Source organism: Pecten maximus, chromosome 14, assembly GCF_902652985.1.
Source record: "Pecten maximus chromosome 14, xPecMax1.1, whole genome shotgun sequence".
NCBI classification, from domain to species: domain Eukaryota; kingdom Metazoa; phylum Mollusca; class Bivalvia; order Pectinida; family Pectinidae; genus Pecten; species Pecten maximus.
Window position 1 is genome coordinate 36,132,153 of NC_047028.1, and position 72,089 is coordinate 36,204,241.

Below are 72,089 nucleotides of genomic sequence, written 5' to 3' on the forward strand. Positions count from 1 at the left end.
CTGTAAAAATTCTCAAAAATCTTAAATGTTTACCTGTTAATTATTTTTACCTGAACTTTTTTTTTGGGGGGGGGGGGGGGGGGGGGGGGGGGGATCAATCGGACTTTATATCAACGTCGTTTCTTATGGATAGTTACCTATCAGGCTACATATCTATTTTCTTACTTTATAACATACTGGCCAATCAGTGGCTGCCAGACATTTTATCCTTGGCTGCTCCGTGACTTCCCCTGATCAATATGTTGTCACTGTCTCTGAAACATAAACCTCGTGACGAACCTCACAATTAACGTAGAGCGGATTCCGTACCAGCTTGACCCTACAACCTTCGCTGTTGCAATGCGTAAGCATATGGTACAATTTGCGCCGCCTGTCATCATATCCCGATTGAACCTGTTCCGTACTCCGAGCCTCTAAGTTTCAAAGAACTATCCAGCTTTCCAACCTTCTCCTTATAATCGACAGAGAGGATATGTTTTGCTTTAAATGTTGATCAAGCTCCCGAGAATGTTTAAAATGTCTTAGACACACTGTGATATGCCAAAACACACCAAGGTGGTAACTATCGTGTTCCCCTGGTGAAAGTATTTATGTTTTTATAGAAAAAAGGACTCATTCGTTTCATCATATTTTCGGAGGACAACATTGAAATGAGGACAGGTCAGAAATTTTTGATTAAGAAGTAAGATTTTGATTTCAGTAACTTGGTGCAAGGCTTACATTCAGTTATAATAGGTACGCGTTTCCCAACTCAACGTCGATGCACGAGGATACAATATGTGCAAAAAGGCGTGGCGCGAACCAGTTTGACAAACTATCTAGAAATAGTAAAAATAGAAAAACTGCTCAAATGTTTACCATACAGTTGTGTTATCATCAAACTTTATTTCCGCATATAGATATATCTTAATACTTCAAAATATGCTGCTAATATATATAATATACTGTTCCGAAATGTTTGTCTCGGTCATTTATCGTCAATTACAGTTCATACATTTTAGAACTAACGGTGATGTTTGCATTTTAGGTCAGATTATGGTTTTTGTTTACAATGTTTGCAATTTCAAAAAAAAATGTTTTAAAATAAAATATTTTTCTTATGAACTTCCCATTTCAATCGCCTTTCAGATATTCAGAGAAAAACTCGTATTCGCTTAAATTTCTGCTTATTTTTTTGCGTTTTAATCGAGTATATCAGTGAATACCAGAAGGATGAAACAGCTGTATGATGTCCCTAGCATCACTTACTGACGAGTCCTAGAAGGATGAAACAGCTGTATGATGTCCCTAGCATCACTTACTGACGAGTCCTAGAAGGATGAAACAGCTGTATGATGTCCCTAGCATCACTTACTGACGAGTCCTAGAAGGATGAAACAGCTGTATGATGTCCCTCGCATCACTGACAAGTCCCAGAAGGACGAAACAGCTTTATGATGTCCCTAACATCACTGACAAGTCCTAGACGGACGAAACAGCTGTACGATGTTCCTACCATCCCTGACAAGTTCTTGACGGACGAAACAGCTGTATGATGTCCCAGACAAGTCCCAGAAGGACGAAACAGCTGTATGATGTCCCGAACATCACTGACAAGTCCCAGAAGGACGAAACAGCTTTATGATGTCCCTAACATCACTGACAAGTCCTAGACGGACGAAACAGCTGTACGATTTTCCTACCATCACTGACACGTTCTTGACGGACGAAACAGCTGTATGATGTCCCAGACAAGTCCCAGAAGGACGAAACAGCTGTATGATGTCACGAACATCACTGACAAGTCCCAGAAGGACGAAACAGCTTTATGATGTCCCTAACATCACTGACAAGTCCTAGACGGACGAAACAGCTGTACGATGTTCCTACCATCACTGACAAGTTCTTGACGGACGAAACAGCTGTATGATGTCCCAGACAAGTCCCAGAAGGACGAAACAGCTGTATAATGTCCCGAACATCACTGACAAGTCCCAGAAGGAAGAAACAGCTGTATAATGTCCCTAACATCATTGAGAAGTCCTAGACGGAAGACATAATTGTATGATGTCCCTATCATTGCTAACGAGTCTTGGAAGGAAGAAGCAACTGCATGATGTCCCTGGAGTCACTGACGAGTCCTAAATGGACCAAACAGCTGTATGATGTCCATTGCAGAACTAACGAGTACCAGAAGGACGAAACAGCTGTATGATGTCCCTAGCATCACTGACAGGTCCCAGAAGGATGAAATAAAGTCCATGAAATACAGTTAGCATAAAAAGGATTTTTCCATTATTAGTCGTACTCGATTCGGTTGATGATCTTATAACCCGAAACCGACCTTCCGAGGCATATACTGCTTATATAGCGACACTTCAGCACAAATTGTGTTACTGATCTAGTTTACTGTAAAACTTATATTTTAAATGGATTTTGTTTTTGGTGTTTTTGAGGATTTGTCTGAATAACCAATAATAAAAATCTTTTACGAAAAAAAACCCATTTGTTTTGCTTTTACATTTTGATTCATAAACCATGAATTGTTTTAACTCTCGAAATTATAAGGTTTACAGTAAGTTGGTCAGAATCACGAATTTCACATCAGAGAGAAATCATTGATTCTTATAGAATTTTCAGAACGAAAAGAAAAACAACTTGGTAAAAAATGACTAAAAGAAGAATAGACATGAAATCAATTGTTTTATTTTTCAAAATATCACAATTTTTATTACAAAAATATCACATATATTTCAAAACGGGGATTTGTAGGTTATGGTGACTTTAAAAGTCAAATAGATGAATTACATTCTCAGAGGAAACGTCTGTCTTATTTATATCGATGTCTCTGAATGAATATTCATGAGATGTGTAGTAATATGCAAATCATCTATATATCAAAACAATCAAATCGTCACATATATTGCTAAAATATTTAGCAAATAATTAAAATCCCCAAAGAACACAAACATCAGTAAATTACAGAACACTTTCGTATGCAATCATGTTAATATATTTGGTCACCTAGACATCTAAGAACAAAATTGTAGGACAATGATACATGTACAATGGACTGATTAGTTTGAACAATTCAACAAAATAAGATATTGGCGGATACATATTTATATATATATTCAACCCATATTTCAAAAAATATTTTTTGTGTAGTGATATTTGATAAATTTAATTGTAAGTGTTAAGCTAATGGGATTTGGAACGAAAGACGGAAATGTTATATCACAATCAATGTATGATGTAAAACAGGTATGACGTCATCGTGGTGTTGTTTTTTTTCAGTATTATCATAAAATGTTTTCGTACAATAAAACGGCAAGCGCTTTTCCGTTTTATCCACAATAATATCATATACTGACATCATAACGATACTCCATTGGTCCTATACTGGTACCGTACTGAAGCTATACTGATATCGTACTGAAGCTATACTGATATCGTACTGATCCTATACTGATATCGTACTGACATATACTGCAGCTATACTGATATCGTACTGAAGCTATACTGATATCGTACTGAAGCTATACTGATATCGTACTGATCCTATACTGATATCGTACTGACATATACTGCAGCTATACTGATATCGTACTGAAGCTATACTGATATCGTACTGAAGCTATACTGATATCGTACTGACATCATACTGCTCTATATTGGTATCGTTATACACAAGTGGAAATCCCAATCGGGGTCAAACCTTAGCACGTGAAGCTCTGAATGTTTGGATTACTTCGTTGACAACTTGTTTCCGTTATTTTCTCTCGTTAACACGTCACTGCGCGTGCAAAATAGATTGTACAACATTTTAGCCGCCATAACAGATCATACACACACACGTTTTTGACGCGCTGTCAGTCTAAAGTACAGCGATGGTAAATACACAGGAATAACGGAGCAACAAAGCAAAAAAAAAAGAGCAAAAAATCAGATAAATAAAAAAAAGATATTCATTATAAAAATTCTTCCTCTATCTTTCCAACTGCTCCGAAATCGGGTTTTTTTCACACATAACTGTGTTACAAATAGTACTTGCTGTACAGATATATATTACAACTATTTATAGAATCTGCCGCTTGGGTTTAGTTAAAGGAAAGTAGAGCCCGTTCTCCACGATAATTGTCTTGATTGGGGCCCTCTGATGGATGAACAAAGACAGTTGTTCGCTCGCTAATTACAGTGTTACGTCCTGTAGGCGTAACTAAATACTGACACGACTAACGTGAAGTTCGCTCAGCGAACATTTTTCCGGAATTTCTCCTAAATCACTCTAACTGTTTTGTGTCAAATAGCAGAGTAGTCAAAATGAAACTGTACAACACGGACGGTTAGGTATTGTGTCTGCTAAAAAAAACGGTATATTTAGACACAAGAAACTATTTTAAGAGATAAAAACTAGTATGATAAGCAAATTCAATCGAAATTCATACAAGTGAGCGTAGCTTTTTGCTGTTCCTAAAAACACGAATAACTTCTTCGATTGGTGTAGATTTCCACATGTGTATAGCGAGTCATTTATGACTTTACCTGTGTACAACGGTCAGTTTTACCTGTGTACTACGAGCCTGTAAAATTTACTTAATTTCAAACACTGTTCTGATCGTACCAACATATGATCCTGAACCCTGCATGCCTTCACTGTGTATACCGAACCCTGTATAATCGAACCTGCGTATATAGGATCAGATATGACATTACCTGCGTATATCGACAGTGCATCGTTTTACCCGTGTATAACGAAGTCGGCACATTATTGAAAACTTATTATGGTATATGCTACATTTGTTTCTTCACGTTTTACTTGTGATTATGTTCGATTTATCTCCCTTGAATGTCGTTAATTATATATATGAAGCTTATCATGTTATACCGATAAATTTAATATCGCGGCAATGTCACTGCTTATAGAAACGTATCTGTCTAAATAGCAGATGTGAAAATAGGCCGACGACCTGTTGTTACCCGGGTGGTCAAAAATAGTCTGAATTTTTGTACACCGAAAAAGAGCGAAAGTGACTCCATACAATCTGTGTACCATATTCTGCATAAAAACGCCCTAAAATTGCTTATTTTGGAAAATGATCGAATAAATTATCGAATAAAAATAAAACGGTTTTCTAAATGAGCTCGGTAAATTATGACGAATCGTTAAGATGATGAGGTTTTGACTCCCAAAAGGGTTGAGGGCGGGACTTATAAGGCGTTAGGCGTTGATCATGATTGATTAGGGTCGAGGCGATTTTAGATCTACATACATTTATATATAAACGTTTTATCGATACATGATGATTAGACGTGGTTACTTTGCTTGTTAATCGCGTTAAATTTTAATGTATATTCTTTAACTCTTTTAAATTAAAACTAAATTTGATTTAAATATGGATTATTTATTCAGCCAGAAGGTCTTGGCCTGTTGTGTGTGCATATTGTGATCGATACGGCCATAAATGAAATAGCTGTTACGATGGAAAACTGAAATATTATTTTATAAAATGAAACCCCATAATTTCCTGTTAGCTTATGTTTAAGATGACATTGTCACTTCTCAAAAACGTGTCTTCAGCAAAACACATATTAAAAAGATATTCTTTTCAGGTTTGGCACCCAGTGATATTTGCTGAATATTTTTTGTTTTTAAAATTTAAATCAAAATGGTTCGAATTGATCTAAATTTCGACTATGTGTTTATACAACATAGCAAATACAATTCACTTTGAGGTTTGTGTACAACCAATGCTGAATTTTCTAACAGGATTTAGAAGATGGCTTAGATTTGACACTCCTGTTTAAAATCCATGCGCCATGAACAAATGTATGTTTGTTAATACTACACAACTACATTATTTGGACAGTTGAATAAATAATGTTTCAACTAAACCATGGGTCGACTTGATAAGGTATTATAGACTGGAATAAACATTCAAAGAATAAAATGAAATGAGACATTATGAAGTTCCAACCTCCATATCGGATTTCATAAAATACAATCACACAACATTTCAATATGCACACCTCTATAATCCATTCGTTCAAAACAACCGAAGAACGGTCATGCTTTGGCTTTAAAACCCGATACACTCAATCGCAATAGATCGGCAAATTCCGTCAAGATGTTCGTGTCATCACGGAAATAGCCGGGATGTTACGATTGTTCGGAAGTAAGCGTCACTAATTAGCATCACAATGGAATGTTTGTAAGGGATGAATGAAATCCTGATGATTATACACTCGGAACAATCCTTGATTAAACAAACAAAAAATATAAAGTTACCTGAACTATTCTACTAAGTTTTAATCAACAGCATATTTAATATAAGAACATATTATATATATATTTGTGTGTGTGTTAAGACTGGATATGATTCTGCAATGATATACTATCATCTACATATACTTCACTTTCTTAATCTTTCAAAAAAATCGCTTTCTTAATCTTTCAAATGAAATAAAAACAAAAAAATTACAGCACAAAAAAAATCAACTCTCTGTTGTCAATCTTAATCATTACAGCAATCAAATTATTTTGGGCGTTTTCAAGCACCTGTGCATTGTTGCGAAACAACAACGAAATATGCTCCCCGTAAAAATGGTGTTCTCGGGATGTACTCCCTAGTGAGTTTCCAAGGATTTGTACACAAACACACCACGTTCTGAATTAGGAAATCTCGATATTGTTTTCCTCGAACACATAATCAAGCTAATAATAATTGTATTTCAAGCTTGTTACCAAAAACACCGCATGAAGAATGAAAACAAAATTTCCGAGTTGGACACGTGATCGAAATTCTAATGACGTCACAAAATCACGCGACCTGATGCAGTATATGGTCAATGAATATATGAATAAATGTTCAAAAGGCAAGAAATATCAAATGAAGAACAGGCCTGCAGATGCAGTGTGGTAGACAAAGGGATGTTATAAGCATATTATATGGAAGTGAATGGAAAAAATGAAGAGTTTGAAGAAATTTATAAAAAAAAAATGAATATACATTTGTATGTGTATAAAGCAAATAAATGGCAATTATCCTTACATAATGAACAATAGTACAATTATGGAATATTATAATGTTGTTTTTTTCGTGATATTTATATAATTTGTCACATAGTATATTAGCACTACAATTCTTCAGTCATATTTCCATTCAAACACATTTACAAATCCAACGAATTATTTTGGGTATGAGTAAACCAGCACAACATAAGCTCTATTGTATTTTTATGTATGTGCAAATGGACTCCTATAAGATGATCGTCACAAAATGACGTCATTTAATGACGTCATTCGCACCATCTACATGTTAAATAATCATATAAACCTTTTTTTTTCACTTCTCAAATGATGAGTAGAGTCTTAAGAAAAGATAATTCGTGAATATATAAGAATGAGTATTCAGGGATAGGGGTTTTAGCAAATCGGTTTTTACTTCTAAATTATAATTTTGATTTCGTTTTAAAACGTGACCAAACATCTGTTCAATATTAATGGAATAAAAATATCGTAAAATGAAAGAAATAATCCTTATTCTGATATGACATCCTTTTGTAATGAAATACATTGGGATCTTGTCGGGATCCTTTTTAAGGTGGTATGTGACCTATGACGTCATAATACACGTCACGTCTAGGATTTGCATGAGATTTGTGACTTAAAATAAGGGACTTAAATTGATCAATATTGTATGTGTACACGAATTGGTGAACGAATTTAGTCTCTCTTAATCCTTCACTAAGGAAACAGATAATGGAAACTAGTAAATTCACGGGAAGATGATATAGTTTTGGCTTGGTTTGATTATCTTGGTGTCAAAAGGTTCTGGATTAACTATTCCATAAATTCTCAAAATAACTAGAAGTCATCGAGTAAAAGTCGACTTCATCCCATTTGATCGAATCAATTAAGAATATTGATTTTTTTTTCCACATATGTCTTCTCTGAACATTCACTAGTGTATAATTCCGTGTGTTCCGAATGATTGTAATATTCAAATCCTTTGGTAGAATTGTAACTAAAGATGATCGATATTCCGAAAGGATGTCTTCTCCCTTAAATACCAAAACGAAACTAATAACTTAAACCGGAAACAGGCTGATCAGGACACTTTGAAAACACCGAAATAATTCAATTTGGGTTCACGTACTATCAGAGTTAAGTTGGAGACTTTCACGTAAATTTCATCACTCGTTCTCAAATGGAACAACGCCCCGAGATAGCTCGTATACTCGCCGAACTGTTTGTTCTGACCAATGCACTTGGTAATTGAGTTCTGAATCAGTTTCTCCTCTCCTCCGTGTGGGTAGATGATATTGTACCGATAGATGTAATGAGAGAGGCTGTTTGGCGATCCCTGATCTCGGGAATTCCCGTCATCGAAGAGTTCCAGGAACGAGACTTGGCTGTAAACGTAATACAGGCCGGTAGATGGCACCACGAGTCTCCCACTGCGGTACACAACGTTGTTTGTGGTGAAAGCGAGGTCGGCGTCGTGAATCCAGGAGGAAATTTGAAATTGGGTAGCCGGTACTGTAAAGAGAAAGAATGATTATCGTAATTAAATAACAAAAAAAAAACTGCACGTGTGTAATAAAACTGTGAAAACATATCCCTACCTGTCATGTCAAGCTGATGTTTATAAGCCATTACTTAGACATTCTAAACAGACATTACACAAATTCTACAAGATTTACCTCCCCTACACCGCATATATTTTGCCGCTAGACCCATTCATATCAGACTATACATGTACATGTCTCTCATTGCGTATGTGTCTCCATTGCTTTGGTGTGTCTTCCGAGTCTAGTCTCTTGTCTTTGAATGACTTGTCAAGTTTGTTGTCGATTGTTTTGATGTGTCTCCGAGTCACGTCTCCTAACTCTAAATGACTTGTCATGTTTGTGGTCAGTTGTTTTGATGTGTCTCTGAGTCACGTCTCCTAACTCTAAATGACTTGTCACGTTTGTGGTCAGTTGTTTTGATGTGTCTCCGAGCCACGTCTCCTAACTCTAAATGACTTGTCATGTTTGTGGTCAGTTGTTTTGATGTGTCTCCGAGTCACGTCTCCTAACTCTAAATGACTTGTCATGTCTGTGGTCAGTTGTTTTGATGTGTCTCCGAGTCACGTCTCCTAACTCTAAATGACTTGTCATGTTTGTGGTCAGTTGTTTTGATGTGTCTCCGAGTCACGTCTCCTAACTCTAAATGAATTGTCATGTCTGTGGTCAGTTGTTTTGATGTGTCTCCGAGTCACGTCTCCTAACTCTAAATGACTTGTCATGTTTGTGGTCAGTTGTTTTGATGTGTCTCCGAGGCACGTCTCCTAACTCTAAATGACTTGTCATGTTTGTGGTCAGTTGTTTTGATGTGTCTCCGAGCCACGTCTCCTAACTCTAAATGACTTGTCATGTCTGTGGCCAGTTGTTTTGATGTGTCTCCGAGTCACGTCTCCTAACTCTAAATGACTTGTCATGTCTGTGGTCAGTTGTTTTGATGTGTCTCCGAGTCACGTCTCCTAACTCTAAATGACTTGTCACGTTTGTGGTCAGTTGTTTTGATGTGTCTCTGAGTCACGTCTCCTAACTCTAAATGACTTGTCATGTTTGTGGTCAGTTGTTTTGATGTGTCTCCGAGTCACGTCTCCTAACTCTAAATGACTTGTCACGTTTTTGTGGTCCATTGTTTTGACGTGTCTCGAACGTCTCATTGTTTATATGTGTCTATTGTCTTCCCTATTTCTTTTGCATCTATTTACCCATGTGGTGTAAAAGTGTTCTTTAATGACGAACTAAAGTATTCTCTTTATATATTTTTCATTTTTCTCTTTTTTTTCCGTCTTACTATCCATGTATTTAACAAACAAAATGTCACAAGAGTGAGTCCTTAGCCAGTAATCTCAAAAATTAGTTTAAAGGTCAAATTCTCTGCAAATCATCTTCTATCACGAATTAATTGAATCCATCAAAACTTGATAAACATTTTACCATAACACTACTTTTTCGAGGAAATACAATTATTTAATGACTGGTTAAAGAGAGGTTGTAGTTATTAGCCGATAAACACTGAGATACGAACTTGTTGACTTGTCCAGACGGCTGACGGACCCCATCAGGTGAGCGGCGGGAGTCTTTTCTGTACCGCTTTGGCCTTCGGTTCTCGGCAGGTTTATGTTACCTGTAATGACAAATTCAGACAGGTGAGAAAGTGAAATGACAAATTCAGACAGGTGAGAAAGATATTAACATCAAGGCGTTATTTGGTATATTAGCGCTGATAACAGGATCGGTATACATGTACATGTATGTTTAGAAAAGGCAAATTGTTCTGTTTAATTCGTCTTTATTGACAAAATAAATGAAAAAAAACAAAAATACAAAAAAACAAAAATCAAAATAAAAACAGTATCAACACATAAAGTAACAATTTGGCGCTTTAAAGTTCCCGCCAACGTATATTTCTAGAGTATTTTCTTTTTTACGTGAAATGTATATCGTCCTAATGGGAAAGGTGGCCAATTTGTCGTGGCGTCATTGTACGCCTGGTAATAGACGAAAATTGGCATTATTTGTCTCCAAATGGCCGTACCGTGGCTGGTGACATACGGCGCTCACGTACTGTTACGACAGCGATGTCACGCACGCGCATAAAACAATCAAGAATCAACATTTGACATTTTAGCTGTATAGAATACGTCTGGTGGTAACATTTAGACAAAAATCGTCAGATCTCGTGATCTACTAGTAACTCCGAGAACGAAATGAGAAAGGAAGCAGGTTGGCCGACAAAATTGTAATAAGTGCTGAAATTCCTTATTGGTACATTATTAGCATTTTATTTCCCATCATCATCATCGTCATCGTCGTCGTCAAATAATATCCATGCGTAAAAGGTATTAAATGTAGTATGCAATTACAGCTTTCGCCGCTTCCCATGGTAATCGATGATTTTTCGTATATGGTATGTTTAAAATAATTTGTGCCGCATTTTTTCATAAATAGTCCCTCGCAAATTCTGTTTTCGAAAACAAAAGTAAAGGAAAAAGCAAATTCCAGGTTGGTAAAACTAATAAGAACCACCATTCAGGTAAAATACTACAAACTTAGATTACGTGGGACACTGTCATACGGAACACCTCGGGATTTCCTTTCGGAAAAAAGCCCGAGGTGTATATCGGATAGGGGCCACTCTCCTTCATAAACATGTTCATACAAAAAAAAAATGTACCACTTTGCATCATACCAATGACGGGTTAACGCAAACATTGATGACGCTATGCAAATGTTATTAACAATTAAATGAAAGAAATTTAAATTAATTTTAAATAAAGAATAGAAAATTACTAAATTAGTTGTCATGTCCAGACTTTCCGATCGGAAGTAGATTAACTGAGCCTACAGAATTGCGGATGATGAATTTCCTCGTTTAACGATCTTGTAATTTTTCATAAAATTCAATGAGGCGGTTCAAAATTCAATAAAATTCCGACATCAAATTCTCCCCAATTGCCGTAGTTTATACCAACATAATACTGCCTTATCGGAACACGCAGGCACCACTTGTCGGACCAGACAATTGCCCCTGTGTCGGCAGTAATGTGCAAGAAAGACGATAAAAAGGAACAAGAAAGACCACAAATAACGGATCATTTCTTATCAAATCCTAGCAGAAACGATCCAAGAATATTGTCTGCGCGTGCGTAGGGCGTCACGTAACTATGTCTGTTTCAAACCGGCCGATTCACGTGCAATGTACACCTCCATATCTCTCTGAAACACCGTGAAGTGGGCATGTGCAAAATACTGACATACAACATTTTTGCAATGAAACCAACGTTATCGGTTACTTGTGCCTTCGTTTAATTGATTGTTGGCAAACTGTCCAATAAATAATGGTCCCCTGGCCGTAGATAGAAATGAAGTCTACTCGAGTATACATCATTAATTTGATAAAAAGAAAAGCTTTCATTATCAACATGAAAACACAACTTTATGTAATTTGGTAGCTTTTCTTGTGTGTGATTAGGCGCGAGTACTTTGTACAACGCTTGCGCCGTGACCGTTGCCATAGTGTCACGCGATGCTAACTTTATTAAGGAGCCTCTAAATGAAGACACTGTGTAAAAACACACTGATTATCTTGGTATTTGATTATGGAAACCAAATTTCCTCTGCTTTTATTTAATCAGTGAGGGAAGTGTTTCATTACCGCTGTTGGTCTCGAGCCTTATATGAAAAGGTTCATCGTGTCTGTTGTGTAGGGAGCTAATGATGCGGTCAGCCTACAGTGAAATGACACCGTCTTTACAGACACAACTACATAAAGGATATTCAGTTTTTACAATGGACAGCAAATCTCTTTTATGTTCTCCCGTCACCATTGAACATAGAACAAAACAGAGACAATAAGAAGACCAACAGGAGCGGAACCATTCTAAACCAAGTACTTCGAATTAAATTCCGGAATAATCGCTTTTTTTTTTTTTTTATTTCATTATTTTTTTGTGGGCGGGAGGTTGGTGGTGAAGGGGGGGGGGGGGGGATTTATGCTACTAACCAGGGCCGCGTGCATAAAACCGGACATGCCACCCAGACAGACACTTTACATGGTCAGCGATTACCAAACACACAGAATAGCCAAGTCAACAGTCCGAAAGCATGGCACGATAGCCACGCGCTCTAGAGTCAAAGTCTCATTAACCGCCGGATAAAAAATCTATACCATACATGTATGCGGCTTTCTTTCCGAGATATTTTATTGATTTTATCCGAACTATGCACGAAACGTTTTAATATGTATCTATTAACCATCAAGCATTCCGTATTAATCGGAAACACATCGTTTAAACTAGTTACCATCGCGCATGTGCATAATTACCCATATTCTGTCTTCAAGCAGCGAGATCAAAGGGAACGGGCGTCTTTGATATCAGACGTTCGGAAAGGTTGCATGTTCTGCATTTTTACAGGTGAAGGAATCGATTAAAGAGACGTAACGATGGTCGTAAATGGACCTGAATCGATTTTAGTCATTAACTTAAAACTATCATTAGTTTACTGTTCAAAGAGCGGAACTTTAAATCATTGCCATTACTGGACCTTTGACATTTGCATGTAGTTATGTACATTGAAACAACAAAAATGTTCGTCAACGGTGTCAATCCCACACGAAATAAAAGACGAATTCAAATTTAAATCATTTAAAGGAAAACATGAGTAAAAAGTTCGTGTTATTTTCGATACATTATAAGCGTGTTTTAACTTCGGCGTGGAACAACAGACATTACGACGCTTAACATCATTTTACACTCTACAAAATTCTTCATTAGCTGCACCTGAAATGTTACTTTGATGACATAATACTTTTAAAAAATGTACTTTTGCACCATTACAGATTTTTAAGGCATTCGGGAAAATTGATAATGACTTTCCCCCTCTTCTGTACTCCTTTCGTTTCTTTGATAACGAAACAATTGATTTGCTTCCGAAATGCTCACAATTCGTTTCCGAAATTATATCGCGGTTTCAGCGGCATGTTCAAATATTAGAAGTTTAACGACATAAACATAATGACCATCTACTTTTACGATTTACTTCATGACAAATTCATTGGCAATGCTTACCTTCCGAATCCAAGGGTTTTACTTTTTATGCTTATTTTTTTCTGTCATGATCCTTGGAATATAACGTGATTTTAAAGAAGTCACGATCAGCCATAATTACACTATACCTAAAGCTGGTTATTTTTATCTACGTGTGATTACTTTAATATTCATCAAAGATATCTCAGAGACAGGTGAGCATGGCTCCCAGGTTTCAGACTGGTCGATTCCTATTGTATTTAGGAGGTGGATTTCAAACCATTGATTTTATAATGACACGATTCTTATTCAAATGGCCGTACGTAGTACTGATATAATTGTGTTGAACCCTTGAATTTTGTAGTTATAAACGAAATGTGAGGTTACAGTGATCTTACTTCAGCGACAAGATAGGTCTGGGTTGATTGTGGAGGATTCGCGTGACTAAATTACTATCTTCTACAACATGCGACCGGTGTCACCAGTAAAATCTACCATTATAAAAAAGTACCCGGACTTCTTTCTCAATCAACTGTATTTAGGAATCTAACAAATGTCCGGACTAAGAGAACGTATGAGTGATTTTCACGTTGCACCCGCCATAGTAAACATAAAGGAACATAAATATAGTTCAGTGTCTTAATGATAATATCAAAAACAAAACAAAAGAAAAAAACAATGAAACGGTGCTTTACTTTAAAGCAAAACACAATTACGACCATTTCCTTTCAGCCAACAAGTTTGACAAGACACACGCTGGTGCCTGTTGTACTGAGCGATGCTAGGGAAGAGGCATTGTGGGATATCAATTAATCCTTAATGGCTTTCCTGGCACTGCATGAGACAACAAACCCGAGATATAATATAATTAAGCAATATTACACATGATTGTGAACCGAAATATGATCGGCGACTGGTACAAGAATTCAGTCTCGCGCCACCATTTCGACAATCCGAAAAAAAACCGAGATGTTCACTTTGCCGTGCGTGTACATTGTTATTTTCAAGTGAGTTTTATAACTGTCGATGAAGATTGATAACCTCTGGTGCACTTTCATAAAACCTCTGCTACTGCTATGATTTGAATGAAGAACGGTGTCACAAAAAAATATAACCAACATTAAAACCGGAAGTGACGTTTACCGGAACCATACTTCCAACAAACGTGACCGACTCGGTATTTCGGTCAGGCTGGAGCATGCAGTTAGCGAGTAATTCACTTTTTTCTTGATTCATCACGTGCCTGCAAAATTGAGTAAAACGAAAAGAATTAATTAAGTTGAAAGAAACGTGCATACGATCCGGGGCATGATTTATTTATCAGTAGGTGCAGGGGGAATAGGTTAAATCGGTGCATCTTCGACCCGGAACCTTGAGATGATGATTATGGTACAGACAATATACAGCCCATTCACCTGATAGAACAATGATCAACTGACATGATCATAAAGATATCCTGTTTCTCAGTCGCAGACTCAACAATTCTGACCGGTTGTCTGTTCATTGTTTGTTTGGTTTGTTTTGTTTAACGTCCTATTAACAGCCAGGGTCATTTAAAGACGTGCCAGGTTTTGGAGGTGGAGGAGAGCTGGAGTACCCGGAGAAAAACCATCGGCCTACGGTCAGTACCTGGCAACTGCCCCACGTAGGTTTCGAACTCGTAACCCAGAGGTGGAGGGCTAGTGATAAAGTGTCGGGACACCTTTAACCACTCGGCCACCGCGGTCGGTTCAGCCTTCGAATATGGTCAGTTTTATCGGAATATGGTCAGTTTTAGCGGAATTAATCATAGGATACTTGATAAAGATGATAATCTACAGTTCGACTGAATAGCCTACAACAGTTGAGAACATTAAGCAAAACACAAGTCCTAAAATGTCTGTGCTGTAATAAGTGTACACGGAAAGAAGGCAAAACCGTGATACAAAATCTCTGAAACGCTTAATACGTTAACTTGCCGTTTGTATTGAATACAAAAGCGTCTCTGAAACGTCCGATAAATTAAAATTCGAGATATCGCTCATCAGATATGGAAAACTTTTCTGTCAAAAAGCTCTTTAGAGAAAACTGCGGTATGTGCTTCTGTTTTAGATTTAATGGGACGATATTAAAATATTTGGTAAATAGCGATAAATAAAATATATCTCTCAAAGAAGAAAGAATGGAGCAAAGACATACCATTGTTATGAGCTACACATGTCTACATTAGCTTCTTATATCCCTAATATCTATATAATTGCATCAAATTGTATCGATATTTTTGTTCTTAATATATAAGTTTGTAGTAAGAAACAAACAAACAAACAAAAAAACTCCTAACACAATAAATATAGCTATATCTTAACCACATAGTCGTTCATACAGCAACCGGAAGTGACTCCTAAATGGCTTTTAGATATCAAAGCGTGCTTACTGCAGACACAATGATAGGAGATATAAAATTACATGCTACAAATTAATATCTACCATAAAGTACGGCGGTCAAGCGAGGCCCAGCAGGAATTATTCCCAAGAGATGATTTGATATGATAGATAAATGGTCCCGTCTAGCGCAGACGACTTGTTGGTGAACTAACGAATCTGAATGAAAGACATTTGCGTATTTTCGAAGAAAAGATTAAAGATGTCTGTCTACAATTCACATATTCCCGCCTACTTTAATCCTCGTAACTAGTCCCCATTTTATCAACCGGCAGATTTTTACCGTTTCCAAATGGCACCTAATATTCATCATCATTTATACCGAAAGAGATTTTGGGATTGGAACTCTCAGCCATCGACAGACTGCGCTGGGGACCATCGCTCAATTACCGCTGTAAAAATGTCGGACATTCTCAGCGCTTTGATAGTCGACATGGCGACGGCCTAATGTGTTTTCTCACTTTTGAAGCATAGTCGAGGGCACAGTGCGCACAATGTATTTTAGCCTCCAAACCTTTTCCGGACGTCAAACTGATATTTTTCGATTTAGGAAACATTAATTGAGTGGCGGAGAGGCACTTCATCCAGAGATTGTTAAGAGGAACGACTCGTGTCCACTGTGTATTGATGAATATTTATATTTTTGATAGAAAATTCGAGTTCCTGATATAATTCCTCAAATACCAGATTAAAAAGAGGACCTAGAGTCCAACAATGAAAATATCAAACAAATTAAAGGGGCATTCCTTAATTTTGGACATCACAGACATGCACAATTTCTAATCGTGAAATATATGTCCAAACGATGGTTATATGAGTGTTAGTGCCTAGATGTAATGAAATTAAAGCCGAAATGTACAGGAAAAATGCAAATCGTATACAAATACCGTATGTCTTTGCGGTAAAAATGATACTTCGGGTCGAATTAAAAATGTTCAGGACTTAACACTCAAAGAACGTTGGTTTATCTAGAGAGTAAAAATGCCGTATTAATATAAAGATTATAATTTTTACTACTTGGAAAAAAATACATATTTTCTAGGAAGTTTAATTTTGACAACCTAAACTTTATTTAAACGAAGGAATGTCCCTTTAAGTAAGAAATCACATTTATGAATTGGCGCGAACAACATGAAGAAATCAGCTCGTATCAAACTAGAGAGTACGTAGATGTTCGGTATACTGTATTGTAAGCCAGAAAATTGTCTCATTTGTTTTGGGTTTGTCATCCATAACATATACCATTGGTGTAATTATCAATCTATAACATTTAGTATCTCATGCAAGGAGACTTTATAGCTCACAGCCAAATTACTGTCTGGGGTTGTCTATTTCTGAACACATGATACCGATCTGCTGACTACAAATGACTGGCTTGACCTGTCCGGTCCAAAAAAAGCCTTGACCTTTGACCTTACGTCTGCACCGTCCGAACTGACTTATATACGTTGAGTACATTTGTATACATGTTTGAGATATACATTTAGTTAATACAGTCAGAAGTGCATACGTACGTTTTGTACGCATTCGCAGCCACTTATGTGACGGGGAGACACTTTCTAAATTTAAAACCCGGCTCAATCAGAAAAAGTTATTTCTGAACATGACATACGCGGACAGAGGAACAGCATCAATTATGAGGAAAAACAGCACCAGAAAATTAAAGTCAACATTTATGTTGAGAGTCGTAAATCAATTCTGACAAGCGTAACAGTGATTATGATTCCGTGTAAACTATTCCAAGTGTTCCGAAGCAGATGGTGGGTTAACTAAACTTCGGCTAATTATAAATAATTGTCGAGAACACATTCACTCAGACGGTGGAGGTCGGAGTCTAGTGTTTTAGTGGAGCGCGGTTGAATGACAGACTGATATCTGATCATGTTTATTGACATCAGACAACACGATGGACGGTTATTTAATTATGTGCACTTTACCTAGATCTAATGTAAACAACAGCGATGTTCCGGGTAATGCGCGAGGTCATCCGAGGTCACAACATGGCTAACGAGGATGTCAGATTTCGGATCTATTAAAATCATGTTCAATATGGAAAATATTTTTCATTGTCTTACATTCCTTTTAATATACACGGATAAGTGTATGAACGCATATCTAAACGTTACGAGGATAAATATCGATGCAAATCTGACTAAAAACCTCCCTTTTTACGAATCATTTGTCAACAGAATGACTCGGGGTAGATTTGTGTGGCTGTCGGCCGCGTTAGACAGATGACCGCTTATTTAAGGTATTTATATAGTGTTTTCCATCGGGCGAAGGTGGCCGCTTATCCAAGGTGGCCGTTAGAGCAGGTTTGACTGTATTGCTTTTTTTCTTTAATATCTTCTTTTTTTAGTTTCAGTACTGTTTCGTTTAAGGTAATGCTATCAATTTCATTTCAATATGAGAGATCGTTGTCGAAATAGGATAAAAAAATGTCGCGAATCCATACGAATGTTCAGCGAAGCATACTTAACTTCAAACACGTTTGAAGTCTCTACGCTACAGGGGAAATCGCGAATACATTATTGATGAAAACGCCCGCAACTTCGACCTTTATTCAGGAAAGAAAATAACAAGCTTCATAAATTTTATGACTAACCTGCCCACAATCTTCTTTTGAATATACGTGTATATTTAACAATGTCGTAGTATACAAAAAAAATCCACAAAATTGAAACTTTCTATAAACTAATGCCTTCAAAGAGTCCATTGTGTTAAAATACACCTTGTATGACGTCATCGTTTTTAAAGTACAATATTATGTACATGTCTATGTAGGGATGTCTCTAGCTTATCGGTTGATGAGTCTATAAAATGGAAAATAACGCTTTGGGTATTATGAGAAAAAAAAACATAGGTTTCGTGTGCAGCGCGCGTGTAAAATGTCATACATCAAAATTTGAAATTATGAAACAATGGCGAATGACCTGAATCGGAACACGACATTCTGTGTATTAGGCTTCTTGACGAGAATTCCCTACGGTAAAAAATAAAACTTATAGTTCCGTGCGTTTCGACTGGTTTGATATATAAATTGCCCAAGATCACGCGAGAACTCGTTTGGTCCTGTTGGGTATGTATGTGTGTAATTCGATTTAACTTGATTTTTCCGGAACCTCTATTTTCTAGTCATGTCAAATGACTCAGAAACTAAAAGTAAAGGAAAAGAATGGAATAAGACAGGAATGGGGTTCTATCCTGAAGAGAGAAAAAACCCATATACATGTAAGTAGTAGGTATGTATTTATTTATTTTAGGTATCTATTTATTTATTTACTTATTTATTTTACTTACTTATTTATCTTTGTTTTACAACCAAATCATATGAAACTATATAACAGATGTGTCTGCCAATGAGGTCATTATATTAAGACTGTAAAAATTATTTTAAGATTTATCTGGAATTGAAAACATTTGCTGATTTCATATTCGTCCCTGCGGTTCATACATTGTTATAATAATATTATGTATCTGATAATTTATCGGGGGACAAGATTTACGCGAAGAACAGTGTCACGTGCTCTCAAACAGACGTCTACCTTTACAATCCAAGGGTTCAGCTCTATATAACCTGTCTTTGTAAAATAGAAAAACATTCTGAATTATGTATTCCTATTATCTTTCACTTTTCTGTTTAAGATTGCAGAACTGCGTGAACACGAATAAACCATCTGACATTTGAGTAACACGAATTTACGAAATGTAAGTACATTGAATTTCAAACGAAACGCGATATTGATATCACAGAGGCTGCCGTTTTGCATTATTTTTTTAATTTAAAGCAACAGTTGTTAATTCGAGAATATGTAATCATTCATTTTAAGGAGTTTAAGTTGGAAATGAGATAACAAAGATGACTTGTAACTTAAGCTGACGTCACTCCGACACCGGGCGGTGTGACGGAGAAACCCGCTGAGCGGTTGATGGAAGATGGAAATAAAATTCTGAAGTAACTTTGTCTTCTTACAAAAACACTTCACAATGAAATGGCAGATTTTTAATTTCGTAAACGAATTACTTTGACATTTGGGTCAACACCACTTTCGGTAAATCAAAACAGCAATGATTTTTTAAATGAAATTCTAACAAGAAATGTTGGATAGGCCTTTTCTGAGATCATGCTACATCTCTATGTAAACAGATACCGCCATCCACAAAGACATAGGTCAGTGTCGTTATTAATAAGGGAAAACGATACAGCCAAAAATGTTTAACATACAGGTATTTATAACTATATTCATTACAGGAACATGAAAGCTATGATACATAGGGACTTGGGAAAATTCTTTTTTTTCCTTCTTTTTTCGTCGCGGCTTTATTTCCCGGTGAGCTGTCAGAGTAAATTTAGACGTTTCCCTGTAGTAGTTGGTAGCTACCTCACTGAACACACGAGATTGTGGTTTGTTTTTGTTTAATGTCCTATTAACAGCCAGGGTCAGTGTAAGGACGTGCCAGGTTTTGGAGGAAAGCCGGAGTACCCGGAGAAAAACCACCGGCCTACGGTCAATACCTGGCAACTGCCCCACTTGGGTTTCGAACTCGCAGCCCAGAGGTGGAGGGACTAGTGATAAAGTGTCGGGACACCTTAACCACTCGGCCACCGCGGCCCCGTGAACACACGAGAGGCCCATTGTGTGGTATCCAGGGATATTTGGGTAACATATATTTTGTAAACAATTATAATTTTATGTTGACCATAGGGGCACGTTACAATAATAATGTGTGTGGGTCAGTTTTTTCCATGTATACATTATTATTGTAACGTGCCCCTGTGTGTGGACCATGGGTTATAGATTTATGTCAAGTCCCTGTGAAATCAATTTAGTTCACTTTACATGAAATCAATGTATTTCTTTGTTTTATTTGTACTTGCCATCAAAATACTCATTTAATACTCGTTTTAATGAACAATAAAACTGTACAGGATTTAGTAATAAATCCAGCGGTAGACTGGCGTGATTAAAATCCAGGTATGTGTTTGAACATGTAACAGAGTCATGGTGAGCTACAAGTGGCCAGACGAACGATGTAAATTAACCCGTTAATATATCGTTCGGAACGTGGATGCTGTACTCATCGATCCAATTTAAATTATGATTAATTATTAAAGAATAATCCTACAGAGAATGTGCATTGTTAAAATAAGCAACATGTACACAACAAATTGCCTTTCTGAACTAAATCACCCCACACTTAAAGAACTAGCACACGTAGCCATAATTCACATGATGAGAATTGCAGTAATATGGTTTTAAATTATTCCTAACGTTATCTATGGTACACCGCGATAACAGGTATCATAGTATGTAACAGATGAGCGAAACTAATTTAAACTACAATAGGTTAAACTTTTCATAATCCCCCGTTCACCCCCCCCCCCCCCCCCCCCCCCCGCACACTCCACAGGTTTCCCCCCGACCCCGACCCCCAACCAAAGGTTCTCCACCCCACAGGTCCCTACCCCACCCCACCCCCCACTCCACAGGTGTCAACCCCCACAGCCCCCCCCCCCCCCCCAGCCCCCTAGTCCCCCAACTATGTATACAGGTTCCCCCCACCACAGGTATCAACCCCCAGTCCCTCATCCCCCTCCCCGCTCTCCAGCCCCCATCCCCACAGTTCCCCCACCACAGGTTCCCCATCCCACATCCCCCTCCCCATCACCCATCCCCCCCCCCCCCCCCCCCCCCCCCATTTCCACAGTTCCCCCACCACAGGTTCCCCACTTCACAGGTCCCCCCGGGAATGAGGTAGGAAGGGCGGTGATATTTCGTTTCGTTCTTGAAAGCATCATGGCGAAAGGCATTGATCAAATCCTGGAGCTATAAACTTTGGATATATTACATACATCCGAAAAATCAATATTGAAAAAGATAAGTTTATAAATAACTAATGAATTTCCCGAGAGTTTATTGCTGTGGAGTTCCTTCTCCGCGAATGCTGGATCGGTCTTTGCAGATTTATTTAGTTTTCGGAGATCATAGCACGACTTTGCTGTATAAATCCGTTCGCTTAACAAATTAATTAAACCCTGAAGGACATAATCTGTAGTTTAGTAAATCTTGATAGGTGAATTCAATATACACTTTAAAATATCTCGTGAATAGTTATTGAACGAAGGTTTTCGTGAGAGCTAAATATAAGAATACACTAAGTATTTAATAGCAACCAGCTTCATCTTACACACGACCCCATCCCTGAAAAAAATATGTCCTCTGCTCCTTTTCACAATATGCAGGCTTATACTGTGTTAAGAGAATTGTTTTGTGGCTAATTGGATAGTGAAGTAGGTGCCGTCTGATAGGTAATTACCTATCCCGGGAGCAGCGTCTGGACCCCCCCCCCCCCCCCCCCCCCCCCCCCCCCTTCTATTCCTAACCCTCCCCACCCCTCCCCACAACCTGATTGCCGCGGTGAAGAGTTCGGAGACGGTCCGCTTAACATCCTCAAGTACTGTTTATCGATCTGACAGGGATTGTTTTAACTCCGATGGCTTAAACGAGCAAACGTATTCAACATGTTGGTTTTGTTTACAATGTTTGTGTGTACTGGTTTGTGCTATTCTTAAAACATCCTAATTCTTGCGGTACACATTTCCCGATAAGACGATATACCGTAATTCATTTATATTTGCGAGGATATATTTTCGCGTTATTTCGCGAGAGGAGTTTTCTTGCGAGATTAAATTTTCGGGAATATTTATTCAATAGGTATCCTGTTCATCACAACTTCACGAATACTACCTTCAAGCATATTAAACCTGCAGTTTGCAATATAAAATACACCCCAATATGAAATTGAATTTAAGTCTAATGCTATTTTTGCACACGACCTTAAATATCCCAAATAACAGCAGATTATACCAATGTACCAAAGAAATGTTATCAGGTCTATAAAACCACACATTAACCGAAATGAAAGTTCTTAGTTGTTATCAGTGTACTGGACTTAGATAACTTTAATGAAAAAAAACGTACATAGCAAAATGTAGCACTGTGACGTCACAAGTTTAGGTGACGTCAGAACAGCAAGATAAAACTGTTTCTCAAGATAGTAATATCTAATAAATCGTAAGCAATCTTACTTTAACTCGGAAATGACCAAGTTTTGACCGATCAGAATCACGTGCTACACGTGTAACTATTCCGAAGTCTCGTCTTTACATGTATCTACATGTAGTTACCCACATTTTCTCCATTACAATGTTAGGAAAATTAAAACCGGGATAATATCAACTCAATAGAAAGCGAATTCAATTTTCCACGTCTGTAAAGCCGTGGACGATGAAAGCCTCAGGGCCATTGTCCCCTGCTATTTACCGGCGGCCAGTTTACGACATGCCGTTATTGGAAGAAAGTCGTCCCGTCTCGAAACGGCCTCATAAAATCGGGATGAAGAAGCCGACTTCTAATGCAATATTCATTCCCGTCCGTCTGTCCTAATGTCGACAAAACGCTGCATTTAGGTAGCTAGACCGTCAGAGCTTTTTAGGAAAGGACATTTAAAATTGCATTTGCTGGTGGCAGATAAGGTCGTTCATGGTGAACAACCTCCAGAGACGTAATTAATATGATAAGTAAAATCTTCTTCTGACCCTCCTAATACAACCACATTGATTGTATTTCATTGCTTACTTATTTAAAGACATAATTAATTCAATATTTTCCCTAAAATATGACATTCTCCATAGAGATGAATTATCACAACAGTAGATACGAAACTGTGCGACGGAACTTCCGGATTCCGAATTTCCGGACTCGATGTCGGGCTTCGGGTGCGGTAATTAGTATTCAGAGTGTCTTATTGCAGTACGAGGATTGAGTGTATATTGAGTTATGAAACGTGTTACAGTGTTAAGACTTAAGATGCACGTGTAATGTAGACTGGTGCACGTGCTGCGCTATGGAATGCATTAATAGAAGGGAATATTTGTATATATTTCCAGCTGTCCGTCAATTTTATATGCAATTTAACCCTATGAATGTCAATACAAAACGATAAAAGAAAGGGAAGAAAAAAAATGTGAGAAGGATGTGTATACGGTAGATTGTCGAATGTGACGAAAAAGAAAATTTGCAGAGAGAATCAAGAGCTTTAGAAAGGGGTCCATTGGGAGGGGGTGGGGGTGGATGAAGCGTGGTGATGTAGAAGACGAGCACGTTGATCTATAAATAGTTATTTATTTGTTAGGGCTGAGTGTAAACATTCTACATTGATTCGTAACACAAGGCGTCTGTTCTATTCTTGTGTTTCAGTTTAAGTTTGTTTTTATTCTCTGGGAGAATCTTCAGACTTTCTGAAGTGATAGCACGAGTCTTGTGTAAACACTCGTACAATGCCATTCTCGTTATCAGCCGTGAGAAATACTGCCTACAGCGAATCGAAATTAAGATACAAGATGTTTCTCTTAAACGTCTTCAGACCAACTGCAGGTATTCATAACAAACACCGTATGTTTCTAACTTGACCCTTTGTCAACCTTCGACTCAAGAATCTGACCCCCTGTACCCAACCAGACGTCGTCTCCAGATCCGGACTTCTAGATCCGGACTTCCGGATTAGCCGTCAGCGGTTGAACCGAACGCCATGATGGTCATCTGGTGTATAAAATTAACCGAACCCATGGTCAGATTCAAGGTCTAGAACTATTGAACTCCATTCGGACCCCAGAGCTCAACATTGGTATTTCACACGCCACGGCTTTCGACTTCGAAATACAGGGTCCTCTCTATGTCCTTAGAATATGAGATGATAAATCGACAAGCTCTGAAAACGTCATCTTGCTACCATAATTTGATAAAAGGCACGCGCAGTAATGTAGAATTAGAATCCAGCGGTTTTAATTTGATGTTATGTCATTGTCATATTCAAACGATAGATTGCAGCTTAGCGATTGGTCAGACATCATTTCTCGAAACCAATGAAATCTCCCAGTTTTAATTGGATGTTACATGCATATCATTGTAATATTCAAACGATATATTACAGGTTAGCGATTTGTCAGAAATCTTTGCCCGAAACCAATGAAATCTCTTACCATGAGACTTTGATTTTAGAGTGATGTATTGCAAGTATGAAGAAAAGATATATCAGGACCACGAACCCTTGGATTCCAAAGATACATTAATGTCAATAAATAGCTTTTTTATCCGATCTCTAAGCAGCAAAGGTAACTCCCATGGTTAATTTCTTAAACAAATGAAAGTGATATCCCACAAAACAGCCAAGAAACTTTTTTTTTCTCTACCCTATTTTTTTTTTTTTTTTCTTAATTTTTTTTTGTAATATTGATGACGCCACTACAAAACCCAATTTCAGTCTATGTCGTGTATACTGTAATCGAATGTGTGGAACAGAGGATTAATTTCTTGTTTTTGATTGATATCTTTAAATTCCATTAAAACGTTCGTGTGTACGTCGTAATTTTACTAAGGTAACACATTTTGTGAAATTACTTTAATATTTAATAAGTGGTTTACCAAGGACACGACATAATGTGCTATTTTGCGGATACCTAATCCATGCAATTATCAGATCTCGAGAGGGAATTTGCGCGCAAACATACACAGAACGTGAAAATTAGAAATTTTAATCAAAATTGCTAAACAAATATCATGACAGCTTGGTATTGAATTTCCAGAAATAAATACACTGCCATGTTCGAAAATGGAAATTAATGGCGCGAACATCTTGGTTAATAATGGCTACACTTGAACATGCTGTCAAACTTTAGTTAAAGTTACAAAGTGGGGCTCAAACTGCCACAATCCTTTCATATACAAGTACGGTTCTATAGATCACAATGTTACATGTAACAGTCTAATACAAGTCAACATTTCTTCTATGTCTCTTTAGGCGCGATGCCAAGTACGCCATTAATTTAAGCTTGCACTTCCGACTTTATGTAAAATAATATAAAATTACAAAAACGTTTTCCTGTGTAATCGACATTACCTAAGACAGCTTAATATCTTTTAGGGAATATTCCGAGATCTGCGATATATCAGAAACTACAGCAATTATTGTTTTCTGTGAAGTTTTTATATAATACAATAGTTGCCCCAACCGAATTTTGACGTGGATGAATTTCATAAGGCACTTAACGTTCATTTATTGTTTTAAATTGAGTTTATGTTACATAGCAGGCCCGATAATGTCTGTGAATTTTGTAATAAAAGCAGACATTTTTTTTTATTAAGATGTCCATCCCCAATATATTCTTCATTACTTGACAGAATCCTAAATCATAATGATTTGATGCGTATTTTTTATGCCATTTTTTGTTATTTCTATTCCCTATCTCAAATCTGACAACATAATCGGAACTTGCGATAAAACATTACACTGTGTACATACCCTAGACTCTTAAAAAACATCTTAATGATATAACAGCTTCCAAGATAGTGTGTAACACGTATTATGTTGTTGAAGATTATGTAATATTCGCATAAAGAAAAACGGAAATATAAAAATTCCGAAACCTAACACATGTCTAGGTAAATCAGCGGGTGTTATTTACCGACGGAGTATTTCTGCCCTTCGAACAAAACACTCGGGATTATCTCTCGCCAGGCAATGCGGGCGCCCGATATATCTACACAGATCACCTTTAATATTGTTACATGCTATGATTCTGACAAATCAGTCATGGATTGCATTTTACAGCCCGAAAAGACGAGACCCCATTGTGCAATCATCTGGGTCCTGACAACGCTTTATCTGATTTCTCACGATGACGCTTAACAATGCACGCGCCAATGCCAGACCGCCCGTTCTCTGTTTATACTCGAGCTGTTTTTTGTCAGATTAAGACAAATTCTGGCTTGTTTATGTAGCGAGATTATACAGTTGTGATATTGGGGTAGATTTCTGGTTTGTCTTCATTGTTAAGGATCCTTGTGCCGAAGTTTATCTTTTAGAACACGTTTGTTTTTACAGTATCTATTATGGATCCCAACACTAGAGTTCAACTTCATTCCAATAGTACAGAAAACAAAAGACAAGAATCTTACCTTTAGCAACTTCTTCGCGTATTCGTTTCTCCACAAACTGAAAAATACAAAAATAATGTTCATATTATCGATATGGTATATGTATGACATAATTATTGAAGTGTGCGTTTCGTATAAACTGTTGCGTTCCGCATAACATTAACCCATTCCGTCAATTTGTGAAAATGATGGTTTCATGTACTTCCGGTGTAAAACAGCATGGTCCAAACTGGATACAACGTGATTGTAATGTTTGTGTATAAATCTAAAACGAGGCACGGCCAACAACTATCACAAAAAATGTCTTTGTGTCCTTTTTTTAATAAAATGTTTATTTTGAGAAAAAAAAACAATCTGAATACACGTGCTGTCAAATAGTTGTGTATGAAGATTTTTATTTGGAGGTGTTAGAGGTGGAAGGGTGGGTTGGGGGGTTGGGGGGTGGGGGTGGGGGTGGGTGGGAGTGGGTGGTGATGTGTGTCAGTTTATAGAAATCTAACGATTAGCACAGACCTAGTTAAAACCAGAAATGGAATATCATTTCCGATAACCAAATTATAAGTAGTTGATATACCGGGCTAGGTATCTCTAGTTTGGTACATGTACTACAAATGGTGGTTCCCATCATTGGGCGTTGACTTTATAAAACAACAGGAGGGAGGCTGACCTTGCGCGAGAAGGTCCCCCTCCCCACGGCTTTAACGCTCTGTTTAAGGTTTAAAGTTCTACAGCTGTGGGTTGATTAACGCCACCTAATTCAATTAAACCCCCAATAGGTGGTTATGACACTGTTAAAGCGACCGTATTGGGGTCACGCGGACAACAAAATTGCTCCGTTCTAAGCCTCACCGTCAATAACAAACATTGACAAAAGTAGAAAACGTAACAAACAGCGAAATGTAATTTAGTCATGTCATTCTCCCCGCCTTTTGGTATTTCAATTCTAGTTTTTTTTTATTTTAAAATGTTTAAAAGGTCGTTGCATCTCCATGTATAAACGCAAGCTAGTCTTCTACAGTTGTGACGGTTCCAATATTTGCTTTATGCATTTGCTCTCTTGATTTCTATTTTTCTTTAAAGTCTCGCATAAGCCCTTCAATGAATCCAAACTAGCCCTCTTAAGCACTTTCTAATGCCGTCGAGAGCGCTTTATATACACGACTGGGCTAAGCTAATTGTTCGATCTTGGTCTCGATTCATTAGGCCTAGTTGAGACTCGTTTGAGAGCATTTCCCTAAATCCTAGAATCGATGCTCGGTCTTTACCGTAAGCTTCCACATAGAGTATGCTACAAAGCCACATCAATAAAATCGATGGGGCTTCCGAGCAAAATCTGGGGGTCCTTATTTCAGCGTAAATGGTTGACAGTTAGCCGTAACAAACAGCATTTCAACCGCCGCCCTGGTCATTCGTTGTGCGTAGTCGCGTGCCAACTTGACCAATTGATGGTCGGAATGTTGTTTTCTGTATGCAAAGAATACACCTCGGTGATGAAAGAGAATAACGGAACTGTCTTTATGGGCGAATTAACGCAAATTATATCTAAAATGTGTCCGTTTTCATCCAGACGAGGCCACTTAATTTTGTGGTTATAACATCTTCAGCGCGTAGTAGTGTTTTCGATTATACTGTGTGTACACATGTAGGCAATTTCAGTTCAAATAGGACAAAATAAAAACAATGGTCCTACCAAACTTATTCAGTCGACACGACAACCTTAAACAAAACATATTCCGAGAATACCTGCCACTATATAGATAAATACTTCCGTATTTTCACAAACTTTTATCGGTAAGTCCAAACAGACGACCCGTCAATGCCTGAAAAGTTGTTATAAATGTTGTAAGATTCTTCCTACCAGTTCTACGGTCAAACACTTTCGATTGTTTTATAATAAATAAAACACACTAGTACTAATTAAGTGTTACCTGTACATTTAGTTCTATTGGACCTGTCTTAAAAGCCTACAGATTTATAGTAAAACCTGTGTATAAAAGCCACTTTCTCTGTTCCTTTGAATGGCCGTTATAGACAGGTTTGACCTACACTAAAACCTCGCTATATCGCCACCATTCCTGTTCTCCGCAATTTTGGCGATATAACGAGTTTGGCGGTATATCGGGTTTGCCGCTCAAACCAGAGTTTGCTGTCCAAACACTATAGTGTTTCCATGACAACTGTAGACTTTGAAAATCAAAACTATTTATTCCTATTAAAATATTGCATACCGGGCAGCGAAATAACGAGTTTTTTTACTGTATTTTGACATTTGTCATACTACAGCAACGCCAACGCAAGTGTTTCCACAAAACATCCAACTTGAGTGGGGTCCACTCCCTAAATATCACGGCCACAAAACAACGGCAATATCTCAATCATCGCCTGTATCCCGACTTCTTAAAGCATAAGAAAGTATGTTAAAACTGCTTAACAAAATATACGGGAGTCTTTTTAAATGTCGGCGCGAGCTAATTGTATTTTACGACGAGACCGCCAATCAAATTATTCGGGGCATAACTTGTTGGGAATATTATATCCGCTTCACAGCGTTCCATCAAGGTTATTATATTACGTCACAGTGACGTCATCAATTACGTATCTAAAAAAGTAAAAATTAAGTTCATGAAAATAAAGATTCGATTTAATACAGTGAACACGCCTCAGTCGGCCTAAAAAAAATCATCGCGATAAGACCATGACCTTTATGAAAGATCGATCATGAATATAATGTTATATTGCGGTGAACTTTTACCTTTGAACCTATTTGCAAATCTAAGAAACGGTTTGGTGTGGATTATATACGGCCATGCAGTCGATTAGTGTATGGCTGGGGCGTATATAGAGTGGCCACCAGTTTTTTTGTTAGAATTGCTCCACTTAATTCGAATACTAGGTTATCTCCCCTTAGTTCTAGAATCAGACATATCCCGAGACCAAAATCATAAACGTCAATTTAATTTAAGGATTTGATATTCTAGAGGCAGGTGGCCAGTCTTGGGCGTATATTAATATTTGGTTTGACAATTAATAAGTTGTCGATATTTTATAGTTTTTTGTGTCTAATGCTTGACGTAAACCAGACTTGACCTAGATTTGTATCGCGGGTATTGTCGATGGTACAGAAGACTCTTACTCTTCCAGTTTGTTTATTTGTTTGTTTGTTTGTTTGCTGGTCTAATCGCCACGTAAACAGCCAGGGTCATTTTGATGAGGGATCTACTTGTAGTAGCTGATGTCTTTCTCACTAAGAACATGCGGGAAGCCCGTCGGATGCCATCCTGAGAAATAAGGGAAAATAACAGCACAGACCGGCCCATTTCTAAGCTTCATGAGAACCCCTAACCGACACAGGAATTGAGTATCGAACCACGATCCTCGGATCTTCACCAAAGATCACGTGACCGCCCCTAATAACTGACTGAGCTACCGCTGTACCCTCCGAAACGCCTGGTCATAGTCTCCTACGTTTTCAATGGTCGCCATACAAATATATAGTTTTGTTCCTACTTTAATCACATTTTGTCGTTTCTGAGTGGTTTTGTAACTATGTCGGTATTTTCACGTGCTTGTATTAATAAACGCCTTTTCTTTTAGTCTGGTAGTGGTGTAGTCGAAAAAGAAATTACATTTTAACAAAGAAAGCCCGCGTGAATCGAAGAGAACTTTTGACGAAAACCACATGGCGGAAGTTCCTGATGGGTAAATAAAACGTGCCAGTCCACGCCTTATGAACAAGTTATGAACACATTCTCCAGAATACCAACTTACATTGCTTTCGATGTAAAGCAATCATAATGTAATAAAACAGCCGTATCTGGTATTTTTGTGGATCGTGTTAGGGACGGGTCAATAAATTTATTTTAACTTTCCAAATCCTGTTTGGAAAATAAATCAAAAATATTGTCATCATTTACGTGTAGTTGTGACTATCAAGCTTGTCTTGGGTTCCTAGCATAGATCACGTCATGTGTGAGTTTAAAGCATGTTTTAAATGAGAAATTGAGGAATAAAATATTAAATGAAAATTCTGGAGTATGCAATACGCTAGGAAGTATTGCTAGTACACATTTCAGCGGTAATCTTATTTGAGCGATTTTCGCACTTGAAGAGATTCGCCAAATTTTGATATCGTTAATGATAGTTTATCTACATTTTTTATTTATCGGTATGCTAATCCGTTTTAATTAGCTGTTGCGCTGAAAATTAAGCACACGTTAAAATTAGGACAATTTCAGTGTAAAATAAACTTGAATCTTCTTATATGAATCATGCTAATTAAGAAAAGTCAAGCTATAGAACAACAAGTGAAATATTTTGGTCAAACTGAGATCCGTTAATTTGCGATCCCACTCGGTATGAGAGGAAATTTTGGCCTTGTCTGGTTGGGAGTTCCGAATGCCTAACAGAGAAATTGATTAGCTGACCTTCGGGATTCCCAACATGTCAATCATGTCCAGCAGACACAAAACAGACAATAAAAAGAGATACTGGACTTCATTTACACAATAGCGTGAGGCTAATTAAAAGCACGCGGGACTTGAGCCGAAACGTTTGCGGTATTTTTCTGAACTTCTGACCCCTGATTCTACAGGTGCGCTAATTGGAGATGAACAGGTGAAATTTTACACATGTTGTACCTTGTCGTTCGTTAGAAACACAGCTGATGTCAACGAATAGTGAATTCTGAACAAATAGGTCCAGCAATTACTATTGTATTCCTACGCGGGAGGTACTTTTTCCCGACACCCCTCGGGGCATATGACCAGACATCCCCAAATCTAACGAGGAGGTTCATTTTCTACCGTAGAATTTAAAATCGGACAATGACTCTTTTTTCTATACCAAGTCCGAGTTAAGATTTTTTCGGATTCAAATACGACACACCCAATCTTATTTGACGATTTTCATGATGAGGTGTTCATTTCGGCAACAATGATATTTACATGATGGCAACATAATTTGGTCGCACGAGCTCTCGTAGTTGTCATGTGATGGTGATTAGCAGGTCAAACTAGAGGTTAAGGGGGTATGTCGCCACCCGTGGGTGATGTCCCTCCCTCACTCGTAGCTCTGTCTACTGGGTCAGAACATTTTAGCAGCTTTCATCTTTTATCATAACTATCTTACTTTCGTTTTCAACTGTAACTGTACATGCATTTATTTAACAGCCGAGAACTTTATCTTTAATTATCTTTAACGATAGCGCTGGATTATGGATGAAAATGCGAATACTTTCTTAGCGTCAAACCATAAAATACTTCCGTCAGCCTGAAACAGTCTCAGAATACCTCGGTTATGTTCACCTTTCATTTCCAGTTATTTTCTCTCGGACAGTATCGCCAAGAGAAAGGCTAACGAACCTTTGAAACTCTCCGAGACAAATTAATTTCTTCTGAACAGTTTTCCAGCCAGACAATGTTGCAATATCTATGATTTTTTTTATTCATAACCGATACATTTGTAATTATCTATTTATTAAAAAAAAGATACATCATTTTTCTTCTTTCTTCAAACTCTTTCAGACAAATTGATTTCTCCTGAACAAACAGGTCTCTCTCTATACAACCTGCATCATTTATTTTCTTTTTATTACTCATATATTATTAATTAAATATGCAAAACATACAGTATTACAAAATATATATCATTCTTCTTCTTCCCTTCTTCCCTCCTCCCTGCATTACTTTTCCTTCTAGAGTAATGAATCCAAACCCTTATTTCTAGTCCGTACCAAACCTTTCGTGACGCGGGAGTCATCAATTTCATATTGTCGAGCATCATTTCTATCGATGATATTGATTCTAGAGTAATCAGTTTCCTCCAGCTGTTGACGTCGAACCTCACCCAGGGCAGACGTACTATCGATAAAACACGTGGTATGTATCAATCTCTACATGTCATTATTGCACCCATTGTGTGATTACGAACTGTATGACAATAGCTCCCGATCTTCGTTACAGAATGCATTGTCTTTTGTAAACTATGATACATGTATCGATTTCACATCTGACGAATGACAACGGGTATTGTTTATTTACAAGCTACCAGATCGAGCATGTAAATATTTAACTTGGATAATTTCGTATGTTTACACAAGAGTTTCAGTAACTGTATCAATATGGTAAATTGTGATTTTATCGAATTCTGGGAGCAACATTCCGGAAGATTCCGGGGGCGACATTCCGGAGTCTAGCATTCCGTGTGAAGTATAAAGGCAATATGCTTTTATTTCTCAAACTTTCGTACAGATCACATCCCATGCAGTTTTTACATAACAGTGTATCAATACGGTTTGGCACTAACATTAAAAAAATATATCAAACGTACTGTGTTTCTGAATCAAGTGAACGGAAGTGAAGAAATGATACGCAAATCGTGCCAATCTGTGGACGGAGTGAATGTCTTGTTTACAAAGGGTCTGTTGTCTGTCACGATATAAATGACTTCCTATGTTTCCAGCAGTGATATTTATGGAATGTTTACAACTGTAGACTGTTGTGAAGGGATAAAAATTGATGACGTATTGGTCAAATTTAAGCGATCACGAATATTTATGCTTTCTGAGTTTGTCGGCTGGTTCGCCGGTTGTCAGTACCTGTATAATGTAACCAGGTAGGGTGTCATGTTGGGTGTCTTCGGCAGTATGATTCAGTGAGGTAGCACTATAAATCGGAATCAGTTCCACCCTTACAAACTAACATGAAGTATTCGAGCTGTTGATAGGGCTTAATTTTTTCTCTCAAAATATTCTCGCTATCCTCAAATCTTAAATAATATTTTCCCCCTATTTGTAATAATTTTCCTCAGACCATTGTCTCATCTAAATACTTGAACTATGTCCTCAAACTTTGATCCACATTTATACATACACTGGGTATAGCACAACACTCGTACATCTTCTTGGAATTTCTGACGTACCAAGGTTACAACGGAAACCAATCCTACACATGATTTTTTCGATTCCTTTACAATTCACTTTACAGAGTGGTACAAGAATGTATTTAAATATGACCCTCAAACCATCAGCCATAGTTTTGCATCCGAAGTAATTACCTGCGTGTCATCCGAGTCTGCGGAGGCTGAAGGAGCACGCTAGTTGATATTGGCGAAACTTCGACGGAGATGATTGAAACCCCGAATGGCGTTTTTGTCTGTTGTGTTTATAGCTGTGAGATATGGCTCTCGCTGCGGGAATTCCACGAGTTCCCGGAAGGAACGTTTAGTACGGGGCCGAGATGAAAATGTGAAATATCGTTCAATATTGAATTTTCCGTCAAAGAAGTAATTTTACTTGTCTGAAGGCGCCGTAGCCGACAAGCAAATATGAACATAAGCTATCAGTGTATTTCTTAGATTTTATGGCCGATAAATCACATGGGACATTGTAATACCAGGCTGTCACGTCCAGACACAAACCCGTCCTGTCTTTTGCTTTTCAAAGCAGACTGAACATGAATCGTGCTCGTTATATGAGAAAAACGATAATCGTTTTCGCGTGACGGGACTAAAATGTTCCTTGACGGATTGAGCCGTTAAAAAATAATTCGGTATTTACCGCGACCTGAAGCCGACTACATAAAAAAAACCGACGTCCGAATGGATGGTGTATGTTGACGCGAGTGTAACTGGTACAGAATTCGATGGGGCAAATCCCGAGGGGATCCGTATGATGAAACATTTCGTCTTAATCTTTTCACGCGCTCGAGGCGCTAAAGTTAATTAAAGTCTGTGAAGTAGATTCACGTGTAACAAAACATTGCACTGAAAAAAATAAACACGTCTTATGGGATTTCTGGGTCACGTATCGCATTCAAAACAGAAAACAATCTAACGGAAATCTCGTTGAAGTTAAGCATGAAAATTAATGGTAACTCAGTTAGGATCAGTTACCATGACAACCTCTGAATACATTGAACATAAAACACACAAACTCTATGATTCATCAGAATCGCAGATCAAAAGTTTTGTTTCCAGCAAAATGTTTTAAAATATTCAATATAGATTTTTTTTTTTAAATATTTTAAATATTGATACATTGTAGTTATCCTATTCTTGTCAATTTTAACTATGAAAGTAAAAATAAAATGCAGACAGGGACTTGGCGCAAATATCCGGACTGCGTGGTTCGCAAATGTGTGTTTTACATGCATAATACACAGAGGAGAATATGTGTACCAATTCCTGTGTAAATGCAGTGGAGTCGTTGATATTCTCAATATATGCAAATGAGATAATTAGCGTATGCAAATCAACTGATTAGCATAATGTTGTTAGTTAATGCCGTGTCCATGCCCATTCATTTTAGATCGAGATTCGTTTTATCTCAGCATCCTTCACGATCGTTTTAACATTGCTCGTTAGCCTAGAAACTTTTTGTACATTTCACACACTTGGACTGCCGCCGAAGTTTCCCGTATTGAAGATAATTGCAGCTGATTTGACAGACAGGGGGCAATTTTCCACAAACGAGGGGTCGTTGATAAATGTCAGCTGTGTCGTCACCGAGGCATGCGCAATTACGGCATTCAAAGTCGCTCGTTAGGACAAATTTCCTGTCTCGGTGATCTAACGGGAATGCATGGCTGACACGTGTTACTGCACATTCCGAGTGACGAATGTCACGTGATATGTCGTACTACGTCACAATACGTGATGCGTTAACCACATGACACTGGCGCAAAAGTTTCCGAATTACCATTTGTTTGTAAGCAATTTTTAAAGTAAAAATCACGTTGAATTATTTACGACAACAAACCTTTTGTTTTAAATGATGGCAATCAATCTTCAGTGACGCATGCATTGAGATTTTTTAAAAACTGCAATATATACATGAAGTTATTAATAATGAACAATATTATACCTCATTCATTTAAGTGCCTATTTGAGTCTAGTAGTTGCTCCGGTCCATATATAGTATATGGCCCGGAGTCAAGGGCCGAAGTCCTTGACTCCGGGCCGACGCTATATGAAAATGACGTCATAATACCAAGTTGACGTCGTCATATTATGACGTCATCATTTCAGACACTGAGCGAAATGGCGTCTGGCAGTGATAGATTTGCGTCCTTGGACGAAACCGAACTTGTTTCGATAACCGATGCGAAGGACTCCATCAATACCAAACAAGCAACTAAATACGCAGTGAACACCTTCCGTTCCTATTTAAAAGAAAAATCTACAACAGAGGATTTCGAAAACTTTACGAATGAGGAACTAAACAACAAGTTAAGTGCCTATTTGAGTCTAGTAGTTTTTTCCATGTCATGATGGTCATATTCGGTATAATATAACAAATATTGCATGTTCGCTTCGGTCCATATACATATATTTGGGTGACTGACCAGTCCATAAACTCCCATATTGCCCTCAGTGACATGCAATATTTGTTAATTGTTTAGATATGTACGAATATCCCCCTCCCACACTCACTCTACCATACTACGATTGCCGGTTTTTCTGTTTAGCTTTTGCTTTGTTCTTTTTTTAAATACAAGCAATGTTTTATTAGCCTCTCATTAGATGCACAGCATTGCATATACATTGTAAATGTAATTACAACCCGAGACCCTGAAAAATGCAACTTGGGGGCGTAACCCGAATCACTGGAATTAATCAAGGATGAAGCTTAACACGCAACACTGATCTAAAATTAAATAACATTTAAATTGAATTTCTCAAGATTCTGCTGATCTCGGGGAAAATCGTAAAGAAACTTTTATCGCCATGAACGCTTTTTCTTACATCGGCATTTAAAGATGTGGTGTAAAAAATGAAATTCGAAACGACTGCTTGGTTTAAACTCGAATTAATTCATTTTAATTTCAGGAATATATCCATCACGTGTATAGTAGATCATCCGACACGTCACGCCAAACTTACAAAGAAAGAGCCGATTTTTTTTTTATTGAATGCGCATGCCCTGGCAAACACGATGTCAGTTATTTTTAAACGGACATCTGAAGTCTCAATGAAGCTGAATCTTTAATAAAAAGAAGCATTTCAGCATCGAAATTGCTACTTAATGGGATTTTAAAGAACCGTCCAGACAAAATATAATTCGAGCGAAAACTTCTAACCGCTTACTTCAACCAGTAACACGGATTGGAAATGAAGGCGAACCCGGTTCAAGGCATTTACGGGTCAGAGGTTCGTTCCGCAAATTTAAGCGATCCTAAAACACAACTTACATCTGCGGTGTATCGGAGGTATCGCACGAGCGTCTGACATTTTGTTTAAATCGTTGATTTATATTGGTTCCACCTGGCCAGAGGTCGGCTAATTGTCGAAAACTCGCTGTCGTAACAAAGCGTATCAAATTTTATCCTGACTTTTGTGTTTTTTTCGCTTGTTTTACATATGTACAGATAGCTACAAATCATTTGTGATTCCTCTCACCTGAGATTCATTGGCATTCCTGATACACAGGGTAATTAGCGAGCTTACTCGAAGGATTTTTTTTTTCATTTTATGCTTCCGTTTTTTAAATCAGCAAATGAATTTTTGTTTTTTTTTTTGGGGGGGGGGGGGGGGGGGGGGGGGGATACGCGTGTACTTTAAGCCAAGGAAAACTCGTACGGAAGGTTAGCATAACACTTTGAAATAAAAGGTTCCCGATTTCCATATAGGCATAGTTCAGTCTATTTTTGTTGATAAATAAAGGTAAATCGAGAAAAAAACTTTGAACTTTGAACGTTTTGTTTCACTAACATGTGAAATTCAAATACATTTTCATTTATAGCAGTAAAATTCTACTTAATCCTACTCGCAAGATATATAAATGTGACTGCGGCCACTTCATCGCATCAGCACCCACACAACCCTGTATGACTGCATCATTTCAAGGTTACACTGATAACTGTAGTGGGAGACTAGAGTTCATTTTGATATTCACACGTATACATCAAAGGATATGGGTCGATAGGAGGTAGATCTTTCGACTCGAAAACCGCATCAAGATATTTTCTACTAAGCCTATAAATACACCTTCTCCTCACTGGATTACACCGGGAAGTCCGTAAAGGGAATTCCGTCAATGGAGTGTAAACCCGCCAAAGCCTGGCTTACAATGTTCCGAACACTATCTGTATTTCATCATGACGTAATATCGTATCGATCGCTGTGGTTGTGACCGCTGGTTTCGCCAGTTGTAGATTTTTTGAGGCTGAAGAAGTTAGGATGATTTTCTGTTTATTTTTACGTCTGAAGAGGGCAGAATTGCTCTCTGTACATTTCACTGACTGTCAGCTTGTATTTTTTATAAGGACTAAAAGTGTCTTATCGTCAGATGGTTGAAATTTTGAACATGCATTTTTCGGATAAATCCGCCGTTACTCGGTTGGCAATTCGTCATTTTTCGTTTTATTCCGTCGATTCTCGACTGACTTTCCGTCATTGCTCGGTAGAATCCGCTTCTACTCGGCTACCATTCTGCCGTTTGTGGCTAATCGGTTGACAGACGTCTATCCGTCCAAATATTTCAACAGAAAAAAAAACAACTTCAAAACAGTTCAGAGGAAGCAAGCTTTACAAATGTAGGGTATCACTTTAATCGCACACACATTAACTGTTCCGGTTTAATTTATAAGCCAATAATGGGTCCGAGAAATCTTCAACGTTACAACACCATTTCAACCTGCCATTTTACTTGGGAAAGGGTTCCAAACACAATCTTTGTCATGCTCCGTTCCCCGAATAATGGTGGAAGGAGTTTTTATTTTGCTTGTGCTTGAAATGTGATATGACGTACAAATGTACATACTTATCGTCTGTATGTGATCTTAAACACATTTAAATATGAATGAAAAGGCCGAAGTGGGGGCTTCCGGAATTCCAATAGGGAGGAATCTCCCTGGGTCATTCTCTCGTTATAAAGTTATCAGACTGAAAGTGGTATTTGTCAAATAATTACACACTGTTGACATTTTGTAGATAGTACACACAATATGGTGGTCATTTGGTCCACAAAGGACACTCAATCTGGCCACTGACCAGTGCGATTTATTTGTGGACCTGATAAGGTCAACAAGCGCTGAACGGACATGTACTGTACACCACAGGTTATTTTGTATAAGTGGGACTAGTTTTACAGCTAGCATATTCGGTCTTCAGAAATAAAAAAAAAAAAGGAACATGAAATAAAATACATGATTTTGTTCTCTTTATGGCTCATCAACACTGTCAAGGTGCAAGCACCGCCAAAAATGCGTTAAAGTGTCGGCGGTAAGTGTCAAGTCAAACAGATGGTGTAAATCGGACACGGAAGAGATGAAAACGTGCACGGGGAGTGCACGTGCGGTCTCGGTAATCTAGTACAGTACACTGTGTACATGCCTGCAGTGTATACAAACAAAAGGCCCAATGGACCTGCATCACTCAAACCACACCGTCGGGTCGTTCGGTCCTATAATGTAATATTGTAATTTAATTTCTACATCAACATTGTGTTCAACTTGTGTTCCAACTTTAGATTTTAACCAACCGTCTATTTCGCTCCCTCTTCGGTCCTCGACCTTTTCTATACGCTCCACTTTAGCATTTTACAGGCCCCTGTGCACTTAATGTATTGTCGATTTTATTTAATTTGTTTTCACCTGATTCCAATAGTTCTCGTCCCAATGCAAATCAGGCCTTTTATAATACGTGCAGCATTTTGATGACGCGGTCCAAACGTTACTTTAGTAGGCGTACCGCGGCCCATTTTAGTCGCTATTCGAGCTTTAGCATCACTCTATAAAGCCATAAAGTGACTTGTCTTTACGAAATATTAAGCTCGGCAGTTTTAAAGACAGTTTTATTCCATTTGTTGTTTTTTTCTTTAAGGATACTAAAAATTGTTAATTTTGCTTTTATAGTCCGGGTGCATTCGATGAGGAAGACGCATGATCGCATAAAACATGAAATCTGACTGAGTTTTACCTACATAAGTTTTGTCTATTGTTAAAATAAATCTCTGAAATCACAGCAACCAACTTGTGTAGGTAAATTAAAACAGCTGATACAATCTCGATGTGCTTCCTGTTGTTCGCTACAGGTTCTGTTGCAATTAATTTCTTTTGTTTAAAAGAAAATTTCAAGTTTTAATCAGCTAGCCGGAAAGAAAAAAAAATACCTTTCATCTTTCAAACATATCAAAGGAACCCGTAATTGTGTTCTGATCAAAGCAACGAGTGAAATTAATTTACTGGCGGATAGACTAACGTAAACAAGAAGATTGCAATATGATACTGTTTTCTTTTAATCTATACCCACCCTTAATCATTACATAGCAGTATTACAATAGCAGAATTGTCTTTTCCGAAAATCGATATACATGTAGTTGGCTAAACGTTTGTATTTTAGTTAGAGTTTCAAGATATTTATAAATCACTCAAGCCACGCGTAGGCGCGTCACATGAGGTCAAACTTGTACAAAACGAAACGAAGAAGATTATAAACTATTCTGTTCGTTACATAAAATCAAGGATATGCTTTCAAACATTTAACTTCAAGATCTTTTGTATAAATTTGCTTGCTTTTGTTAAAAGTCGAAATTAAAAATTGTAAACACCCCGTCCATTTTAAACAGATTTGGCAGTAATACTTAAGTATATAATACAGGTAACTTCATAATAATTGCCCAATTTGCACATATATAGTGAAACTCATCGCCAATAATATTACTACATAATTGACAAATTCTTTCCTCGCGGGAAACTACAAACCATCTTCCCTTTTCAAATGGAAATTTCAAATTTGATTTTTGGAACTTACATAAAATATTTTTGCGTCACAATTAAAAATCTTGAATAAATATTTTTGGGATATTTTCAGCGAGTGTCCAGATTGTATTCTAAAATCTTTGATTTGGACAAATACATACAGTTTGACCATAAATTTGTAAACTACAGCTATGCATTCCAAACTGTATGATCTACCTTCAAAATCCAAGTGTTTCACTTTCATGTAGAGATCGATACCTCTTTTATCGATTTCGTTGATCTCGATTTCGGTCTACGGCTGACAATGTCTGTTACACCATTATACTCATCAACACACCAGTCTCTTTGTGTGGTCAGTATTCACCGTAATGGTCAGTTAAGGCCTTTAAATATAAATCTATTAGCGACCTGTCAATGGTCAGCTTATTGCTTTGTCCGGTCGTGATTCTGAACGATACATTCAATACGTCTAGGGATAGAGTCACAATAAACACATCAAGTCTATTCATTAATCACGTGATTGTGAACTGATCAATAGCGAAAGCAGTGGCTTCAGCCTCCAACGCAACAGGCTTCTCTGACTTTAGTTTTGACCTCACAAGTATCTGACTTTAGTTTTGACCTCACAAGTATCAGACTTTAGTATTGACCTCACAAGTATCAGACTTTTGTATTTACCAAACAAGTATCTGACTTTAGTATTGACCTCACAAGTATCTGACTTTAGTATTGACCTCACAAGTATCTGACTTTAGTATTTACCTCACAAGTATCTGACTTTAGTATTGACCTCACAAGTATCGGACTTTAGTATTTACCTCACAAGTATTTGATTTTTCGATTTACCACACAAGTATCATACCTTTGTATTTACCTCACAAGTATCTGCCTTTTGTATTTACCTCACAAGTATCTTACTTTAGTATTTACCTCACAAGTATCTGCCTTTTGTATTTACCTCACAAGTATCTTACTTTAGTATTTACCTCACAAGTATCTGACTTTAGTATTTACCTCACAAGTATCTGACTTTAGTATTTACCTCACAAGTATCTGACTTTAGTATTTACCTCACAAGTATCTGACTTTAGTATTTACCTCACAAGTATCTGACTTTAGTATTTACCTCACAAGTATCTGACTTTAGTATTTACCTCACAAGTATCTGACTTTTGTATTTACCTCACAAGTATCTTACTTTTGTATTGACCTCATAAGTATCAGACTTTTTGTATTTACCACACAAGTATCATACCTTTGTATTTACCACACAAGTATTCGACTTTAGTATTTACCACACAAGTATTCGACTTTAGTATTTACCTCACAAGTATCCGACTTTTGTATTTAGTTCGCAAGTATTGGACCTTTGTATTCACCACACAAGTATTGGACTTCAGTATTTACCTCACAAGTATCCAACTTTTCTATTTACCGCACAAGTATCAGACGTTTTTTATTTACCTCACAAGTATCCGACTTTATTACCTCACAAGTATCGGACTTTTTGTATTTACCTTACCTCAAAAACATCAGACTTTTTGTATTTACCTCACAAGTATCAATAAGCCTACGAAGCTTTAGACTTTCTGATGAATTCCATATATCCTAAATAGTTCCAAATTCACCTAGACAGTAAAAACAAATCCCAGTTCCCTGTGTTCTGTAGAACATCCGTGATTTTATTTACGAAATATTGACTACACTATATAAAGGTGACCGGGTATAATCTTCTGACAATTGCTGCCAAAAGAGTTTCGGTATGTACATATATATACACAATACGTATCCGTTTCTTAATCTCAGGTTGAATGACGTCATGTCATTGTTTTACTGTCTTCGTGCCATCGTCACCACACCGAACGGTAAATAATGACGAACGCCGTCAAAACACCCACATATATGGAAGTTTGATATTGTACCATACCAGGGTGGGTGTAGGGTGGTATGTAAAGGCCTACATGTCATTCAATATCCGCAAATGTACCGAAGTCTCTTTTTTGTCTTTTTCATCCGTGTAGGCGATTTGCAAAATATGCACAGAATTGAACTATCCGGTATTCCACTCGCGATATATATCTACATGTGTATACTACATCAAGTTTGATTAATATAGTCATCATGCCTCAACAACAACAACAGGAGTTAATTCGTCTCGGCAAATTCATTTTTCACAATTTCTATTGATGAAATTTATGTCCGAACGATGATAATATGAGTGTCTGTGCCTACATGTAATGAAATTAACGCCGAAATGTACAAGAAAGGGCGTATCGTATACAAATACTGTATGTCTTTGCGGTAATTAGTGATACTTCGGGTCGAATTAAGAATTTTCAAGACTTAATACTAGAAGAACTTTGGTTCATCTTGAGAGTAAAACTGCCTTATTACGGCAAAGATAATAACTTTTACCCCTTGAAAAAAATACTTGTTTTCCAGAAAGTTTAATTATGATGACCTGAACTTTATTTAAACGAAGGAATGCTCCTTTAACTCATTCACCACATTTGTCTTGACATCAACTTACAATCGTAATCAAAATAGAGCTAATTAAGTTTTAATTGAATTGTATACTATGTATCAGGGCTGAAAAAAAAATAGAAATAGATTCTGAAGTACAATTGTATGTATCTAAGTTCACTTTTATAAAATGGTAAAAACCTGAAAGGATTTGTATGTTTATCAACGGTAGTTCAGGCTGAGCTGTTATTTAGAAATGTATGTAAATAGTTTGAATACTTTTATATATTATGTTCTCATTAGACGATGGAAGTTGATATTTACTTCTAAAATACTCGGCACATTATAAAAAGTTGACATAAGACCAAGCCTTGATACGGGACCACAATCTACACTTAAAGCATTTTAAATTTGTCAAAAATAGGTTAGCGTAAACAAAAACTACGCAACTCGATTGAATAGCACGATATAAATCAAACGGTGTTTTATTGAATCATAAGGCGATGTGCTTCAACATGTTTGAATTTGACAAAATATATCAATGCTATGTAGGTGTATGGATGGTTTGTGTGTATTGCCGATTGAATACCTGTATATATGTGTGTGTATTTGCTAGCCTCTGACTAATTTTAAGTTTACTTATATTTAGATTTAGTAACTTTGTAATCATATAAAAGAGAGCGGTCGGTCCTTGGTTCACAATACCCATTCCAGGTGACAAAATAGCCTGAATGATTTCATTATCGTTTAGTCAAAGAATTTTAAATTGGGAAGGGTGCGTATCTGAACAATGAGCCGTTATTATGAAAACAATGTTTGCCTATAGTATGCCAATATTTTCACTGCGATGACGGAGGCATTTGGAATATCAAATTATCATACACCAACGAGATTCTGCTGTTTCCATTAATCGTATTGGCTTGCTGATTACAATGGGGTAATATATATATATAATTATATACATACATGTATAAAACATTGTAACACAAATAATGGAGGAAGACAATTTTATGACTCGTTCCCTGAGGGGACTCGAACTCACAATATCCGGCAGCTAATCGCCTAGCCAGAAGTACCCGCAGCTTATACCACTGCACCACATCCACGTTCTACCATGCATGCATATATATAATGTTCATCTAAACATAAGTAAAACTCAGTCGTCGTTGTTGTTGTTGTTGTTTGTTTCTTTGTTTGTTTCTTTGTTTGTTGTTGTTGGAGTGGTGTAACAATTTCTCAAAGAAAACGATGTATACATATTCGATTTAGTGTTAAATGTTAACTTTAACCGACCTGATCAGGACAAAGATCCATCGGTCTACTGGACCCCCATAATCACCTATCAAGATTATGTGTTGATACATTTAAAACCGACAATACAATCTCGTTATACTCATCTATAGGCTTTACAACAGAACAACACATTTAACGCTTCGTCAGTTTATTCTGTGTCTTTAAACATCTCACATGTGTTCTTTTCTACATACTTCAAACCACGAGACAAATTATCAAACTACGTTTGGAGAACTCTCCGGTACTTGAAAACTATGAAAACGCTATATATGTTTCACGAGCTTCAAGTGTATGATTTACGACTTGTGCAAATTAAGTGGAATCTCGGAAGTTCATGACCTTATCGACGGAACTGCGCGGTATCATCAAGCTTGCATTCCACAGAAACTACAATGGAAGTTAAACTTTCCTAAAATCGTTATAAAACATTAAACTCAGAAACGAAATTTATTACATTTGTGTTATTAAAAACTTACTGATGACGTCACATGCTATATACTTCCGGTGTTGATCCTGTGACTGTTGGAAAGGAGCCAAGTTATAGACATTTAATTGGTTAAAAATATGTCCGATTGATTGTGAGTATGATTCATACTTACACTAGGAAGTAACCCATATTTTAACATACAGAAATGTTTAGAAAGGTATACGTGTTTAAAGTACAGTGTGTTCTTGAAATGTCTTCTGACTAGAGTTTCTCGGACTCTCCATCGCTTATTGAAGGGAAAGCTGATGGCTTGAAGCTTCGAAATCGTATATTATAGCAGAGACATATCTATATACATGTATGTCTCTGATTATAGGACTAGGTTGTAAATGCGTTTTATTTTATAATGAACTCAGTAATCCCCAAAATCTGTAGAATTCTTTCCGTTACATATAGTCACTGTATGTAAATCTCTCCGCATGCTTATTATTACGATATTAACAGGTGTGAAAATTCACGGGAAATGGCCACATGTGTATATTGTATTACCCACAGGCTATAAATCAGACATCTATCTTCTTCCCCCGGGCATTTGTCTGATACGAACCCTATCATCACTATACTCTACACAGCTGTCTGTCGTGTATGTACACACGTAAACAAATTCATCGGCAATAACAGCCCAACATTACTGAAAAGTAGTACTGCGAAATTGATCTCGAACCAAGATATACCCTACAAAATCATATATCCAATTCCGTTTCTAATAGTCAACGATGAAATTTAAATAGACACATTCCATACGGCCTTTAGCTTATTGTTTTTAATTTGTCTAAATCAAATATTTCATCCTCCTGGGTAATTTCAAATAATTAGATTTTAAAATTGTCACTACAAGTAGAATTCCCAAAGGAAACATTTATACGGTGATATGGACACCAGAGCTGAAAATGGGATTAATTTCACTTACAAGATTTTACGAAACTCGATTCGATTACATTGGCTGTCGAAGTAATTCAGATATAACGTGAATTAGATTTCACTTGGGGCCTCGAAATCAACATCATTTTCCAACCTTGGAAAAAATCAATTTCCGTGGAAATGTAATTTGGATCCAGGTACGAAATAAAGGCGAGGTGTTGATAGGAAAAACTGATACCATTTCATTGAACTTGGCAGATGATTCAGTAATTGTTTAAATGGCGATAAGCGATGAAATCGTCTATTTCGATGATAGACAGCGTAAATGGCGATGATTTCGGTGATATTTAGCTTCACACGAGATGAGATAAGACAAGCGATTTTTTCTCATTAGTGAAACTTGCCATACATTTTCTAATTGTCTGGAAAAATCTTTCCTAAAACAAATTTGAATTCAGTATATAAGAATTTTAAAAAACCCCTGTTTTAAAGACATATAAAACCACTACTTTTCAAAACTTTTTATGACAAAACTTAAATTTGTTTAGTTCATTTTAGAAGTATTAATATGATATTATGTTTTTGATAGATATCCCTTTTACACCTGTTAATATGACGATATCATCTTAAATATATATCATACAAAATAAAATATACACATACATGTAGCTTATCAGACATAAATCAGTTTAACGGTCCCATATTATCACATTCTGTCATTCTTTTAACCTCACAATGTACAAAACATAAATCTATCTTCAGAGCATTTTAAATGTTTATTTTCTTTTAACCCGAGGATAAAGTTTATCTCTCCAAGTTCTTTCTGCCTCTAAACGGCTGCGGGGACTAAAATATTCGCCTAATAATGAAGCCGCTTTCCTAAGCAGGAAACCTCAAGGGACATATTTATACATCATTTGAGATAACATAGGATTTTTATCAGAAGCTGATGAAAAGACAACCGTACACAAACATGGGTTCCCCTGGTAATTGACGGTTCCTGGAGAAGAATCAATCGTACACATTTATATTCATCTTTTGTCTGCTAGCCCAACACCCCGAGATCTTTTCACTAATTCTCTGAAGTATTGTACTGTATATCAATGCTTTGGAAGTGTGTGTTAGGACGGATTCAGGAATGGGGCTTTTCTGATGAACTGATGAGGGGAAGCTCCCGGTGGAACGATTAACAGCGTCTAACACATAATAAAATTACTGGGGTTTTTTTTCGTATAATCATTCGTTTTGCTTCACGAAGATTTTTTTTGTAATGCGAATCAATAATGAGAATCGTAAAATCATAAGGATGCGAAAGAAGCGGGGTTGTACATGAATAATTATGATGGTGTATATTAAGTATGGGGAAGGTGTATGTGTGTTTGTATTTGTGTATGTAGGGGTTGTGTGTGACTAGATAAGAATACGGTAATGCAGATATGCGTGAGGGGGCGCGTGCGTGCGCGTGTATTGTACGTACGCGTCCATCTGTATAATATACTATTCTTACAGTACCCATGCAACAATACTTGTCTGTGCTGGTCCGTGCCATGTACAATATCATCTTGATCTCGAGTACATCGGCTGATTCACTGGCACGCAAGACGCATACGTGTGTTACACTCTATAGACGGTACATGTACTAGAGAATTCGCCACGGGTCAAAACAATGAGACCCACGTAAAAAAAAACAGGATAAGATTTTTACGCCTGGAGGAGATTCACAAAATCACCCGATTTTTCCTATCGTCAATAGTAACTTTGCTGCAGGGTTAAAGAACGTATGTCGGTTTTTTATTTGAATTTCTCATGGACTTTTAAATAAAATAATCTACTTTATGTGTGTTATGACCTTTACACTGTTGCTGGGTTTAGGGCGACGAGTGATTTTGCATTTTTATGAGAACATCTCGGTTATCTGTTAAGCCCATATAATGTAAACTGATATTGAACTCGATCATCGGGCGTTCAGGTGCTGTCTTACAAAAAAAGTCACAATAAAATCTTCAATTTAAAATTACCTAAGTATATTTAATTAAAATATGTTGAACGAAAGCTAAATTGATTCTAAACGTAATATTTATTAGAATTTTAACTCCTCAGATCGTGATAGTTAAATTACATGCACATTAGCGCAAATGGCGGCGACTTGTACGAGGTGTTGCGCATTAATACACCTCGGACTCAAATTCGGCGGACTTCAATTCACAAAATCATTATCTACATTTAGCTAATTCTTTTCCACGTGCGATCTGACGCGATCTCAATTATGACAGATATGTTCTGTTAGAGCAATTGACATTTCGTTTACAGAAAATGTTGAAATTGATTTTCATGGACGAAATATGACAACTGTACAAATTGAAATATACCTGTTTCACTGCACATATGAAATCAACACCGACGACGCCCTTGCCATCGATATCACGGTCTATGTATTTATCGACAGCAGAAAGGAATTCTATTTTTGTCTATACAATTCAATGGTTGAGACGAATGCTACCTGACAAATCGATATAGCCTTGTTCATACAAACCGAAATCAAAGATTTCCCCAATCTGTTCATTCTTATTTACATTACAAATTCAATAATCATGCTACATGTTGACAGCTCAGCCATTAGAAAGTCGCTTTATAGCGTCACGGCTTTGAAGACCAATACACAATCCGACACCCTGATGTAGCTAGATATCAGATAGATATTTAAACGCTTTGGGATCTTCATTTAATATGTACACCGTTCAGATAAAACCAGTATGTAAAGAGATATACATAATTCCTATTTCGGTTCACTAAAATCATAACATATATCTGTAAATTCAACTCCAAAGTAGAACTAAGGGGAGGGGTCAGATTGATTTCTTACGTCACAGATACCGACCCTTTTTATATATGGGTGGTGTTTTTAGGAGATCAAAGATGATATATCAGGAAGCCGTGGGGAGGACCGTGGGGTGGGATGGGACGTGGGGTGGGACGTGGATTGGCCCGTGGGGTGGGACTTGGGATGGCCCGTGGGGTGGGACGTGAGGGACGGGTGTTATATCTGTGTACAAATGTTATGCATTATCTCTGTACCTTGGAGGTGAGATTTTCTACCGTCACCGGTGCCTGTGACAATGGGGGAGGGGATTGTGAGGGGGCAGGGAACTGCCCCTGCCCCAGCCCTTAGTATTTGTTAAAGACAACAATGAAAAGCTCATTGTTTTCAGACTGACTAAAAATTGTATTAGAAAGTTGTTCACACGGGTTTGGAAAACCTTTCATTGGGCGAGGAGGGGGAGGGGGGCCTGGGAGTGTCTCTGAATGTGTGATGTGTGTGTGGGGGGGGGGGGGGGCAACATATTGTGGTCGGGGCGCTGGATGGGGTACAGACACGAACTGGGGTTCAGACATCTTCAATGATAGAGGCCCGACCTCAGGACAAGGTTTACGAGAAAGGGATGGTTCAAATAATTAACTTCTCGTGGACGTAGGGATACAAAGCGATTTTATATGTTCACGGTGTTGACTGAAGTACAGGAACTTGGCTACGACTTGTGTAATTCAATATCTGAATGTGCTTTATTTACAAGGATCGGTAATTAAAACCAGAATGTGTCACTCAAGTGCTAAAGTGTGTTTTTTAAAGAATCGCTCAATCTACATGTATATGTACTTAAATTCGTGTTAATAGGTCGAACATGTAAGTCTATATTCTGACCATTTGAATTTAATTCCTCAAATTTATTAGATTATATTTCAAAATGAGCACATAGATATATATATACATTGTGGTATGTATATTTAAATATATGCCTTTAATACAAGATAGATACATATCTGTCTGTCAAAATGTCTGACGTCTGGTGGTGGGGACAGAGGAAATTCGGACTACACTACAGAGTTTGGATTTTTAATTTAAATACTTACCAGTTCCAACATGGCGAGTAATTCTTTGGGAGTTTCAACACAACACTGCTCCCCCTCCGGTTCATGTTTCCGAGTAAATTCATTCAACATTCGGTCCTCCTCGACGGAGGGACCCAGCCGAACATTATCACAAGGAATACACAGCTCCTCTCGTTCTAGAATCTTTGAAACAGTCTCCCCAACTTTCGGCTGATGAGTGTGATGTGCTACATCGTGGCTAAGCTTGACAAATAACACCGCCATGATTACAATCAAAATTAGAATCCCGGCAGCTACTACGACAAATAATCCATAAAGGTACTTCTTGAGACGAGCACATTCATCCTGAACAATTCTTATGTCAGTGTAACACTTTTCACCTGAAGATCTTGCCAGATTTAAATTATTTGGCTTTTTCCCATTTAAGAGATTTTCATTTGATTCTAAATCGCGATCGGAGTCCGACATCGTTTCGTTGTCGTGCATCTACACTAATGAAATTGAGCAGTAGTGTTTGTTTCTCTCGAGGAAATCAACAACCCCCGTGAAATCACACACGTCCGTGTAGCTGTCAGGTTGATGAAGCGAGTAAAATGCAACCCTCTCTACAGCTAGCGTGTTGACTTGGTAGCATATGTACACCAATCTACGCTATGCCAGTTTGAAAACTATACACCTCACTGAAATTAGAAATTAATAATCCCGTAAGTACATATCCCAACTGCCTCTCCGTCTAAGTCGAAGATTAAGAACTAATATGATTTACATGACCGTTACCGGTAGCATTATGTGCGTCCAACTCCGTAGGTTTATAGTGTGTGTGTGTATTCATGTGCTTGTGCTATATCGAACATGCAGCGTCATGTGGTTTTTACCGTTATCCAATCAGCGGGCTCGTAACACATGCCTTTGACATTACTGTGATCTTCATCAGCTTCTGTCAGAAATTATATAACCTTACCGATTAGCTGTTCTACTGATCAAAGAAGAAAGTTTTGGGTGTTATTATCACCATGCATTTAGATTGTGTTAGAAATTACTCTGGTCGTCGTTGTAAAATTATTATTAAAACTCTACATTTTGCAGGTTGAAACAGATGCTTTTAAAATCTCCATGATTCAATTAATGAAAGGTTTTTTTTTCAAACTATTTCGGTTTTAGCTGATATGATATATCTGTTTTGATAGTTACCATGAGTTTTCAACAACATTGATAATTTATTTTTAATCACACGTATTTGTTCGGACTTGTTAAAGTCGAAAGCCTGCTATCATTACAATGTTTTTTGTGTTAAAATTTCAAAGAGACTTTAAATTTAAAAACATTTCTTTTGTTAATTTCCTGTTAACGAGAAGTATAGTCACTGACGCTATTGCAAAGTTTTCTGGCGTAAGCTTCACAAGAAATTTATAAGTTCATATATCCCGTTAAAATATCAGTATAAATATATAAAATATATATTTATTATATACGCGATATTATCTTAGTTGACATTCACACGACAATTTTAAACAAATGTTTGAGTATCAAGAAATGTCGTCATGAATATGTTTCAGTTTTTTGTAGTTAAGCTGACTAATCTTTTGACAAGCCATCGGACGTTTCGATACACATTCATACGGGTGTTCTTTTCGCCAGTCGCTATACAGGTAAGCGCTAGGTACATAAATATATATGTACGACTGTATTGAGATTTAAAAGTCCACTATAGGATAGCCTATATATTACCATTATCATTTGTGTCTAGGTTTGTTAGCTTTATTTTACAGAAATATTAAAATCTATAACAATGAACTTTGTTATAAATAAAATAAAAATCGTTCTCAACAAAATATAAGAGAATTTTTATACCATTGTTTACTATTAAAAATTCCTGTAGTTTAACTTTTTATATTCTGTGTTTTATTAAGATTGAATATTCTAGATATAAGCTCACAATGGGTGTTTCTGGGTATAATAACAGAAATCAAAATACGTATATTACATATATTTAAATGAGACTTACGTGAGCCGTTTTGACCGGAGAAATGGACTCCCCTCCTCTCGTCTGGGTGGAGATTTATTTCACCTGAATGGTTGCTATTGGTAGATATCGATAACAAGGTTTGACCTCTCAAAGAAGCATGGTATAAATAAGGACTGAATAATATACACGTAACTATATTCCGGAGATTACGAATCCCCTGACTCCATCTTAGAAAACTTCTAAGCTGGCCGAAGTGTTTTTTGTTTTGGGATTTATCTTACGCCACAGAGAAAACGTATTTTTTAATCAATTCATTATTTAGTAATTTGTATTGAAAGCAATGCAACTAATGCAGAATAAACGAGCATTGAGAAATAAATAATAACTTCATTTATAGCCCGAACCCCCACCCCCACCCCCACCTCCACCCCCACCCGCGTCCTTGCCTCTTCTTCTTCTCCCCTCCCTTCCTTCCTTTCTCGCCGTCCCACTCTTCCTTTCCCCTTTAACCCTTCCCAGCGTCCTTGCTTCTCCTTCTCTTCTCTCTTCTCCCATCATTCTTTCTCTCCTCACCCGCCCTCTCCATCCATGCCTCACCCTCTCTTCCCCCCTTTCTCCCTCGTCTCATTCCTCCCCCCCCCCCCCCCCCCCCCCGCGTCCTTATTTCTTCCATGCCTTCCTTCCTTTCTCACTGTCATATTCTTCCTCTACCCTCTCCTTCCCCTCCCTCCCTTTACCCCCCCCCCCCCCCCCCGCCACGTCCTTACTTCTTCCATCCCTTCCATCCTTTCTCACCGTCCCATTCTTCTTTCCCCCCCTCCCTTTATTCCCCCCCCCCCCCCCCCCCCCGACGTACACGTGACATGAGTTACACAGACAATAGTTTAAAGAACATGTATAACAATAGTTATTGTTATCTACACCCTTTGACAGAGAACGTACGCGTTACCTGGGGAAAGGTATGCGTCAGGTATATACATGCACATGTATATTTTACATATAAGTAACAGCAGACCAGGTATGGATCTACAGGTACATAGATACATCTTTTACGTATGACACACCTATATTATACCTATAGTCTCACGCGCGTGTGAGAGAATACTTCGGATTATATTAGAAACATTGTATTTATTGCATACAAATGTCACCTGATGGAGACGACACACTTTCCGAGTTAAATTTACATAGCATAGGTCACAGAAAGACCAGGATGATTTTTCAGTACTGTTTTACGCGAACCATTTCGCCGAACCTAATATCTTGAGAAACAAAATTTATTACAACAGAGAAATTTTGTCTTCTTTTTTTATTTTTTTTTTTCATTTTGATCTATCTCAGATGTCGCACGAGACTTTGAAATCATGATAGACGGGGTGAAAGTGTCCATGGTAAGGCCATTTTTCAGGCTGCAAAATGTAATAATGACGAAATATTGCCTGTCACACTACGTCAGACTCGTCGGGAAAAATAATTTCTAAAATATAGCCCAATATGTTATTCCTAAGTGCTTCGTATCCGTCTTCCTAATTTCAAAATATTGAATGTCTTTTTTTTTATAAAGAAAACCAAAAAAAAAAACGTTTTTGTCTTTGGGAGTTTCAATCTAGTAAATAAAAGGCGTTAATGATATAATTCCTTAAAGTCACATCGCTGTACAAATGGTTTATATCGTAAAACATACTGTACACAGTTCTCCAACGCTTTATATCATACATGTGCTGTTTATTATCACATGACTGTACACCGCTTTATATCATACTGTTTATTATCACACTACTTTACACCGGTTTATATCATTCTGTTTATCATCACACTACTTTACACCGCTTTATATCATATTGTTTATTATCACATGACTGCACACCGCTTTATATCATACTGTTTATTATCACAATACTGTTCACCGCTTTATATCATTCTGTTTATTATCATAATACTGTACACCGCTTAATATTATTCTGTTTATTATCACACTACTTTACACCGGTTTATATCATTCTGTTTATTATCACACTACTTTACACCGCTTTATATCATATTGTTTATTATCACATGACTGCACACCGCTTTATATCATACTGTTTATTATCACAATACTGTACACCGCTTTATATCATACTGTTTATTATCACAATACTGTACACCGCTTTATATCATTCTGTTTATTATCACAATACTGTACACCGCTTAATATTATTCTGTTTATTATCACAATACTGTACACCGCTTTATATCATACTGTTTATTATTACATGACTGTACACCGCTTTTTATCATACTGTTTATTATAACACTACTGTACACCGCTTTATATCATACTGTTTATTATCACACTACTATACACCGCTTTATATCATACTGTTTATTATCACATGACTGTACACCTCTGTATACCATACTGTTTATTATCTCACTACTTTACACCGTTTTATATCATTCTGTTTATTATCACATTACTGTACACCGCTTTATATCATTCTCTTTATTATCACACTTCTTTACACCTCTTTATATAATGCTGTCTATAATCACATTACTGAGAAATTCTACAATTCTTACCGAATAAGCTCCACTGGTAAATTACTCCGCTGATAAATTTAATAACTGTACTCACTTACATGTAAGTAGTGTCTCTGTATAGTTGTAATGGCCACATACTGGAACTGTATCCAAGTGTAGGTAAGTGAGCACAGATAAGCTGTTATCCTTGAATGGGACAATGAAACAGAAATACTATACTTTATAAATCACCCTGAGTTTAATCTATTACGTGTAAACTGTGCATGTTAATCTCTGGCGGGTGTATAACACTGCTGTGTAAAGAGTATCCTTTTATCGACATGCTGAGCAAACACTCCCACTGTTAAATTTATCGATCGTATTTTTTAAAGTGCATTTCAGAATTGTAAGTTCTGAAGTATATGAATGACAAGACAAAGAACAGTGCAGATCTACCGAAGGATTTTACTTTCTTACTAATATCGTTATAGGGATTATAATCCCGTGTGTACATTTTGACGTGATATAAACCGTGAATTGACTAATGTGTGAAGTTTAACGTGATATTAACCGATAATTGACTAATGTGTGAAGTTTAAACGTGATATAAATCGTGAATTGTCTAATATGTAAAGTTTAATGTGATATAAACCGAAAATTGACTAATATGTAAAGTTTAACGTGATATAAACCGTGAATTGTCCAATATGTCAAGTTTAACATGATATCAAACATGTTACTCTCTTGTATGAAAATTGACTGACATTTAACGTAAATTTACCTTCTTGTGTAAAGGTTTTTGTGTGACATTAACCGTGTATTTTTGTGTAAAGGTTTTTGTGACATTAACCGGGTACTTTTGTGTTAAGGTTTTTGTGACATTAACCGGGTACTATTGTGTAAATGTTTTTGTGACATTAACCGGGTACTCTTGTGTAAAAGTTTTTTTTGACATTAACCGGGTACTCTTGTGTTAAGGTTTTTGTGTGACATTAACCGTGTATTTTTGTGTAAAGGTTTTTGTGACATTAACCGGGTACTTTTGTGTTAAGGTTTTTGTGACATTAACCGGGTACTATTGTGTAAATGTTTTTGTGACATTAACCGGGTACTCTTGTGTAAAAGTTTTTGTGACATTAACCGGGTACTCTTGTGTAAATGTTTTTGTGTGACATTAACCGTGTATTTTTGTGTAAAGGTTTTTGTGACATTAACCGGGTACTTTTGTGTAAAGGTTTTTGTGACATTAACCGGGTACTATTGTGTAAATGTTTTTGTGACATTAACCGGGTACTCTTGTGTAAAAGTTTTTGTGACATTAACCGGGTACTCTTGTGTTAAGGTTTTTGTGACATTAACCGGGTACTCTTGTGTTAAGGTTTTTGTGACATTAACCGGGTACTATTGTGTAAATGTTGTCATGAAATCAAACGTGTACTCTTATGTCAAGATTTATGTGACATTAACCGGGTACTCTTCTGTAAAGGTTTTTGTGACATTAACCGGGTACTCTTCTGTAAAGGTTTTTGTGACATTAACCGGGTACTTTTGTGTAAAGGTTTGTTTGACATTAACCGGGTACTCTTGTGTAAAGGTATTTATGACATTAACCGGGTACTTTTGTGTGAAAGTTATGATGACATTAACCGTATACTCTTGCGTAAAGGTTTTTGTGACTACTGTACATCGCTTTATATCACACTGTTTATCATCACACTACTGTATACCGCTATATATCACACTGTTTATTATCTCACTACTTTACACCGCTTTATATCATCCTGTTTATTATCACATTACTGTACACCGCTTTATGTCATACTGTTTATATCACACTACTGTACACCGCTTTATATCATACTGTTTATTATCACACTACTGTACACCGCTTTATATCATACTGTTTATTATCACACTACTGTACACCGCTTTATATCATACTGTTTATTATCTCACTACTTTACACCGCTTTATATCATCCTGTTTATTATCACATTACTGTACACCAGACAAATTAATTATCTTGTGAAAGTTTGATCTTAATGTCGATACTCTCCTTGCAAATGTACACTAACAACAAAAATGACAACGACCATGTTGGTCAAGTCAATGTTTAGCTCCAGACACGAAACCACTGTAATCATGAAATCATTTTAAACGCGAGTGTGACCTGGATTGTCGTTGTACGTGTAATTGACATCAGAATACCAATCTGTTGAGTTAAGACAGTTAACTCAGGAGTGAATGTATTATATTTAAAATATACAAAAGGGTACAAGAAAATGGTGCTAATGCCAGAACTGACGAAGACCTTCACAGACAGCATAACGGTCGATAAGTTCTCATCAGAGAGTTCATGAAGCATAGTCTGAATGTTCAGTGTGATCAACATTGACCTCGTGAATCACTTTATACAATCTACTAATTGCCTGTAAAAATCCATTTCAAAGTAGCCTTGACAGCATCGTGGTGCGGTTTATGGCGATCTTAAAATGAACGCTGGTTTCACTTCCGGTAGTCTGAGAGCTCGGGAACGGTTCCTTGATTTTACACGCCGACATTAATGTTATATTCAGATCGAGGTTCTCGCTGGCGGTAAACAGGACATCAGTCATCATATCACGCATAGCAACTGTCGGCGAAAGGCGTAATAATCCCTTCGCCGGAAGTAGTTCTAAAAGAAAACGGAAGTGGGTTTTCGCGACATATTGATTTCCGTTAGTTTATTTAAGCTAATAGGCACGAGAAGTCAATATCACGTAGAAAGCCCTTCAGATAAATGTAAAACTCTTTTGTGATTATTTGATCAGGAGCAAAACCCGGCATGTATAATATGAAACTGTATCACTCCACGCGGTTCGTCAAACCGGAAACGTAGTCCTACTAACCGGAAGTACATTTTGAGGTGCAAACAAGACTGGTTATCACACCCGTAATACTGAATGGCAACATCTTTACAATTATCATCCTTAAATCAGCATTAGTTGATAAATCCATACCGTTGCTTACATGATCGATAGCGAGGCTGAAATAGAGAATAATGTTGATATCAGTATACTGAACACTGTATCTCGATTTCAAAAGCACATCAAATAAAAAAAAAGTTATATTACACAAAACATTGACATGCCATCAAGATAACATTTGTCCTGCTGTGCATCGCCGTTTTCTCAATAAATGTCAGCATCGGTAAAATGTTTGTTGCAAACAGGGCGTTGCTCAAAGGTAACCGCTAGGAAATGATATAGTTACAATTCAGGCCACGATAGAAATAAGCAAATGTCACTAATAGTTACTTCAGATCATAAGTAAATAAAGGATCGTACACATTACCGCCTGATCGATAAAAAAGTGTCATTTCTCAATGATAGCATGCATTCATGTAGCATTTCATTTATTTGAAACGTAACACGTGCAAATACAATGATGAAAAATCATAGGTCTAACAGTAAATGTTTTTTTCAATTATTTTCATTATCGTGATATTTCCTAACGTTAGAACTAATGAAATATTGTTTGTTAATATCATGAAACAGTTAATACATTGTATTTTTTGTGTAATCCTAATTTTAAGGTATCTATTTTTAGCGATTTTAATCTATCATTGAAAGTCCTGGCCGTTAAAAATACAATATTTTGAGAAAAAAAAAAGAAAGAAAAAACTCGAATTGATGAACCCTTGTTATGACGTACAGATCCAAAGATGGCATGTCATAGATCGAGTGTTGTTCCTCTGTCTGTGAAAGATATTATCATCCTTTAATTGGCCTATTTCTCAGATTGGCTTCAAACGTTTGATAAAACAAACAAAAACAGCAAAACAAAAACAATTACTTCACCTTTGACACTTTGCAGGGTTTATGGCTTTGAAATATACATTTTATTGTCATCTGTAGATGCAAACTAAATGTGGTGTATTCATCTAAGAACGACCATCAAACTTAATGCTGAGCTTGTTTGTTGGTAGTTTATTCGTTTGTTTGTATTTGTGTTTGTTAGTATGTTTTCTTGTTTGTGTGTATGCTTGTTTGTATACATTGTATTTATTTTTAATATATATATGATTATAATTAATATTGCCTTTTTTTCTTGTTTTTATGTTTCTTTGCTTGTCTGTTCATGTTGCTTGTGCGGGGATTAACGACCTCGTCACGATCAGAACAATAATAGAAAAAACAGACACAGAAAAGAAACAACAGACAGAAAAAAGATGGTAGAGACATTTAGATTTTATATTCATATGTAAAAACATCTGATTCAAACATGCCGTTGTCAAGGCCAACGGAGATCATTTTTCATTTTATCGTTTCCTTTAAATGTCACATACCAGGCACGGTGATATTATATTGGTTCAGTTTCCTTGTGACCTTTTCTAGTATTGAACATTCAATTTAATTCATTTTATTGACTTTAAGCTTTACAGCTTATCAGTACATATAACATATATACAATGCAATAAATTGGCCGTCACAGCAATATAGCACTGAAGTATCAATATCTATAGAGAATCGACAAATCTGTGAACAAGTTTAGACTTTATATCATTTTTTTCCCTTAATTGTGTGGCATCATATACATACTTACATAACATTATTAAATCTTCAAAGTTTGTTGTACTAAATAATTGCATCATCTTAAATACTGATGGGTTTTTCCAGTAATAAGTCTTTATGCATCTTGATCTTAAAGCTTGAAAATTTAGACAAATAAGAGGAAAGTGATATTCATCTTCTTTGCCACCAAAGTGGCAAACTTTACACAAACGTTCATTTCTTACAGTATTTTGATATCGACCAGTTTCAATGTACAGAGTATGTGCTGAGAGACGCATTCTACTAAATGAAATTATATTGCGTTTTGTTATATATTTATATAATAGTGTTGTATTGATTTTTCATCTACTAAATATCTATACAAATTACATTTTGAGGAATTCTCCAATAATTTAAACAGAATCATCAGGTATTTTATTGTGATAACTACAACATCTCTGACCTAGGTTTATTGTGCCTTTCTGTTCCTTTTTTTTTTTTTTTTTTGTATGTAGTGAAGTGTGAATGCTTTGTCTTTACTCGTGTATTCTGTATATGTCATGTTTTGTAAAAAAAAAAAAAATTGAAAATGAATAAAAATGAATTTTAAAAAAAACATATATTGTGAAAACTCCGGTTCCTCTTCGGACAGAACCCATTGGACTTCATTACATGAACGCCAAATTAACTCATTCATCCCTGAAGTCTCAAAATGAACTATTCCAATGTTTGAATAGGAAGAGTTCAAATGTGTCTTTAGGGGTGAATGAGTTAAAAGGCCAGTACAGAGACAATTGAGACGTGAAGAAGAAAGAATCTTGATTCAAAAAGATGAGACAAGGATTCAAACTCATTAACTTATTTCGGATCCTTAAATGTGGACAACTTGAACAGTGGCTAAGCCTACATACAGGAACTACCATCCCACCACATGATTATCCCGGATCGAATTCCACTAATCCTTGTCAAAACTGGAGTTCGTGTTCGTCCGTAGAAGGCGTAGTGGTTCGCGTGAAATTGTTTCGTTTGTCGCATTGCCACTAATTGTAATTGCTACAAATATCTTTTATTAATAAATTAATTTTGAAACTGGCAGTGATAGGAGAAACTACCCCCATACAATCGGTCTACTTAGCAATCACGTATGAAATTTAACCAGTACTGAAAAAGCTCCAGCTAAAACCATAACGAGATTATTCACTGGTATACAGTGCATTATCAAACCTTTTTGGATAAATAACATTGAGAAATATTCTAATCCGTGTGCAAAATTTAGTAATGGGGTTGTATCGCACCTTCGAAATCCAAGGGTTTCGGTCTCGATTTAAATATCACCTTATACATGTATTATGGTATGTATCGTACCACGTGGTGATGTATGACAAGTGGTAGGAATTACAGATTAATGTAACAGGTAACGCCCTCATAACTCGCAGGGAGGAGGTAGCATCACGCGCTACATGGGGAAAGGGTGATCACGTGCTATCTATATACTGCAGGACTGCACAGTTAATAGAGAGACTATTGCCACACACAACAAATAGCAAAACATGGCCACCAACAACAAATACTGCGATAGCAAAACATGAGCTATATCAGTTGTAAGGTCTTAATTTTGGATGAAAAGCAGCTCTCGCGAGATTCCCGTTGCACAGAAATGGCTCGAGCTTTAATCCACGTGACGATACGGAGTCTATTTCGTAATTTCTTTGCACTCCCGAATGAAAAATTCCCGTTGATCACGATATTACCAGCGGTCGTTAGCTCTCAGAACGAGATAGCGGGCCACACCGAAAGATAGAGCTATCGTTAAAACGCATCCTTTTTGTGTGAAGATGTCGGCTTGCTGGTAATTAGGAATTAGAAATGGACGATAATAGCGTCAGGACTTTGACGATGAATAACAGAAGCGGCAACACCAGGAAACGTGAGAGACATAACATTGGATCTGGTGCAAATCAAACCGAACTAAGGGTCGACCAATACCGATACTCCGGACATTAATGCTACATGACTGTATGCGTGGTTTTAGATATTTATTTGATTGGTTTATTTACCGTAACATTGACACATCTAGAGGAGTAGTTTTTGAAACCGTACACTGTGGAGGTTGATGTCTTCTTTTGTTTTAAAATCGCAAAATGCAAACAAAGGTAATATTTCAAAGCCACCTTTTTGTAAAAAGTGCCTCATTTTGACTTCTAACGTTTCATAAAAGAAAACTGAAAATTTTTCATCCACATGTACATGAGTGTATACCGATATGTTAAATACGTAATGTATACCGATATGTATAATACGTAATAATGACGTAATATCAGACGCGAATATGATTACGTCACCAGAGGCGTTATAAGTATAAAAAGGTAGCTCAATATCGTGTAATAAAGCGGATTAGTGATACATGTACATGTATGTATGTAACACCCAGTCTAATACGTACGCCATGCTGGCAGTTCTTATCTGTCTACTTTATCAAAGTCTTGATCCCTCGGTCGGGTTTGGCGCTCTGTGAGTATAAAGGAAATCATCCGCTTCATGGGGAGGTATAATGTCGACACTGTGTTCATGCAATCAACAATTTTCTTCGTTTGATGGATCGTTCAATTTCTATGTTTGACTTATCTAAATTACTACATTTAAATAAATGTTGCCACTTTTGTTTACCTTTGAGATTAGCATGTAAAAGTTCATATGTCCGCTAGATCCATTGTCCAGTCAACAGTCAATGTCATTAGGGGTAGCTTTGTAGCAGCTGGTGGCTACCTAGGTAAACAACATTAGGGAGACGCGAAGTATACTATCACGTTCAATTGGGATAAAGTGTCTTGTCGAAGGACACATAAGGTCCACGACAACATTGGACAGCACGTGATACCAGTTTCCATGGGAACCATGAGATGAATTGGGACACGCGTGAACGTGCGGCAAAGAATGGGTGCCGCACGGACGGACACATAACAGAAGCTGAGAACTGACCACGCAGCCATTTTTATTGTCTATCAACTACATCCTCATTTACTCGCTCTTTAGAGCAGTAGAACATTCATTCTCGCTGAGTCAATGTGTGTGTATCCAAAACACCAAAGATACAACGCCACAGTACGAACGAAACGTTATGCAGTAAACCAATCACCTCTTCCCAAAACGTATGACCACTGGTTCTTAGGACTCGGTGTCGGATAGGATGCGTGTTCCTCCTTCCCGCAACAGTAGGACAGTTACTTCCAAGGACTCGGTTTTGGATTCGGTACGGGTCCTTGCTTCCCGCAACGTATGGTCAGTGGTTCCTCGGACCCGGTGTTAGAGTCGGACTTTGGCGTTGTTACCAGCCCTGTAACCGATTGGAGGAGTCCATAGACCTAGACCTGCGACAATCTGGATCTATTGGCACTCTTTCTGGTCAGATCTGCCCTGCATAATGGACATGTTATTTTCTCTCTAAAAATGGAATTTGTCCAAATATTCCTCACATACCACACATAGACAATTGATACATTTCGGAAAGTTAACGAATAAAAGTCCCGCATTTGTCTGAACATATCACAAGTAGTCCATTATCAAAATGGATTCTTTCAGTACCATCTTCAGATATCAAAGGTATTGTTAGCCCTGAGTTTCCTCTGGCCCTGATACCATGTCTGGTCCTCTGGCCCTGATACCATGTCTGGTCCTCTGGCTCTGATACCATGTCTGGTCCTCTGGCCCTCACACCATGTCTGGTCCTCTGGCCCTCACACCATGTCTGGTCCTCTGGCCCTGATACCATGTCTGGTCCTCTGGTCCTCACAACATGTCTGGTCCTCTGGCCCTGATACCATGTCTGGTCCTCTGGCCCTGACACCATGTCTGGTCCTCTGGCCCTGACACCATGTCTGGTCCTCTGGTCCTGATACCATGTCTGGTCCTCTGGTCCTGATACCATGTCTGGTCCTCTGGCCCTGACACCATGTCTGGTCCTCTGGCCCTGACACCATGTCTGGTCCTCTGGCCCTCACACCATGTCTGGTCCTCTGGTCCTGATACCATGTCTGGTCCTCTGGCCCTCACACCATGTCTGGTCCTCTGGCCCTGATACCATGTCTGGTCCTCTGGCCCTGATACCATGTCTGGTCCTCTGGCCCTGACACCATGTCTGGTCCTCTGGTCCTGACACCATGTCTGGTCCTCTGGCCCTGACACCATGTCTGGTCCTCTGGCCCTGACACCATGTCTGGTCCTCTGGCCCTGATACCATGTCTGGTCCTCTGGCCCTGACACCATGTCTGGTCCTCTGGTCCTGACACCATGTCTGGTCCTCTGGCCCTGACACCATGTCTGGTCCTCTGGCCCTGACACCAGGTCTGGTCCTCTGGCCCTGACACCACGTCTGGTCCTCTGGTCCTGAGACCACGTCTGGTCCTCTGGCTCTGACACCATGTCTGGTCCTCTGGTCCTGATACCATGTCTGGTCCTCTGGTCCTGACACCATGTCTGGTCCTCTGGTCCTGACACCATGTCTGGTCCTCTGGTCCTGATACCATGTCTGGTCCTCTGGCCCTGATACCATGTCTGGTCCTCTGGCCCTGACACCATGTCTGGTCCTCTGGCCCTGACACCATGTCTGGTCCTCTGGCCCTGACACCATGTCTGGTCCTCTGGTCCTGATACCATGTCTGGTCCTCTGGTCCTGACACCATGTCTGGTCCTCTGGCCCTGACACCATCTCTGGTCCTCTGGTCCTGACACCATGTCTGGTCCTCTGGTCCTGATACCATGTCTGGTCCTCTGGTCCTGACACCATGTCTGGTCCTCTGGCCCTCACACCATGTCTGGTCCTCTGGCCCTGATACCATGTCTGGTCCTCTGGCCCTGACACCATGTCTGGTCCTCTGGCCCTGACACCATGTCTGGTCCTCTGGCCCTGATACCATGTCTGGTCCTCTGGCCCTGATACCATGTCTGGTCCTCTGGTCCTGACACCTGACCATGTCTGGTCCTCTGGCCCTCACACCATGTCTGGTCCTCTGGTCCTGATACCATGTCTGGTCCTCTGGCCCTGATACCATGTCTGGTCCTCTGGTCCTGACACCTGACCATGTCTGGTCCTCTGGCCCTGACACCATGTCTGGTCCTCTGGTCCTGATACCATGTCTGGTCCTCTGGTCCTGATACCATGTCTGGTCCTCTGGTCCTGACACCATGTCTGGTCCTCTGGCCCTCACACCATGTCTGGTCCTCTGGCCCTCACACCTGACCATATCTGATCCTCTGGCCCTGATACCATATCTGGTGTAGGCAGTCATGGTGTCAGGGCCAGAGGAAACTCGGACTAATGTATCGTTTGAAGTAAAACCAGAGTAAGTACTAGATATCTTACAGACAGTTCCTACTTGATAACCCTACACGTTGAATCCGACATTCTCCTGCATTTCCCGTCCACGACGCAGCTTAAGTATCTACTTGATGTTGTCTGGATTTTACACATTGGTGACAAGTTATGATTTGCAAAATAATATGCACATACATGTCGTATCAAGTTATTACGTGTTAGCAATGAAATAAATCATGTGATATTTAAGAGGACGTTTTCTATTACACCTAAAAGCGAACGAAGATCAGACACCAAATATGATATAGACTATAGGTACTGTAACTAGGATAATATACCCAAATATGGTATAGACTATTGGTGCTGTAACCAGGATTAGATATCCAAATATGGTATAGACTATAGTTACTGTTACCAGGACTGTATACCCAAATCAAATATGGTATAGACTATAGGTACTGTTACTAGGATTAGATACCCAAATATGGTATAGACTATAGGTACTGTAACCATGATTAGACACCCAAATATAGTATAGACTATAGGTACTGTAACCAGAATTACATACCTTAATATGGTATAGACTATAGGTACTGTAACAAGGATTAGATACCCAAATATGGTATAGAATATAGGTTCTGTAACCAGGAGTATATACCCAAATATGGTATAGAATATAGGTTATGTAACCAGAATTAGATATCCAAATATGGTATAGACTATAGAAACTGTAACCAGTATTAGATATCCAAATATGGTATAGACTATAGCTACTGTAACCCGGATTAGATACCCAAATATGGTCATTAGATTTTCCTACTGAAGTTCATTCATTTCGATGTCCTACCTATCCCTATATACGTCGATAAATGAAGCAAATCACATTTTTTTGTTGTTGACGTAAAAGCTATAGCCGCAAACAATCATTTATGTAAATTACCATTTCTTAGTCATTGTTTCAGGGGAAATACATAAATGATGACTATGCTGTATAAATTAGATTCTGTCTTACGGCAGTTTATTTGCATTGTATAAACTAATGTACCCACTGTTTAAACATATGTATTCAAAAAAGGTTGAATACGATTACAATCATGTACTAGTGGCACGTGTGGCACGTATTTCGTCTGTCTCTCCATCCATATCGGAAGCCTGCAGTTACTGTAATATAGCTACATGTATTTCATATATACAATTACCACTTGTATTTTTACCAGGTAAAGGAAGTTTAAAAAGTCGTAAGATAGATTCAGCGAGTATGATCAATGTATTCAGCTTCACCAGATATTGGTTTTTTTTTCGCGCTTTTAATCACTTTTAGGAAATAAATTTCCATCGAGCATGACGGACAGGGGGTTTCGGAGAGCCTAAAAAAATAATATTCTGTCATAATCTGAAACATTTACCCCCCCCCCCCCCCCCCCCCCCCCCCCCCGTACTTTCCCTGTTCCCACCCAACATTAGCTTTTTCATAAAATACATCACAGTACCATTTCCCCGAACATTAGACGGAGAATTCCATGACCATCCCAAATCCAATCTGTGTGGCATCTTTTTGGAATCCAAATTACATGTACGGACGTAGCTATCCATCTCTCCGCTTAGCTTCGCTTCTAAAAATACAAAACAAAGTACTGATGAGCGGAGAGGAATGGTACTAAGGCAGGGAATCCAGTCTATCGCGGGCATTGGTGATGAAGTGACGTCATAATTAAAACAAATTAATGACGTCATTTCCAATCGTCTCTCTGGGACGTAACCCGCAATGACGTACATGTTGTGTCCCAACTACAGAAAATTAAAACAAAAAACAAACAAACAAACAAACAAGCTAAACTTTATATTTTTGATGCAATTTTGACAGATACGGCATGCAATTGAAAACACACTATGCTTAAATTTGCATGTACATGTAGTATACTTCTTATTCTCTTCAATTAGATGTTACCGAATATATAATGACGAAAATCTGAGAAATCGATCTCAAACATTACAGGTTATATAAACATTCTATTAATGCAAAACCATGCATGTCAGAAAATCAGGATTGTGGAAATTGAAAAAAAAAAATCATCTTAAGTGTACCTGATTTACAACCCAGCGATAAAAGCTAAGTGTTCGTAAACGCTTTTAATATTTGTTAATAGTTTATTCAGACAGACGATGTGTAGGATAGCACACGTTATGCAGCTTGTTTAATTAGAGGGCTGGAAATGGAGATCTACAAAATATGTAAATTTCAAATTGAAATGTATTCCTTTGAACATGCCAGGACACTGTAGTCATATCATAGGGATAAGTACATGTGTGTTTTATACTTCAGTAACACGCTTGTGTTCGGACTCCTTTTTATCAGAAAAATGACAAAAAAAGTACAGTAAGCTGATGCATCAAATATAAACAGATAAACACTGATACATGTAATATAATGAATTTAATAGCTAATGTACATTTCCTAGTTGTATATATTTATTTTTATTTATTTCTATTTTTTTTATTCAAGTCTTAATTGTTTGCATACTGACATATTCGGAAACATTCGGACATAACCGGTGGCACTCGGAAATACTCGGAAATACTCGGGCACAACCGGTGACAATCGGACATATTCGTAAACACTCGGTCGGTACTCGGAGCATTAGGAAATACTGTGAATCACTCGCACATACTCGGAAACACATGCGAATACTTTGCTACTCTTAAGACCTTATCGGAGACATATACAGATATACTTAGGGACTCCCGCGGATACTCGGATACATTCGGCCATACTCGGAGACACTCGCACTTTGTATATACACGGAAATACTGAGAGACACCCGGACTTACTCCGAGACACCATGTTACACCAGGGGGGTCGTGACATAACAGGAAACTACACTCCGCCATTTTACCGGATGTGATTTTCACAGAGCCAGATAAGGCACCGGAAAGTATTGTTTCCTTATATCAGAACCTTCAAAAACAAGTGTCAGGTAGTCGAGAACGACCTTTTTCATATCTGGTTTGCTTATACAGTGAAATATAACACAAATACCAGACAGTCGTGATACGTGGCCATGTTTGTCATACAGGTATCTCACCTGTACTGGAACAACATCCGGGCATCTACAACATAAACATTGATCGATCGTTCCAAGCATGATTAAAAAAAGAAAAGAAAAGCTAAAAACACCATTATCAACTCGTTTTTATGATCTATTGACTTTTTATTTCCCCATATCTTTGTTTTCCTTCATTGACAAGTCTGCCTCAAATAGCTATCTGATGCATGTGTTCAGCCATTCGGAAAATCTCTGCGTTGTACACAAGCTAGATAAGAGTTCGTAACACCTCTGACAAAGGACCGTGAAATTGCCATAAACTATATAGAGATAGCTGTCATAGAAACAGGTCTGGTTTATTAATTGTTAAAATGTGCTCAATAAAGATATCGAGCCCGTATGTAACGTCGAGAAATTATCGCTGGCATGGGAAGATGATAAAACGCATTAGCGTGGCGTCCTGATAGGGGTAATGACAGACTGTCTTGCATTTAAAAAACCTGAGTTTTCAATTCTTGGAAGAATTTGTTGTGACTTTTAAAAGTCGATAGGAACAGTGTCGCCCCCTATCGTCATAGCTGTATACTAATCTCCCTCATTTTAAACTTGTTATTGTTTTCTTGCCTATTGTCTAATGTACAAGTTATTTTGCCTACCTGTATAAAGGTGAACGCAACAAATAGAACAGATATTCAACGATATTCATATGAAAAATTTACATCCGGTTTTCAGAATTAATTTAAAAAAAAAAATCAAAAAAACTTACCCTTGTTTTAACTGTCAGATTGCGAGGAAATGTAGATCTCGTGCGATTAATCTTATTTCTAAAATATTTTTGGCGGTTTACATTTTATAGAAATCACATGATCGGACATATGCATTCCATCAGTTAAAGCTAGCATCGCGCGCAGCGACTAAGCCATATCGCGTTGTTGCTGGTTTTTTTTTCCAAATATTTTACAGACTACAGTGAAAATGTTGATTTAATACATTTATTAAACTCGATTGCTGGCTCCAAGCTGCTTCGATATGATTCCGATTTTTGTGTGTGATGAATAGTGTGTGCTTTGGTCTTGCTAGGTCTGTCACATCGATCAATGGGAACACAGAAGCCGCCATGACAATCGTCGTTTATCAAAGATCCGGGAAAAATGGTCCGCTGAACCAACAAGTCGGAATACTCTCTCCTACTAATGGGTGGCGGTGTTCCGTTAGAAATCCGCGAGGATGACAAAGAGATACAAACTTCTCAATCAATACAGCAGATACAGAAACGGAAATATGGAAATATCGATTAATATTTTTTCTTGCTTTGGTAAATGACTCGCACGAGGATGTAATCAGTTTCATGTGGTAAGCTGTATTGTAATTAATTGTTATCCGAGTGTAATCATTTTATATCTCAGATACAAATGTAGTAAAGTACATGTTTACTTAAAGATTTTTTTTCCTTACGATTGTTTGCTCTGGAGGAAACAAGAAGGTGCCTCTTAAATAAATAAATAAATAAATAAATATGTAAATAAATGAATAAAAAAAACCTTATGTAGACTATAAACGGCCATTTCCTGTATACAGCGGATAAAAGCAGCAATAAAAATAGTAAACAAAACCGTCATTCTAACTCAAAGCTATAAAATAAATGCGAAATATAAACAAAACATAATTCATACTATACGAAGACATCTTAAATAAACCATCATAAATCATGTGTTTCGAAAATGTATGATCCTTCACCTTTATTTCGATAACATCCGCCATGAAATTAAAGTAAGGTTCAAGCTATGTCATGTTCTCAAGATGTGAATCGGGGTAGCTGTACCTAGACATTTCAACAAGCATCGAACCCTCAAATAGCCCCCATACGGCAGTGATTATTGAGTTACAAGTGTAATTATCCGAATTGAAACCAAGAACGTATTTACATGTAGCTGATTGTTTACTCAACTGGATCAAATTGGTTGCTATATAATTTTATCAGTTTAAAAACTTTGGTAATACATCCGAATTCATCAGCCACCAATATCAAATGGTTAACATTTTTGGTTTACACTCATGCAAAGTGATACAATTTTACATTTATGTAAGTTTCGTTCATTCGTTTATTTGCCGAGTTTTTCGCACCATGAGCATCAAGAATCATTTTCAGTTTAGGTCTCATTGTAGTAGATAGTGGCTACCACACCGTGACAAAAACATGCAGGGGAGAGCATCGATTCCTATCAAGAGCGATTTGGTAAGCATTTTCCCAAGAACACAAAAATGACAGTTTGTATGCGAACTCACCTTCCCAAGAAACACAAACCGCCCCGGGTGGCGATCGATTCCGTAATTTTGACAAATGCATACGATTTTAAGAGAAGCGCGTTGGAATTTATGTAAATCATTCTCTGGTTCGTTTCAGATGATTTATACTATCCTAGAATTGTCTTTCTCAGTCGAATAGACGTTTATTGAATGTGAGGACAAATTGACATCTTACCGACAACAGAAGAACAAAAGTACGTATTCCATATGCGTTCTTTAGCTACTAAAACGTCTGCAGCCCGATTTATTATCAGGGGTCGTCTGCCAAATTTGGTAGCGTGTCCGGAAAAAAATACGCGATTTGAGGTTTATTTTGTACAGAGGTACGTGTTACTTGTCAAACGTAGGCTGTCATCACCACTGAGGGGGTAATGAATATTCATGAGGTACACAGAAACATATTAACTGTTTGTTTTAGTATGTCAAGGGATTACATTGTAATTTACGTTTCTATGGAAGGTTTTTCGTGTGGTACATTTTTATGAATATGTAAAAGTCTTCAATCAAATATTAGTTAGGAACCATACTATTTTCTAAACTGTTCCAATAGACATACACCGTATATTTATCTTGCTTTAACCGAAAATGAAAAAATAGCATTTCATATCAAATAAATAAAAAACAAAAAAAAGGTGACAAAAAGTAAAATCGATTAAAGCATTTCAGTGTTTTCGATAATTCGTTGGCCTTCAGTCCTACACTTCAATACCTTGAGAAGGTGTTTTAAAATGTATTTTAAGAAATGACCACTACTTGGATTTGAATGGTAGGTGTCGTCGGTAAAGACGCCTATTCTCTCGGAACACGTATGGTTTTATGCTGCTTTCTCGTTTCCATGGAGCTGTAAGAAAATTAATATTTTGTCAATTTTTAGTTAAAATTACGTTTTTGTTAAAGATTGGCATTTTCCTGGGATTTTCCTTATTCTGGAGCGATAAATATCGACAATTCGACGCATTAAAACTATTGCTACACACATACTATTTGATATTTTACATGAGTTTAGGTTTGAGATTTTTTTCATGCGCACGCATCCATAGATAATCTGATCTACGACCCATCTAGAATTTGATCGGTCACGTGACACCTTCTGTACATGTATACATGTACCTTAGAGTGCCATCAAAGTGTGGCTATATTTGCTGAAAAATAAATCATAATCATCAGACAACATGTTGATCCTCCTCCTCGATTTCTCAGCCAGACAGACAACAAAGAGTCACTTGACTCGTGACGTCATCCTTTCTATTTTCAAAGGCAACAACCATAATCACTTCTCTTCAGGATTTTAATATTCATATGTTTGTAAATCAATTTCAAATGGCGCCCGAACCCCTCGAAAACTTTAGAGATGATGGATGACGGATGACAACGGTTTCAGGACCTTTCCTGTGTAAACTATTTAATCTTGAGTAGGTTATTAGGGTCGGTAATGATTTTATCTTTAGAGGAGAAAAAAAGGTTGTTTTTATTCAAATGCAACACTTTGAAGCTAAGAAGACTTACTAAAAATTATAACTAACAAGTGTTAACAAAGAGCCTTGTACATAGCGTGGAAAAATGGGGGGGGGGGGGGGGGGGGGGGGGGGGAGAAAATCGTCAAATATACCAATGTATACCATTTTTTGTTTCGACTCTCCAATTTATTCGGTAAACATCAAGCAGAAGACCGCATATCACATATCTTCCATGATATTTTCGTAAGTACACAAGTAGTATCTATCTGCATTTCTGGTTTCAGATAAAATACATTCTCATTGTCGTCTGCTCACAAATCTCGCGTCTGAACAAATACCGCCATTTATATTTATCTTTGAGAAGCTATAACCTGCCGTTATGACCTGCTCCAAGCCCCTCGGGTCACTGGCGCCGTGCTTTGCCGAGAAAAGACATGCAAAGTATTAGACAGGAAACGATAGCATTTTGTAGGATAGATCGAACAGACAAGAAGATTGCGTATTTAAGAAGAAAGTACATCGCAGGCGACCGAAGCCATTTTTACTGACGTAAAAAGCACGTGCTTCCCGGGTTTTGTCGCGTTTGTGTAGCTTTTTTTGCTTCATATTTGTCATATAAAAGCTTAATCCATATGAGAAATATCATAAAACAGAAGAATGTTGTCTTCAAATATTTTAGTCTTTAGACATATTGAATTAGAAAAGCAATTTGTTGGTAATTAGGAGGTTATAACAATTTGAATAACTATCCATTTTAGATATAAAAGATGGAAATCAAGTTCATCGTTAACCCAATCATATCTGGAACAATTGATCAAACAAATATCTGCGCATGCAGCACGGAGACACGGAAAAATGCATTTTTCACTGGAGAACAAAGTCATGATTGCTTCTAAGATGCATCAGGTGGTTTCCGAATGTCAATTTTAATTTAGAGGTATTCCGCGTGACAAGGAACAATTCATAGCTTTTACATTAAAAAATAGCAGGTTTGTTGGCTCCGGAATTTGGCCTTTAACGGAAGTTGGAGCATCCTATGGACACGAGTTCGCATCTACTTCACTGAAGAGAATCTTAAAATATCATTTCATATTTGCTACAACTTAGTTTAAACGCATTTACTGAATATTTCGTTATTTTTTCTCATTTTAACTGTCATTAATATCATTCAGGAATTGGGAATGTGTGAAACCAAGCAAAACTTTAATCAGCGGTGATTCCAATTGTCGCCAGATGAAAAACTCGGTCCTACAAAAATTGTATACATAAATACTCAAACAGCCAATACACATTTC

General features: G+C 37.5%; 1 protein-coding gene across 1 annotated transcript; it reads right to left on the reverse strand.

Moving 5' to 3' along the window:
• Nucleotides 1-2,665: 2,665 nt before the first annotated feature.
• On the reverse strand, nucleotides 2,666-50,487 carry LOC117342387 (tumor necrosis factor ligand superfamily member 10-like). Its single transcript, XM_033904541.1, has 4 exons — nucleotides 49,697-50,487; nucleotides 27,008-27,044; nucleotides 10,067-10,165; nucleotides 2,666-8,521 (listed from the first exon to the last, which is right to left on the reverse strand). Exons 1-4 carry the CDS (start codon nucleotides 50,159-50,161, stop codon nucleotides 8,091-8,093), a joined length of 1,032 nt encoding a protein of 343 aa, XP_033760432.1. The 5' UTR covers nucleotides 50,162-50,487; the 3' UTR covers nucleotides 2,666-8,090.
• Nucleotides 50,488-72,089: the final 21,602 nt, after the last annotated feature.

Excerpts from the sequence above, each read along its gene's own strand:
- LOC117342387 (XM_033904541.1), bottom strand. The coding sequence starts at position 50,161 with ATGCACGACAACGAAACGATGTCGGACTCCGATCGCGATTTAGAATCA. Across the intron at positions 27,045-49,696 it reads TACTCGCCATGTTGGAACTG|TTTGTGGAGAAACGAATACG; the intron begins GTAAGTATTTAA and ends TGTATTTTTCAG. Across the intron at positions 8,522-10,066 it reads CCGTCTGGACAAGTCAACAA|TACCGGCTACCCAATTTCAA; the intron begins GTTCGTATCTCA and ends TTCTCTTTACAG.